General features: G+C 34.1%; 4 protein-coding genes across 8 annotated transcripts; 3 read left to right on the forward strand and 1 right to left on the reverse strand.

Moving 5' to 3' along the window:
* The first annotated feature begins 18,672 nt into the window (after positions 1–18,672).
* LOC132282620 (replication protein A 70 kDa DNA-binding subunit A-like) lies at positions 18,673–24,246 on the forward strand. The gene is made up of 2 exons (XM_059784358.1): positions 18,673–19,202; positions 21,531–24,246. The coding sequence occupies exons 1-2, from the start codon at positions 18,922–18,924 to the stop codon at positions 23,935–23,937; spliced, it is 2,688 nt and encodes an 895-aa protein (XP_059640341.1). The 5' UTR covers positions 18,673–18,921; the 3' UTR covers positions 23,938–24,246.
* A 4,400-nt stretch (positions 24,247–28,646) lies between these two features.
* On the forward strand, positions 28,647–35,051 carry LOC132282716 (probable methyltransferase PMT20). Of its 3 annotated transcripts, none has more exons than XM_059784469.1 (8): positions 28,651–28,920; positions 30,386–30,683; positions 30,788–30,936; positions 31,068–31,263; positions 31,935–32,145; positions 32,830–33,505; positions 33,642–33,719; positions 34,395–35,051. In XM_059784469.1, the coding sequence occupies exons 2-8, from the start codon at positions 30,408–30,410 to the stop codon at positions 34,615–34,617; spliced, it is 1,809 nt and encodes a 602-aa protein (XP_059640452.1). In that variant the 5' UTR covers positions 28,651–28,920; positions 30,386–30,407; the 3' UTR covers positions 34,618–35,051. The 3 variants fall into 3 exon arrangements, with proteins under 3 accessions (XP_059640454.1, XP_059640452.1, XP_059640453.1); XM_059784470.1 differs by lacking the exon at positions 28,651–28,920 and adding an exon at positions 29,055–29,362; XM_059784471.1 differs by lacking the exons at positions 33,642–33,719; positions 34,395–35,051 and having other exon boundaries at positions 28,647–28,920; positions 32,830–33,509.
* A 17,195-nt stretch (positions 35,052–52,246) lies between these two features.
* LOC132284196 (cyclin-dependent kinase F-4-like) lies at positions 52,247–61,808 on the forward strand. Of its 3 annotated transcripts, XM_059786279.1 has the most exons (20): positions 52,263–52,372; positions 52,925–53,010; positions 54,582–54,843; positions 55,073–55,522; positions 55,646–55,680; positions 55,768–55,846; positions 55,943–56,011; positions 56,091–56,180; positions 56,265–56,403; positions 56,693–56,795; positions 56,908–56,960; positions 57,055–57,121; positions 57,802–57,910; positions 58,443–58,508; positions 58,730–58,798; positions 58,908–58,971; positions 59,055–59,171; positions 60,595–60,626; positions 60,738–60,816; positions 61,339–61,808. In XM_059786279.1, the coding sequence occupies exons 4-20, from the start codon at positions 55,520–55,522 to the stop codon at positions 61,548–61,550; spliced, it is 1,386 nt and encodes a 461-aa protein (XP_059642262.1). In that variant the 5' UTR covers positions 52,263–52,372; positions 52,925–53,010; positions 54,582–54,843; positions 55,073–55,519; the 3' UTR covers positions 61,551–61,808. The 3 variants fall into 3 exon arrangements, with proteins under 3 accessions (XP_059642261.1, XP_059642262.1, XP_059642263.1); XM_059786278.1 differs by lacking the exon at positions 52,925–53,010 and having other exon boundaries at positions 52,247–52,372; XM_059786280.1 differs by lacking the exons at positions 52,263–52,372; positions 52,925–53,010 and adding an exon at positions 54,448–54,469.
* Positions 61,809–62,247: 439 nt separating this feature from the next.
* Positions 62,248–70,623, reverse strand: LOC132284198 (protein BREVIS RADIX-like). Its single transcript, XM_059786281.1, has 6 exons — positions 70,129–70,623; positions 68,162–68,329; positions 65,149–65,555; positions 64,383–64,512; positions 63,104–63,480; positions 62,248–62,883 (listed from the first exon to the last, which is right to left on the reverse strand). Exons 2-6 carry the CDS (start codon positions 68,285–68,287, stop codon positions 62,805–62,807), a joined length of 1,119 nt encoding a protein of 372 aa, XP_059642264.1. The 5' UTR covers positions 68,288–68,329; positions 70,129–70,623; the 3' UTR covers positions 62,248–62,804.
* Between the last annotated feature and the right edge of the window lie 1,466 nt (positions 70,624–72,089).

Here is a 72,089-nt window from a genome sequence, read left to right on the forward strand (position 1 = left end):
CATTCATATGATGTACTGCATATGGTCATGATCAAACTGCTTCTCTTCTGGCATATATATAAATTTTGAATTGTGTATGTTGGCTTTCCTTTTTGGTTTTCTGAATCTGTTTTATCATAACTAGGGGAAGAAAAAAAAAATCAAAGTTCTCACACCGAGGGAAGCTGGATATGATATTAAACTTTCCAACAAAACGCTACTCTTTCGTCCCTCTACTGAACATAAAAAGGTGAATGCTTTTCCTTCTCAATTTTCCTTTTCCTTTGAAAGCATATTTTGTGAACATGGATGGCAGATGTCATACTTTTTGGCACTCCTCTGGTACTTGGATCAAAATTTTGTACTATTTATCACTCTCTACGTTACTTCCTGGCACTCCTCTGATTCCTATAATGGAGGAAACACGGCGGCTCGGGCGGCTTCTAAGGCTTCCTGCAACGCGCATGGAGGAGGGAGAGAAGATGAGTAAAAGGTGAAGTAACTTTTGTGGGTTTTTACTATTACAAGTTTGGGGGTATTTTCGGTATAACACATTTAAATACACATCACTTCTTTGGCACATGTGAGAGTAGAGGTATTTTCGTCACAAAAGTCAATTTGTCAAAGCATTTGTTAACCACACGCTGGGTTAACGAGGCCAATTGCCAGTGTTTGGGTAAAATGATGATAACGTTGTTGTATTGTTGGGGGTTTTTAAAACTGGTTGGGGTTTTATGATATTTTTTAATAGTTTTGGAGATTTTTGAGAAATTTGTCCATAACTTTATTAGATCATAGATGGGTTCAATTCAATTCACCATTGCTGATGTAATACATGTCATCCTATTGCATCCACATAGAAAGAAGATATCACAAATTCAATGTAACCCCAACAATATTGCTTTGAATTCTCTTTTTCGAACAATATACAATGCTTATGTTATAAATTGTGTAAAAGGTAAATATTTTTTTGCGGTACTTTATCTCGTCTTCCAATATAAATATAAAAGGTCAAGTCTACCTTAAATTTAGAGGTAAAATTCGTACTTTTCTAATTCAAATCTTCACGAGTTACTTTTCTCAGTGTCGATTTGGAGCAATCCGAGCAAATACTGCAAATTTCAAGCAAACTTTAGACTACTATATAAGTGAATCTTGTTAAGCTTTTGAAATGAGTCTATAGTAGAACATGATTCTCTCCAATAGTAGATGGCGGTGGTATACATATATTTACTTGTACAAAACAATTTCTTGTTAAACAAGTCTGACAAATAGGATGATTTTTATTTTTTGTGGAAAAGTCAAGCTATTTTTTATAATAATAATAATATCGTCGGTAATGAAGAAGGGCCATAGGCCCCAGTTGAAAGAAGAAAACAGAACTAGATGGTCCAAGCAGGACTAGAGATAGAAAAACAATGCCATCTAAGTAGGCCCAAACAAACAGAGCAATGACTGACTCAGTCCATTACAAAGGATTGGCAATTAAGAGCCCAACTCCGAAATTTGAATTACAATCCGTTGGCAATAGGGGTCCTCCATCGTGTGTCTAGTGTCAAGGTGGCGATTTTTATCACGGATTTGGGCCTTAGAGTATGTATCCAAATAGGTGCATGGGCTAATGGTTGGAACGAACCATCTCACTCAATGCATATTTGGGTTGGATCGAAAAGGCACTATTGGGTGTATAAATATCCAAGAATCCCATTTGAAAATATATGCTCCAGAATTGCTCCAGAATTACTCGTATCACATTAAAAGTGTGCATAAAAGTGTAGGATGCTAAAAAGTTCGAATAGTTCTACAAGAGTGATATATCCATTACATATATGTGTTTCATACTTCCGAATTCAAAATTTTAAAATATATCTTTTTATTTTTAACACGATATTTTTCAAATACTTCGAACACGTACTTGATACTTTTCAAATACTTTAGAATACATTTTAAATAAGTTTTAAATATTAAAATGTAACTTTATCTACCATATTATCATAGGATAATTGTTAAGAAAATTTTGAGATTTATTTAAAAAGAAGTATCGAGATATATCTATCGTGATTTAGTACAAAATTTAGAACACATTAATGATTGCATTTAAATTCATAATTATATAAAAAATTGACCAAAAATTAATTTATATATATATAAATAATAATTTTTTATTTTTTTATATTACTGTATCCTACTGTACCCGTATTCTATTGTTTTGGAATTTATCATATTATTGTACCATTATCCGTATTAGTACTTCTTAAGTAGGATGTCTTCTCTCCTTCTCTCTTCAACCACTTGAACCCAAATACGGAGTAGGTTTTAGTCATGATCTTCGAGCCACATAACGGGTTGAGCCATATAAACATGGGAAGAAATCTTCTCCATGGCACCTCTCACTGAAGGCTGTCCATGGAGGATCCAATGGCTATGATGAAATCATGTCACCCAGAGTTGTCTTGTCATTGTCCAGTAAGCGCCAACTTAGCATATGAATTAAAAAAGTTATTAAACTCAATTTTGTTTTACCATGTACAAATACCGTATACGAAAGTTATATACAGAAGTATTTTATTCAGTTATACGTGAGACCCAATTCAGTAAAAACCCAATTAACTTTTACTTCTTCTCTTTTGTTGGTCTTTTTCCTCCTTCTATTCTCTTCTTCTTCCTTCATCCTCCACTGATTTTTCACCAACACTAAATACCTTCATCCTCATGTGGGTAATGGAATTGACTAGGTAAAATAATAGAATTGATTTCAATTGATTTTATGTTTCCTCTTATTCCCATAAATATATATATATATATATATATACACACACGCTTTAAAGTGGAATTGATTTGTCTGATAAAGGATGGTGACCATAAAAAGCCCATGGTTTCTTCTTCGCATAGTTGGAGAGAGAGACAATTGAGATAACCAGATTTAGGGAAGAAAGATAGGGGAGAGAGAACTGGGTTTGGATTGTTAAGGCATTGTTTGCCTCGGCATTATTTCCTTATTTTTTTTCATTTAACATTCTTTTTTTAATTGGCGTGGCCCAATTTTGACCGCTAGATCAATCAACGGTAATAATATATACTCACTATGAGAGATGATTCTAATTTGGTAATTAATGGATAATGATCTTGAATTTAAAGATGGGTGATCAAAATGTGGGAGGAAATATGAGATAAAAACTTATTTCTTGAAAAATAGGTCTAAATAGCATGTTATTATTTTTTCACTTTTTGCTACTTATTTAAAAATTGTCATTACCAAAGGAAATTTTGTGTGTATTCATTATATATCTTAATCTTTTGACAAATTAAAATTTTGTGTAATTACATTCCAAAAAAAAAAAAAAACAAATTTTATGCAATCATTCTATCTACAAAACAACAAATTTACATATCCATTATGCATCTCAAAACATATCAAATATGTTTTGAGATGCATAATGGATAGGTAAATTTCGAATTTTAGATTACAATAAATAATAATCACAAGTTCTTACAACATATATCATGTATGAATTGAATATTGTATCAGAATATTTTCATAACACATATCAAAAATAAATTTAGAATTTTAGATTACAATAAATAAGAATCACAAGTTGTTACAACATGTATCATATATGAATTGAATATTTTATCATAATATTTTCATAACACATATCAAAAATATACTTCACAAAGTATCGTCTTCTCTTTGGTTGTTGATTAATAAAATTTGAATTTGAAAAAAAAAAAAAAAAAAATTAAAAACTGTTTTGCCAACAATGAAGTAAAATAGCAATTTTAAATCAAGATATGTATAGGTAAATATTCATTATGTTTTAGACATTAATTTATATAATAAGTGGTACGTATTACAAGTAATTTGTGATGTTGGATGTAATTTACATTTGAAACATATTGAGCTTAAGTTGTGTAACATATTTTCACTTTTGACAATGGGACAATCTTCCACTCATAAAAGAAAGTTGATGGATTTATTTTATCCCATTCCTTTTTATATTATCGTTGTATTATAAAGTTCATAAATAATATATGCTACAATTAAGTTGAAATGTATCATATAATTGATTTTTGAAACATTATACTTTAAAGCAGTGATATTTTCAAGATACTTTGTTTAATATTACATAATTTAATGTTTGTTCAAGATATGTTTGTTTAGCATGTTATTATTTTTTCACTTTTTTCTACTTATTTAAAAGTTGTTATTACCAAAGGAAATTTTGTGGTGTGACACTCCTTCCCTTTTACGGAATAAAGGATTCTCGTGTTAAAAATTTGGGGTGCGACACTCATTCTCTTATAGATATATACACACACGCATATACTTTGTACTCATCATAATCAAACCCAGAGATCCCAGATAAAAACCCAAAGGTCCCCTCTCCAATTCCACTTTACCCTTCTTTGCTTTGTGCAGAAAAATGGGTCTTCATCTTGTGAAAAGAGAGAGACTAAGAGAGAGAGGAAACCCAAATTGAACTCTCCGACCGTCGGTAACACCAACCGGATCGTTCACCACTTCTTGCTTCTTTAGAATGAGTGAGATATTAGAGAGAGAAATAGAATGAAAAAGAGTAGAGAGACAGGGAGGAAAATAATCTAGCTGGACATGTCTGTCAAACTAATCGGCCAGATACTTCAGTTGAAGTATCATTTTCCTATTATAATAGGATAATTGTTCAGAAAATTTTGAAATTTATTTTAGAAAGAAGTATCAAGATATATCTATGGTGATTTAGTACAAAATTTAGAACATATTAATGATTGCATTTAGATTCATAATTTTATAAAAAAAATTGACCAAAAATTAATCCTTATATATATATAAATATAATTTTTTATTTTTTTTATAGTACCGTATCTTATCATACCCGTATTCTATTTTTTTTTAGATTTGTCATATTGTTGTACCATTATCCGTCTTCTTAAGAAGGATGTCTCCTCTCCCTCTCTCTTCAACCACTTGAACCCAAATAGGTTTTAGTCATGATCAAGTGATTCGAGCCACATCCGAGCCATTGTCCAAATCAAATGGTTCTCACAATACATTATTTTAATATTATTAGTGATTTTGTGTTTCAAATCATAGAGGTAGATTTATTTCATTATTTTTATTTGATTGCTTAAATTTGTATGTTTAATTAAATTTTTTGAGTAGAATGTTTAACTAATTAATAATCTAAAGAATTATTAATTTTGTTAAGTATTGCATAATCATATTTATATAATATTAGTTTATTTTAATTATTATATAAAGTATATATTTACCAACAAAAGTGACTACCAACAACAGAAAACCAGATTTGATTTTGACTAATGATGTTGTAGCTAAGCAGAGTCCAACACGTCATTTCTCAAAGGGCCTTGCTTAAAGGTGCCGAGTTTCAGTGTTGTGTCCTGGCATTAACCCTTTGTCGGTTCAAGTAAATATATTTCTCCTCTCTCAAATGTAATAACAAATTGATTTTTTTTTTTTTTTTATCATAATAACAAATTGATTAATCTACAACTATTTTTTCTTTTTAGTAAGTGAACCTAAATTATGCTTTTTGGTTGGCAAAATTAAAATTTCAAATTATGTACTCTAATTTTTTGTTTGATCTGTTGAAATCATTTTTGTTTTATAGATTTTATGACGTAGTAACATGATATATATGCGGAAAACTTATTAAATACAAAGTCAACAAATTATTTCGAGACTAAATTTGATGTGCTAGCTTTCAAGGTAAGTTATTGACGTCAACACATTATTTCGAAACATTTAACATACATTATCTCAAATATTCAATAGAATTGTTGAATTTTTAAAATAATGTGTTGAACACGCAACCAATATCGTAGTATTGCACATGTCATTTGGAAGAAAGGGGTGGTTAACGGAGAGGAGAGGAAAAATGATTAAAAATTGAGAAAAATGGACAAATAATAAAATAAAGGGCAAATTTCATGAAACCCCCAATACTATCAGTTTTTGATGAAATACCCTCAACATACTTTAGAAAACCCTCAACATTATGAAATTTAATCACATTGCACCAACTCTGTAATTAAATGACGAAACTAACCTTTTGATATACCAAATCAATTAAAAAACAAAAATTGGTATTTTGCCAATTATAAGAATAATCTTGGTAACATTTAAGTCAGCAAAACACAAAACGACCGTGTTTTGCATGTATATATTATATGTGTGTGTATATATGTATATATTATAATCCTTTTTAGAGAGAGAAACCGAGATCCCAATCTTCATAACACCGAGAAGAAACTAGATAGAGAAACAGAGATCTCAATCTCACTATCAACTAATGATATATCTTCTTTAATCTTATTTTTGGACAAATTTAATTCAATTGAAATTCCTCAAAAGTGATTTTCTCTCTCATAGTTCGCAATATGGCAAACGCAGATGGCCTGATTCCCGGCAAACTCCAAGGCAAAGCCCTGAAATCGAAGCCATTACCTTCAATTCCTCCGAGTCAAATCCTCCACCAAGACGAGGATCCGCCATTTCCGCCACCGCCGCCGTTTCCCGCCTCATGACCCACCAACGTCTGTCCGACAATCAACGTCAACATTTTCCCCTTGTTCCTAGCAAAAGGCCTCCATCCCCGTAATGAGCTCTAAAACAATGACCCCAAAACTATACACATTGTTCTTCTTCGATGCGATTCAAGTCCTTATATAGAGCAGATCGACGTATCCGAGTGAACCCAACATCAGTTGTTTCGTCTTCGCCGACGACGACAACGGTGGCAAAATAGTGGAAGAGAACCCCATCTTCACAAACCCAAAATCGCAGAGCTTGCAATTCAGCATTTTGTCAAGCAGTATGTTGGAAGCTTTAATATCACCATGGACGATCTGAAGGTCGCACTGTTCATAAAGGTATTCAATCGCTTGCGCGAGCTGGAACGCTATCGCTATCCGAGTCTTCCACAAAAGCACCGACCCATTTCCGCCATGGAGTTTCTCTTGCAAGCTTCCGTTTGAAACATACTCCAACATAAGAACACCTTCTGAAACAATAGCACAAACACCATGCGAGCACAATCAAAAACGTGATTCGATTAAAGAGAGAAAAGAAAAAATTTCATAGTGTGGGGGTTTTCTAAAGTAGGTTGGTAATAACCCGAGCCCAGTCTGAAATTTTGTGAGCTTGGGCAATGTGTTTTTAATTTCGGTTTGGGTCTGGGCTACATATTTTGAGCGGGCCGACCACGAGGCCAAAAATATTATATATAGATAAACTATAATTATAAAGTGTGGTAGCCAAGTTGGTAGTGTGCTTAGGTTTTATGGTAAAGGTTTCATGTTCAAGTCATGGTGCAACATAAATAGATTTATTTTTTATGGCGGGCTCGGACTGAACTAATCTTGTATGGGCTGGGCTTTGGCAACTCAACTCGGTCTTAAGGCGAGCTCGGGCAGGGCTTAGGCTGAAGATTTTCTATATGGGCCTAACCCGAGATGATTGTCAAGCCCGCCCAACTCGCCCGAGTTGCAGCTCTATAGATGTAAGTTTGAGTACATTTTTTTTAAAAAAAGCTAGTTTAATTATTTTTTTAGAAATATATTTGACGTTTGCTACCATTTTTTTTTTATTTAATCATTTTTTTTATGTACAATTATTTATTTTTAATGTTTTAACTTAATTTTTAAAAAGGAAACAAAGTAGCGATGCTAATAAGACAATAGTATGATAAAATTTTATTTAACTGTATAAAAGTCATTATAACAATAAGCTGAATTGAAGAATAGAAGGTTGTCTTCACGCTTTTCTAAAATTTCAATACGCTTGTGTGTGACTAAATAATAGAACATTTTTCTAAATTTTCAATTTGCTTGCGTGTGTTACTACCGCCGCTGCCATCTCAAAACCTAAATTGAATTTTTGTAATTTCATTATTTTCACTTCCAACTTCCATTCTTGAATTTCGGAAACTTGATGTTACAATCGTGGCTCCTATAGATATGTTGCACGATTAAGATGCATGGATAAAATTTTGTTTCTGAAACTCATATTTACAAAATATTTAGAATATTATCTAAAATTTTTTCTAACCTACCAAATTTTAAAAATTCTTCAATGCTTTAGAATTCTCCATACTTCCTTGTTATATGGTGGCAAATTGCATAAAAACCAACCATTTTCAATTTTGGAACAACACCCCAACTAGTGGACTATCCCAATTGTTGCAACAATAGGCCAGTCAGCCATTAGAATTGTCTCATAATGATAAAAATATTCTTTAATAAAAATTTAGGTTTTCTTTAAAATGATTTTTATTTTAAATTTTGTTCTTTTTAAATTTTAAAAAATAAAATTACGCAAGACTAAAGTGATTTTATAATGATGAAAATGTCCCTTAATATAAATTTTATAAAAAATTATATTTTCTTTAAAATTTAATTCAAAATTTTTTTCTTTTTAAATTTTAAAAATAAAATTTAAGAAAAATTTTAAAATTATGCACGATTAAAGTAATATTACATTGTGGTTTCATTTTAGGTTTCTATTTTAAACATTGCGTAATTTGTCAAATTTTCTTAAATTTATATTTCTTTGTAAAGCTTATCATTTTAATACCACTCAGATGTTGGTCAACGAATTTTTGGACAACGACACCCCTTGAGGTTTCAAATATTTTCATTGACACGCCTCTGAATTGAAATGTCATAAATGCCTCTGAACTTGTAATTCAAATTTAGTCTAAAAAAATCAACCATATGAAATGACCAAATTATGAATCTAAATGCAATCATTAATATGTTCTGAAAAAAAAAATCATTTTGGTTAATTGGGTTTGTTTTAGAGAGGGGTGAAGAAGATAATTAAAGGGTAGTTTGTTAATTTTTAAAAAATAATTTGTAGTTTTAAATTTAACATTAAATAGTAAGGTTAAATTTGTCATTTCATAGTCCGATTAACTAGTCGGAGATGGATATTAGGGTGATTTGACTACTTTTTAAAGTGTAGAGGGTTTTCTGAAACAAATTGGGGGTTTATGATCAAAATTTAAAAATTGTGAAGGTTTTATGGAATTAGCCCTGTATAAAATGATATATTGTTGTTTGGAAAATGATTCTTACACGTTGCAATGAATTGCTAGATTTACTAATTTAATTGGTCAATTATGTAATAAATAAAAAAGTGTAATCCTCCACTTAGTTGTATTTGGTATGAATATTTAATTAAAAATTATTCAATTAAACAATTCAGCTAGTTTTCAATTTTAGTATCACTACTCTTATTGTTTTACAATTTTTAAATGAGAATCTCTGTCTTAATTGATCAAAATTTTACGACTTGCATGGGAATTTAACTACAATTAATGACGACATAAAAAACGTCCTAGCAGGAGTTTTACATTGCATTGATTTTTTATCCACGAGTTGTTAATATTTGTTTATTTTATTTCAAATCATAAAACATTTGAAGAAACTTTGACAACAATTGACAGCTTAAGCAACTTCTAACAGATTGAAAATTTCAAGAACTTTATTAGATTATAGATGTTGGGTTCATTCAATTCATCATTGCTGATGCAACACGTATCATCCTATTGCATCCACATAGAAAGAAGATGTCACAAATTCAATGTAACTTTGAATTCTCCCATCCGAACGATACTGCTTTGACTTCTCCCTTTCGGACAATATACAATGCTTATGTTCTATATTGTTTAAAATATAAATATTTTTTTGTGGTACTTTATCTCGTCTTCCAATATAAAAGTCAAGTTTACCTCAAATTTATAGATAAAATTTGTACTCTTCTAATTCAAATCTTCATAAGTTAAACAATATAAATATTTTTTTGTGGTACTTTATCTCGTCTTTCAATATAAAAGTCAAGTTTACCTCAAATTTATAGATAAAATTTGTACTCTTCTAATTCAAATCTTCATAAGTTACTTTCCTCTTGTCGATTTGGAACAATTGTACCAAATACTACAAATTTCAAGTAAACTTTAGACCATTATATAAGTGAATTTTGTTAAGTTTTTGAAACGAGTCCATAGTGGAACGTGATTCTCTCCAATAGTAGATGGTGTCATCGTACTTGTACAAAATAGTTTCTTTTTAAATAAAAAATTATATCCCGAAGTGAAGTGCTTAATAAGATAAATGAGTGTATGAAATACTAATCTCAAGGATTCTTGAAGAAACAAGGGGCATTTATTTATATAGAAATGTATCAATGATTCAAATCTACACAAGACAAATGGGATAATTTTTATTTTTAAAATTTTTTTTTCCCGAAAAGTCAAGGCATTTTTTATAATAATAATATCGTCGGTAATGAAGAATGGCGATAGGCCCCTGTTGATAGAAGAAAACAGCACTAGATGGCCCAAGCTGGCCCAGACAGACAAAAACAATGCCATCTAAGTAGGCCCAAACAAACAGAGCATGGACTGACTCAGTCCATTACAAAGGATTGGCAATGCCCAACTCCGAAATTTGAATTACAATCCGTTGGCAATGGTCGGTCATCGTCTCCAGTGAACACTTGCTAGCTTAAGTCATCGTGTGTCTAGTGGTCAAGGGGCCATTTTTGTCACAGATTTGGGCCTTAGAGTGTGTACCCAAATAGGTGCATGGGCTAATGGTTGGGGCGAACCGTCTCACTCAATGCGTATTTGGGTTGGATCGAAAAGGCACTATTGGGTCTATAAATATCCAGGAATCCCATTTCGAAATATATGCCTCCAGAATTCCTTGTATCATATAAAAGTGTAGGATGCTAAAAAGTACAAATTTTTTACGAGGGTGATATATCCATCACCCATATGTGTTTAATACTTCCGAATTCAAAATTTTAAAATATATCTTTTATTTTTAACATGATATTTCTCCAATAATTCGAACACCTATTCGATACTCTTCAAATACTTTAGCGTATATTTTAAACATTAAAATGTAATTTTTTTTCTACCATATTATCATAGGATAATTGTTAAGAAAACTTTGAAATTTATTTTTAAAAGAAGTATTGAGATAAATCTACAGTGATTTAGTTCAAAATTTAGAACATGTTAATGATTGCATTTAGATTCATAATTTTATAATAAAAAAAAAATTAACCAAAATTTAATTTTTATATATATAAAATATTATTTTTTATTATTTGTTTATATTATCGTATCCTATCATGTCCGTATTTTATTTTTTTGAAGTTTGCCATATTGTTGTATCATTATTCGTATATGTACTTCTTAGGTAACATGTGTTCTCTCCCTCTCCCTTCGACCACTTGAATCCAGTGATTCGAGCCACGAGCCATGGTCCAAATCAAATGGTTCTCACAATTCATTATTTTAATAGTATTAGTGATTTTGTGAGTCAAAACATAGAGGGGTTTCTTGGATTTATTTCATTATTATTTTTTGATTGCTTAAATTTGCATATTTAATTCAATATTTTGGGTAGAATGTTTAATTAATTAATATGCTATATTATGTATCTCATAATCATATTAATATAATATTTGTTTTATTTTAATTATTAAATAAAGTATATATTTACCAACATATCATTTCTCAAAGAGCCTTGCTTGCGTCCTGGCAATAACCCTTTGTCGGTCCAAATAAATATATTTTCCCTTTCTCAAATGAAATAATAAATTGATTAATCTACACTTTTTCTTCTTTTTTTTCCTTTTTGGTAAGTGAACCTAAATTATGTTTGTTGTTGGCAAAATTAAAATTTCAAATTATGTACTTCTAGATTTTTGTTTGATCTGTTCAAATCATTTTTGTTTTATACATTTTATGATGTAGTAACATGTTATAAATGTGGAAAACGTATTAAATATGAAGTCAACAAATTATTTCGACATTAAATTTGATCTATTAATTTTTGAGGTAAGTTATTGACATCAACATATTATTTAAAAACATTTAACATACATTATCTCAAAAATTCAATAGGAATGTTGAATTTTCAAAATAATGTAATGAACGCGCAACCAATATTGTAGTGTTGTACATGTCATAAGGGAAGAAAGGGTGCATTAATGGAGAGGAGAGAAAAAAAGGATTAGAAATTAAGAAAAATGGACAAATGATAAATGAATGCAAATTTGATTACATTTTTTTTTTTTAGAAAACAAATTTGATTACATTTTTTTTAGAAAGTAAGTTTGATTACCATTTTTTATTTAATTAATCATCTTCTTTATGTAGAGTTATTTATTTTTAATGTTTTAAATCAATTGTTAAAAAAAAAACAAAGTAGTGGTGCTGATAAGATAATAATATGATAAAATTTTATTTAACTCTATAAAAATCATTATAACGACAAGCTGATTTGAATAATAGTATGTTTTCTTTAAGCTTTTCTAAAAAAAATAATACAACATTTTTCTAAATCTTCAATTGTGTCACTGTCACTACCACTGCTGTTATAAGATAAACTAAATTAAATTTTAGTAATTTCGTTTTACATAGTTTTGTTACCTTCATCAATGAGCGTGTTTATTATTTTCACTTCCAACTCCCATTCTATAAATTTTGGAACTTGATGTTACAATCGTGATTCTGTTAATTACGATGCATTGTAATTAACAGTTAAAATTTTGTTTCTAGAACTCATATTTACAAAATATTTAGAAGATCGTCTACAATTTTCTCTAACCTACCAATTTTTAGAAATTCTTCAATGTTTTAGAATTCTCCATACTTATTATATGGTGGCAAATTGCATAAAAATCCACTATTTTCAATTTTGGAAGAATATCGAACTATCTAATTGTTGCAACAATAGGCCAGTCAGTCATTAGAATTGTGTCATAATGACGAAAATACTCCTTGATAAAAATTTAAATTTTTATTTTAAATTTTGTTCTTTTTTAATTTTTAAAAATAAAATTAAGCAAGACTAGAGTGATATTATAATGATAAAAATGTCCCTTAATATAAATTTAAGAAATTTTATATTTTCTCTAAAATGTAATTTTTTTTTTTTTTTTTTTTTTTTGCTTTTTGATTTTAAAAAATAAAAAGTTAAGAAAATTTTAAAAATTATGCACGATTAAAGTAATGTTACATTGTGGTTTCATTTTAGGTTTCCAATTTAAATATTTCGTAATTTGTAAAATTTTCTTAAATTTATATTTGTTTGTAAACCTTATCATTTGTTCGACTAAAGGGAATGATTTTTAAAATTCATCTCTCCATTCCATTTATACCCCCACCATTAAAAGCGTACACATAGACGTTGCAAACACAACTGCGTTGCAAACCCTCAAACAAAGCGAAGCTACGTAGAACAGCACAAACACCAAGAGACTGTTAGCCCATATCCCCTGCATTACAGGAACATAATATTCTTTTATTCATCAACCCGGCATTATTTGGGCCTGACATATGGTAAATGATAAGCCCATATGCAATGACGGTTCTCTGGAGAAGCTTAGTGGCAGGAAACAAGTTTGAGCTTAAAGAATGGCCTACCAAACCATCAGGCCATTTGACTTCCCCACCGCATCATCTTTAAAATGAACAATATAATCCTGCCTGCATTTCCAACAGGCCTGTGGCCGGTAGAAGGCTCTTATTTCTTAAAAGGAGGTTAGGGATTCGAATTTCAGTGGAGGCAGTGTGTGTGAGTTTTTCAACTAAGAAAATAAATATAAAAAAAAATACTGCCTGCATTCCATAATACTTTTCTGCTTTCGAAATTGTGAGTCACAATAATACTTGTCACACTCTGTGTAACTCACAATTTTGTGAATAACAGTTCTCAAAGCCGGTAAAACGAAGGAGTACACAAATGGTGGACCTTTTGGAATATATCTCCCCTTACGTTCCACGCAGCTGCAGAGTAATCATTGACCTATGGTCCACAAACTGACACTATACAGCACCACACAAGAGCCAATGACGGCTGAGGGGCGCAAGACGAGCAAACAGAGGGGAACGAGAAACTGCCAACAAGCCATCAACGTAGGGAACGCCGACTGCAACATAAAATCATTGTCGATCACGGAAAGCAGCAAAATTTCCACGCACGGGATTTTGACTAGTGTGATAAAGAATTATAGCAACATCTAGCCAAGACTTATAGTCAATGGCGATCAGAATAAACGCAGCATTGACCGGAGCAAAAAGAAGAATCATCAACCATGCCGGCAGAATATTTAAATTGGACGGGTTTGAAAAAGAACAAATGACAATAATGCAAAAAAAATATTTAATAATTGGAAAAGAATATATTAGAATTTGCTTAAAATATACATAAAATTATTGAATATAAAATAAAGTATAAAGATAAAATTATAATTTATTAATATAAACGGGACAGGATGATATTTTTCCATTCTGGCCTCATAACCATTTGAATTTTCAATCGTAACTCTCATCCTCACTCCAAAATTATTTAATAATTCCCATACCTGTTTTAAATGGGACAAAGTGGGGCAAGTACGAGACGGGTATTTTGTCAACCCTAGACATGTGACTTTGGGAACAAAAATTGAACAATCTATGATTTGGTTGGTGCAATTAGGGCTGATCACGGATCGGATCGATTCGATTTTGGGTAAAGCTCAATTCAATCCGGTTCTCACGGATTGGTGGATTTAAAATTGAGCTAATCCGTGGAGACCTTCAATCCAAATCAAACCGATCCGTAAAATAGCAGATCGGATCGGTTTGGTTTTCACGTATTGGTCTTTTCAAATGGCTCAATATGATTACACTTTATAACCCATTAAAATCTCAATTAGTAATTAAAAATCTCAGCGGCTGTAATGAAATGAGTAATGAATTTGGGGACGTAGTGTTAACTTAAAGAATAATGAATAATAATAAAAAAGAAATACAGTAAGTATATTGTGTGTGTGTGTATGTATATATATATATAATATTAATATATAATTAAGGTAACGGATCGGATCGATTTTTCGAGGGCTCAATTCGTTAACCGAATTGCGAGTAGCGGATTACTAATTTTTTAAATCATTATCGAATCATGAGATATGAAAATCGAATCGAACCACACGAATTGAATTGGTTCGGACTGAATTGACAAATTGTTGAATTATTTGCTCACCCCTAAGTGCAACATACGTGTGAAATATTATATTTTCGAGACAATGGCACATTCAAGCAACGAGCTTGATTTGGACAATTTAAATATAATAACAATTACAACTTAGTGCAATTCTCACCTGTCATCGGCTCAAAGTTTCTTCACCTTATATAAATATATATACACACATCAATAAATCATGTTTGTTCTATTTGAAATTTTGAATCAAGTTTGAAAGTTTTCCAAATTAATTTTGTTATAGGATACATACATAAGTTGTGGTTAGAAGAGAAACTTAAATGAATTCATTTTGATTTTTAATACTGCATTAATCTAAATCAAATTAATGACTTTTTATATTAAATTTGTCTACTGTCTACTAACCAACTTTAATATTTACTTTTTTTTATCGACTCTTTTTTTTTTTTTTCCCCTCTCCTATGGTGCTACATTACTTATTCTTAAATTAATTAATTACGGAATGAGATATGTGAACCGAGGTCTTGAAGAATTTATTTTTGAAAACTTATTATATGCGCAAAAATAAAAAAAAAATAAAAAAGAAGAAGAAGAAGAAGAAGAAGAAGAAGAAGAAGAAGTTAGATTCGGTCAGATCCTGTAGAAGGGTTGCATATTCAGGTAGTGATGCTTGCAGCGCAGAAGAACAATTTGGTCAGATCCATCCCAGCGGTTGTAGAAGGGTTCCATTGTTTAACTCACTCAGTACGTCCGTAATAATATCACCCACGATGGCATGTAAGTCCCTATATATATATATAATTTCAAATTCACGATGATTTTAAAAGCATAATTTAACGAAAAAAGTAATGAGTTTCATTATCCTTGATAATTATATATATGTATGTATAATTTCAAATTCACGATGATTTTAAAAGCATAATTTAACGAAAAAAGTAGTGAGTTTTATTATCCTTGATAATTATATATATGTATGTATAATTTCAAATTCACGATGATTTTAAAAGCATAATTTAACGAAAAAAGTAGTGAGTTTCATTATCCTTGATAATTATATATATGTACGTATAATTTCAAATTCACGATGATTTTAAAACTATAATTTAATGAAAAAAGTAGTGAGTTTCATTATCCTTCATAATTATTATTCTTTTCTAATAAAAATATCATCGTTCGAAAGTCGATGAGGTCTAGCGACCGGTCAACACTTAGTTACTTTTATTGTTAGGTCAAGGTAGGTTAGGTTTATTTTTCCCTATCAGTATCAAACTGTCTTCGTCGGTCACTTATAACATCCTTAAAAGAAGTCCACGAAATCTATTTTAATGTCTGTTGATGACTTTCTGCCATGAAAATGTGTTGGCTTTGGTGAGTTTCTCAGACCTTATAGCTGAGTTTCGACTTGCTCTGCTTTTCTTGTTCTTCTAACAATTCTTCCACTACATTGTTGGTGATGTCACAAATAGATATGTACCAGCAAAAACTCCACAAACTGAAAAATGTATATGCATTTTTTAGCTAAAAAAATTAAACACATTTAATACCTGTATTTTTTGAGTTGCGTTGTTTTTGGAAATCTAATAAATAAAAAGAGTACCAACTCTATTTCATTCCTCCAAAAATATTTTTAGAGGATTAAAGGGCAGATCAAAAAAAAAAAAATGTAGTAGTAGTAACCCACCCCAAAATATATTAGCCCCAGATTATATTTCTACGATCCACTATTTGTCATTAAACCAAACAAGACCTTATTATAGTAGGGTGCATGGAATAGAGTGTAGTAACCCTTCTGCAAATCTCATATTATTATAAGCTTGGAGTAAAGGGATAAGTGAATGGATAGGGTGATTAAGAAAGGAAAATATGGTTAAAATTTGAGAAAGATGGACAAAGGATAAAGTCGCTACAATTAGAAATATATTTACAAGAGTCGAAAGAATTTCATCATGTGACGTGTCCCTTTTTTTTTTTTTAATCATTTTTTCTTAATATACAATTACTTTTTTTTGAAGGTTTGAACTCAATTTTACCACTCTAAAATCCTCTCCCTCTTCCATGAGTATAGAACACCAAAGTTTGTATCAGCAACACGAGATAATCTCGGTTGCAGGACCAGCTAAATTTTAAATTAATTTTTCCGCCAATTCAACCCCAATTTCATTCATCCAAAGATACTCAACAAAGTCACTTTGATAATTAAGACTTTAGTGAGGATTTATAATATACTTATTGATGTAGACTAATAATAAAAAAATATCAAAGAATGAAACATTTTATAGTTAAATTTCATTAAAAATGGTTTATGATTTTATGAAATTCCATATATATATTACCCTGTAATAAGAAGAGGGGTAAAGTACACCAACACCGCTGAAGTTTATTAAAAGTACAAACAGATAAAATTTAACCTATTTTAGGACAAAGACATCACCTCAAGTTTAATAAAGTTACCAAGGACAATGAGTGGACATTTTTACCCCCAATGGCAATGAGCGGACATTTTTACCCTTTAACTTTAATATTAACCTATTTAAATGTTAAAATGACCCTTTTTACCTATGCTCACCAACCCACCCTTCTCCCACCTTCTTGGTCTTCCCTGTATAAGCCTGCGCCGTCTCTCCTTATTGGTTGAGCAGGCAAACATTTCTTATCTCCTGTACCCGCCAAGCAAGCATCCCAATTGGATAAACTACCTACCTATATTAACAAGCTATTTCATCCCTTTCAAAGTTATGGCTGCTGATGTGTACGCTTGCCCCCTGCACCTTATAATCAAGCTGAATGAAGGATGTTGGAAGTTGGAACAGTTTTTTTCACCGTCGCCAACGACCACCACTTTCGCATAGTGTGCATTTTTCTTTCCGGCAACGATTTCAAGTGCAAGCATAACGAACCCATAAACATCAGATTTCTGACCGGCAACCTCTTTAACGATTCCATGAAGAGACAGTTCCCATCATCCTTCACCGTCCTCATCACTGCCGGACTCCTTGCATCGCCGTTCCTGAGCCTCTTCCAGCCGCGCGTGTGGGCCCAGTCGCCGTCGGGATCCGCCACTTCCCAAACCGTATAATATGTAAAAACACCCAAATAAATTAAACCACCCAAAATTTATATCTTTAATGGTTGTTGAATAAACAAATTATGGACAATTTTTTCTTGAACTCTAGGTTCAGAATACAATAATTTGTTGGTCAAAGCCGTGATTAATTATTACTTAAAATATATATTTTTAATTGTATGTTTGGATATATGTGGAGTGCTGTATTTTATTTATCTGGGTAGAGTTGATGCATTTTGAATTTTTGGAGAACCAGCGCCTGCGACGACATGGGTATTAGGTTTGGAGGCAGGGATGAAGGTCAAGGTGAAGAAGAATAGGGGGTGAGAGAGAGAGAAGAGAGCAATTGCGTGTTTTATTATATCTGATATTTTATAATAAATTTAATTTTAATATTAAGAGGTAATTTCGTCTTGTTTAGATAGAATTTCTTACGAGGGTTGTTTTTATTTTAAAATAGGCTAACTTTCGTTTGTGTGTTCTTCTAACAAATTTTATTGTACTTTATCTAAAAAGAGTTAATCAAGCGACACGTACATGCTCCACGTATCGCCACGTGGCAGTAAATGCTTCCTTTGGAAGTTTGAGCCGAGGAAACCTCTCCAAAGAGACAGAGGACATGGAGGGCATTTCAAAAAGCCTCGAAAATTCTTAAAACCCCAATAGAGCTTTCACGATTTCCCTCTCAAAATTCCTGGCGCCTCTAATTCCTAGGGTTTCAAAACCCACCGTCTCCCTCTCTCTCTCTCTCTCTCTCCCTTTATCTCTCTAGATCCAATCTCTGCGGTTTCAACCATCTACTCTCTTCACATTCATTTCCGTCAAAACCCTAGATTTTTCTCGGGAAAATTTTGGCGATGGCAATCAATCTGACGGACGGTGCGATAGCGATACTGTCGAGTGGGGAAGCTCAAGGGACCGATGTGAAGCCAGTGCTTCAAGTCGCGGACATTAGGTTAGTGAACACACAGCACCAATCGAACAACGAAAGGTATCGAATTTTGCTGTCGGATGGGTTGCATCTTCAGCAGGGGATGCTCGCGACGCAGAAGAACGATTTGGTCAGATCCCAGAAGTTGCAGAAGGGTTCTGTTGTTCAACTCACTCAGTTCGTCTGCAATATCATCCAGAAACGCATGTAAGTCACAACACCCATATGTGTATCTGTATATTTAGTCTATAATATTTAGTGAGTTACATATGTCTGCAGCAAACCATGAAATCGTGGAGTGAAGGAAATGAGGCAGAAAGATGGGTTTTAATATGTGTGTATGCAAGTCCCAATCACGTATACATTTATGTTGTGTGTGTGTTTCTTCTATACACACACACCAACAGGCCAGTGGCCTAGTGGTACTAAGCCCCTACTTCTCAAAGAAAGGTCAGGGTTCGAGCCTCAACGGAGGCATGTGTGTATGAGTACCAACTAGGAATATATATATATATATATATATATATATATATATATATATATATATATAATGGTCAATTTATAATTGCTTTCATTAGGTGACTTGCATATATCTGCTGCAAAGCATGAAATGACGGAGTGAAGGAAAATGAGGAAATAAAATGGGGTTTCATTATGTGTTGTGTGTGTAGGTCTCAATCACTTATACATGTCTGTTGTGTGTGTGTGTGTTTCTACATATATAGTGGCTAATGAATAATTGCTTTCATTAAGTGATTTGCAACTATCTGTTGCGAAGCTTGAAATCATGATGTGCAAATAATTATAGTGCTGTTTTGATGCTACAATGTTTTACCAAAATCATGTCTTTTTGGTAATTGTGAAACCTATATCAGTTGAAGTGGGATAATACAAATATATTGATTCAGAACAAAGGGAGTGTGGCTAACAACTGAGAACAAGTGGTTGATGACCATTTTTAAGGAGAATTGTTATTTGATTCTAGTAATAAAGAGGTGCAGCTTTTACTTGTCAAAAAAAAATATATATATGAAAAAAATATAATAATAAAAAAATAAAATAATGAGAGGTGCAGCTTTTAGGAATGATTTTCCAGGAGGAGCAGAATTGTCCTTAATTGAACTGTGGGTATTTAGACTACTAATGAAAATTATGAACGACTATGGAGAACAAAAGTCTTTCACCACTGCCATGTAATATTATCTATACGGATATTCTTCAAAGGGGGTTTTGGTGAGTAAATTTGTTGGATTATTGCTGGTATGGTGAAATCTACTAAGAGAAATAATTATTTCCAATACATATTTATTGTTCATTAGTTGGCGTTTCTACATCTTGCTATGCTAGAGTTTCCTTGTTGATAGGGGTTTAGCATTGTCTAATCCTCTCTAGGTTATGGGATAAAATGTGTTATATGGTTATTTTACTGAGGCTCCTCTTGGCGTCCTTATATTGAAAAATCAACAATCAATGTCATACTTCCTAATAATGTAGACATCTTTTTTCTTTTTATTTATTCATATAATTTGTGGAACAAATATGAAACCTTTAACGTTGAAATTGTTACTTTCTGTAAAATAAACTCAATTTAATTCTGAATAAATTTGAATTTCAGTTGGTGGAAATCAATCAAAGATGTATTCAAAACCAGAGGTTAGACAAAATGAACACAGACAGTCATATGATAATTAATTCAACTTGTGCTTTGAATGAAACTACCTCTTTTTTAAGAGGTTCTTGCGTTCTACAAGAAATTTATTTTCTTATGTTTCTTTTCCCCTCGTTTTCAATCTCTCTCCCTGTGAGCAAGAATAACTGAGACTTACTAATTTCAAATTTTACTTAAGGGTTTTGCAATTATAAATTTTAGATATATTTGGGAAGTATTGTAAACTTATCCAGAAGCATTCAAGGAATATTGGTATTTGATACAAAATTATTAATAGATTCCCTTATAGAAGTATCCGTTCTTCGTAGGTTATCTACTGTATGATTGTATTCGTTCAATTGTTATCTTAGGCTGACATTATTAATTTCTTAAGTTGTTGAATGTTCTTGTCCATGTGAGTGCTTCAAAGTTACTTGTGGCACATTGAACGTTGTAATGGTCGTTAAGAAAATATATTGGAAAATGATTTATTTATGCCGAACCTAAACACTTGCGCATAGGCCATTGTTCACATGCTTTGATGCTCGCTGGAATCCTTTTTGGGGCTACTTGTCCAATTTCTTGGGTCGGCTCGAGCTGGGTTGAACAGGCTTTAATTAGCCAGATACTGCTGCTACTCTGCTCAGCCCCATTCAATTGCTGCCTTATAATTAATCTTACAAAAAAATTGTTTATTTATTGGCATACGATCCTTACTATAATAACTACAAAAGTTTCTGATCCACTTGACAAATGTGTGTATAAAGTTCATCTGTTATTTTATGTTCCATTCTTATCTTTTGCCTTCAGTATGTTATTATTATTATTTTTTTATATTTCTTTTTTTGCTAAGGTATTATGTTATTGTTGATGACTTTGATAAGCAGGATTATTATTATCATCGACTTGGATGTGATACTTGAAAAGTGTGATCCTATTGGCGAACCAAAACAGTATGATCGCCCTGATAGTAATAGTAGTCCTGCTCCAGTGGCAAGATCTGCTCCAGTACAGTCTTACCTGGATCAGCCAGGGACAGTTGCTGGTAATCCTCCATCTTATACTGGTGGTTCTCTTGCTGGTGGCTCAATTACTAAACCAAATGTAGCTGGGGGAACTCTTCCACTCAACCCTAAAATAGAGCATGGTGCAGGGTCACACTCCTATGATAATTCTTTTGCCAACAATTCTGAATCAGGACGATATAATGCGATTAATAATAGTGCTGGGATTTCGCGGCCTCCTCTAAATAATAGTTATGTGCGTCCTCAGGTAGGATATCAACAGCCACCTCCAATGTACACAAACAGAGGACCTGTAGCTAAGAATGAAGCTCCTGCGAGGATTATTCCTATTGCTGCTTTGAATCCATATCAGGGTAGGTGGACAATCAAGGCCAGAGTGACAGCAAAGGGGGATCTTAGGCACTACAATAATCCTCGGGGGGATGGTAAAGTATTCTCTTTCGATCTTCTTGATTCTGATGGAGGAGAAATTCGCGTGACCTGCTTCAATGCTGTTGCTGATCAATTCTACAACCAAATTGAGCATGGTAAAGTGTATTTGATTTCCAAAGGAAGCTTGAAACCTGCTCAAAAGGCTTTCAATCACCTTCGTAATGATCACGAAATTTTCCTGGAGAGTACATCAACAGTGCAACCTTGCTTTGAGGATGACAAGTCAATTCCACAGCAACAATTTCATTTCCGTCCTATAAGTGATGTTGAAGGAATGGAGAACAACAATGTTGTGGATGTGATTGGAGTGGTGTCTTTTGTCGGTCCCACTAGTTCAATAATGAGAAAAAATGGTACTGAAACTCAAAGAAGAGTCCTCCAGTTAAAAGACATGTCTGGCCGAAGTGTTGAATTAACTTTGTGGGGAAATTTCTGCAATGCAGAAGGACTTACATTGCAAAATATGTGTGATTCTGGGGTATTTCCTGTTCTGGCCGTGAAATCTGGTAGAGTCAGTGATTTTAATGGGAAGGCAGTGGGGACCATATTTACGAGTCAGCTCTTCATAGAACCAGACTTTCCAGAGGCTCACAGGTTGAAAGAATGGTTTGAAAAGGAAGGTAAAAATACCCCAGCTGTCTCTATATCCAGGGAGACAACAAATATGGGCAGGACAGATGTCCGAAAGACTATCTCTCAGATAAAAGATGAAAAGCTGGGAACTTCTGAGAAGCCAGATTGGATAACTGTTAGTGCTACTCTTTCGTTCATAAAAGTTGACAATTTCTGTTATACAGCATGTCCCATCATGATTGGGGATCGGCAATGCAACAAGAAGGTTACGAACAATGGGGATGGGAAATGGCGGTGTGATAGGTGTGATCAATTGGTTGATGAGTGTGACTACAGGTATATTCTTCAGTTTCAGATACAGGACCATACCGGCTTAACATGGGTTTCTGCATTTCAGGAAAGTGGTGAGGAGGTCATGGGCATATCTGCGAAGGATATGTATTATATGAAATACGAAGAGCAAGATGACGAGAGATTTGGAGAAATTGTGCGTAAGGTTCTGTTTAATAAATATATATTTAAGCTGAAGGTGAAGGAGGAAACATTTAGTGATGAACAACGTGTAAAGTCGACGGTGGTCAAGGCAGAGAAGGTTAATTTCTCATCAGAGTCCAGGTTCCTTCTGGATTTGATGGATAAGCTGAAAGTGGATAGCAGCAGCTCTCTAGGTCCAAAGGCAGATAACATCATCCCGAGCACTGGATTAAATAGTACTGGATATGTTAATGCTGGAATTAGACAATCTGCATCACCTGTAGTGAATTATATGGGTAGCAATGCTAATAAAGAAACTGGATTACCAGCAAATCAGGTGGGTCAGTATGGGAACCAATATGGTAGTTCTAGGCCTACTGCATCTGGCTCCACTGGCATGTATCTGAGCTGTAACAGCTGCGGTGCTACTGGGCATAGCTCTACAAACTGCCCTAGTGTTATGAGTGGCCAGGGACAGTCTTACAGAGGTGGCTTTGTTAATAATGCATCTGCTGGTGCAGGTGCCTCTGGTGAGTGCTATAAATGCCATCAAATTGGGCATTGGGCAAGAGATTGTCCTGGTTTGAGCAGTGCTCCCCCAGCTTACGGAAGTGGCAATGGGGCAGGAGCCGTTGGCAACTCTAATGAGTGCTATAACTGCCATCAGTTTGGGCATTGGGCAAAAGATTGTCCTGGTGTGAGCAATGCTCCCCCAGCTTATGGAAGTGGTAGCAGCGTTACACCTGGAAGGTATGGCGGTGTTCCAAAGCAACGGGTAGGTGGCTTTTGAGTTTAGTAGCTGGAAACGAACTACAACTCTGTACAAATAGATGATGCATGTTATATGAAGATGTGTTCCAGCCAATGTATTTTGAATCGAGGAGTCTTTGTTGCTGTGTTTCCTCTGGACAGCAGCCGGTTGGAACCATGATTTGGCATTCCAAGTAATAATAGTTTTGAGTTAAAATTTTATTTCATGATGTAAGCATGTTTTAGGCTTGATGGCCTGGTTTGTGAACAAATCTTGTGAAGTATGTTACTTCCCTTTCTTGTTCCTGTAAATTATTTCCCATAAGTTCTATATGGTTTCTTGACATCATTTTGAATTGCACAGTTTATTGTAGTGAAATTCAGGCTGACTTTGTACATTGATTTCATAGACGAAATGCATGATGAAATCAACCTTAGATTAACAAGAAATCATAGTTTTTGTTAATAATTAAGTCTCTACAATTTTAGGGCCTAACTAGCTAGCGAAACATTTTTGCACCAACTATAGCGGGGACTAAAATCGTCTCCTTTACCTTACAAAAATGTTGTGCCGTTGAGTCCCATATGTAATGTACATCACTAAGGGGAGGGGAGTGGGGAGATGACTACCGTGGTGGGGATTTTGATCCGACTATAGCAAAGAGTAGGCAGATTTTAGTGAGTTCATGATTTGATAGCCAACCTCTCTGGACAAGAAGTCTCAAAGGATGACTGGAACTGTGTCACATAACAAAACAACTGCGTGTGCTTGAACCCCAAAAATGGTCGGATGGGACATTCAAATTAATGAAATTACCTCCATCTTACATTGGCATTTAGTTTTTGCAATTCAACATCAATAGGCAATGGCACTGGATTTAAGGACCTCAAATTATATATATATATATATATATAGAACCCAGTTCCCATTTTCACGAATGTGGAAGTAGGAAAATAAATTGCTTATAATTTTTTTTCATGATCAAACTGTCATTTTAAGCACAAAGTGATAAGTTATTTTCATCAATGAACGAACATAGCATGCCAGGACAGTTTGGTCACTAGAAGTGTGTTATTAAGTATATGTAATTGGTTTTATTTATTTATTTTTTTGGGTGAAAGGAATAGTGAGATTTTTCATGTTTTTGTAATTTGGGTTCCACCAGTTTTTACTCTTTCAATAGAACTCCGACCCACTTGCGAGACTTGTAAGTTATTATGGTCACAAAAGATTAAAATAAAATTAAATTTTAATTACCACCAAATTAAAAAATGGTTTCAACAAAATGAAAATTGGAAACCCTCTACTCTTGTTTCTATTGACGGTGACTGAACCGTGTAGCAGTCCAAAGCAACAACATCAGTAGAGTTGAAACATGTAGTTGTGGCCCAAAACACCATTCCTTTCCATTAGTTTACCACCTTTATTTAATCAACCAAATACGCTAATGCCATGCACAACGTTACAATTGCTAGATGCAATCATACATACATTTAATAGCGACAGGTCCTAAACCACCTCTATACATATTACATACATATGTATGTACATATATATCACACAATATTCATGTATCTAAATAAGCCGCTGATTGCGGCAATCAGCATAGGTCACCTTATCATCTTAATTTGTTGGACTTCTCAAAGACCCACCATTTTGGTCTCTCTCACTGCACCATTTTGGAGACCTACCCAAACAAGTGAACTCATTTCACCTTTGAATTCCTCTCTCACTTCACTATGCGCATGTGTGTGAGTGAGTATTGTTGACTTTTGTTGTTGAATTTGTATATTTAAAAACAGTGGTGTGTGTGTGTGTGTGAGAGAGAGAGAGAGAGAGTCGGTGAGTTTCCTTGACTTCTATTGTTAAATTAATGTTTTTAAAAAAGATTGAAAAAATTTATAAATTAACCGTCTCCGTCCAACAGGAAAATTAATATTCAAAAAATATTTATTTATTTTATTATTAGTACTATTTTTTGACTTGTCCGAATTAGATGTTAAAAGGAAGAGGAAAAACAAAAATTTCAAGCAATACATATTTTACTAATGAATTAACACCGCACTAACAAAATAAAATAAAGTAATAATGATAAAAAATGACGAAGGCGTTTTCATCCATCCAAATGAGTGCAGCAAGCGTGCCCTCATTATAAAATTACTTTTATCAATTGTGTTTATTTAATTGGCATAAAATAATTTCTGATCCAAAATTAATCAATTGTGCCTAGTAGAATGAGCCTTCCTCACAAAGTTGTCTCAATTTTACTTACTCAATACTGTAGTACAATTTAGTACTAGTAATTTTCTAAGTATACTTTAGGAAACCTTTTCCCAAATTAATGCCTATGAATTCCCCTTTTCCCAAATAAATGCCTATACTATAATAATTATTATATATAAAGTATACGAGTGTCCCAAGCAAATAATAATTAAAGCAAGCCCATATTAAACTAACACAGTGTCGGTGATATGGATTTTGATATTTTTTCATATGCATTACTTTATTCAATTATAGAAAGTATAAATAGGAGAGAGACAACGTGCATGCTTGTTTTTAATTTGCTGCTGATGTATAAGCAATCTTTGTCAGTCACTTCATAGTTGTATTGTATAGACTATAATAGATATCACGTGACATGCCACACCAACACCATGATTTCAATAATGTTATGGGGTTCATTAATGTTGTTTTCAATCAACCTGTCCATCAACTAAATCACATCCACAAGCCAAGACTTGTGTGATACATATATACACACCCTCGTCCACACGCAGTGCTTGTATTTGTATTTTATAGTGCTTGCATGTCTTGTAAATTTATTTATTTTTTTAAAAAATACTCACTTTATTTCAAAATAAATATTACTTTTAAATAAATGTGACTCACAATTTGATCACAATAATATAATAAAAGAGATATATAATGTCATGCGATGAAATTCACATATTTATTTAGTTCATCTTTTTTTCACATCTTTTGAATTAGAATGATGCGTCATTTTTCTTTATAAATTTTTTCTACAACACCTAACTATTTTTCAATGAATCCATTTAAGATAATTAATTTTATATTAAGATATTATTATATTTGGATCCTCACCAATGACGTTGTACATCATCTCACTGTTGATATAAACTAATAAAAAATGAACATATTTTCTTTTATTACCATTTTTTATTAAAGAAGATAGAAGATCGATATGTTCGCTTTTTATTAATCTACATTAACGAGGATATAAATCCACTTAAGTATTGTCCCCCAATAATTGAAGAAGATTGCCAAAAAGGCCCCAACAACATTTTATTTTACTTTCTAAGTGATATAATGAGTTTACAAGTGCCGACAAGGCCTCGCTTAAATACTTATTTATGTTGCTTCTTCCTCATCATTTATCTCCGTCATTGTATAAATGAGCGCAATGAATAACCGACTAGTTTGGAGAATGGAAATAAATACTAAAGCAACAATTCAAAAAATAAAAGAAAAATAAAAATAATTCGCTTATTTATTTTTACGGGATAAAAAAATGAGCTCAATGATAACAGACTAGTTTGGAGAATGGAAATAAATACTAAAGCAACAATTCAAAAAATAAAAGAAAAATATATATATATATATATATATATATATAATTTTTTTTTTCACTTACAACATTTAAATATAAAATGTCTTCATAACTCAAGTAGTAGGGTTGTTTCTCTTTGTCTTTAAAAGCCCTGGTTTCGAGCCTTTGCATTATCAATATTTGAAGAAAAACAAAAATGTTACCACAAATTATAAATTGAGAACCATTTTTTTTTTTTTTCTTTATGTTTGGTTTAAAAGTTTAAAAGAATAAATAGGTAGGAGATATTTTATAAGTAATGAAATTTTATTATCCTTCTGCAATTGGAAGGTTGGAAGGGAAAACTGAAAGAGTTTGGGTTTACTTGTTTTTCTCTTCTTCTTTTTTATTTTCTTTTTTTATTTTTTATATGATAAAATTTGTTTTTCCTTTCCTATGTTAAACAATATATGTGGAAGTGGAAGATTAGCACCAACTTTTATTTTACTTTTCAATTAGTTATCTAAAGGCTTTCCTTTTTATCTATTCCAAACAATACCATCCTTTTTTTCCTAACAAACATTTCCTTTCTCCTTATCAAAAAAGACTAAAATAACTCCAAGAAAAAAAATCACCAACTCATCCAAGAAAAATTCATGATAAATAAATCAAAACATATCATAAATTTATGGAATTGATCATTGAATGAAAAAAAAAAAAAAAAGTTTCGGAAAAATGTTAAAAACGACCTCATAGTGGACTGGGTGAATATGTAAGAATATATTTATTGTTAGTATTTACCTAAATAATATGGAGTATTAAATAAATAATTAAATAAACTTAAACTCTTATTTATCATCTAGTTTTTTATTTATCATCCATAAATAATTAAAAAAAATCAAGCCTAGGAACATGCGAGAGCTATTGGGTTGCACTCAATGCTAGAAATCATTTCGACCTCGCTTCTTTAGCTAAATGATATGAAATTTACTTTCACATTACAGAGAGAGAAAGAAGAAAAGTAAATAAAATAAAATAAAAAGTTGATATATATATATAAAGGGAACCTTAAAGTTGTGCAATAAAGTAAAGGACAGGACTTTATTTAAGATTCCTGCTCTGTATGTGTAATTGTGTATCTGTATGTGTGTGTATTATATAGTATATGTATATGTGTGTATATACGTGTGATGTCTCCAGATATCTGAGTCATTGGGCCCTCATTATCTCCACGTCCATGATATCTCTCTCATTTTTCCGTGTGGGAGATCTCCAGCCCATACCCATCCATCATCTACCTCATCATCGTCTTGATTATTGTGAAACGTTGTGTTGCAACATTTGTACGTAGAAAGAGGACATTGCGAGTGTTTTGCTTACAAATCACCTGATACATACATCATACATCTGAAGCTGAGGAGGAGGAATATATATATTCGTATACATTATATAGATATATAGAGAGAGAAAGAAAGGTACAGCTTCTCTCTCATCCTCGTCATGTTGCTTTGCTACTGTTTTTCTTCTATTAGATCTCATTCAAATCCTTGCATTCTCTTGTTAATTTTGCATCCACATCAATCTTTTTCTGTCTCCATTTGTTTTCGTTTTTTTTTGTTTGTTTGTCAAATTTTGCTTAAATTCCAAATGGGTTTTGCTTAGTTTTGTAGAGCAGATCTATTTTTCCAAAAAGATTGTTTTTTTTTTGGGAGGGGTCATTTTATACCGTAATCTATTTTTCTTAGATGATCATATAGTAAACATTTTTGGGGTGTCAATTATTGTAATTCAGGAAAAAACAAAAAGAACTTCTTAATATTATACAATGTTCTTTAATTATCTCTATCCCTCTGTGTATATATGGGTGTTTTCTTTGGTAAATTGTCCATGTTTGAGCACAACTTGTAGGAAATTCAGGTAAATTTTTGTGTGGGTATGATTTGGTACCATATGCTTTTGCTTTTTTACTTGATAAAGTTTTGATTATTTGGAAGAAAAACAGCAATAATTGCAACTTTTCTTTGGTTTGAAGGAATGATTAAATAATCTACGCACTGAACATACAATATTTATGATGTTTTCCCTTTTTTGTGTTTCTTAGCCTTTGTATAATTTGTATGAGACTGATTGCTTTAATTTTCATCATCTTTTGACTTAGTGGGCAAGAGGGCCCAATGTCATGTGAAAACATGTAAAGTAACATCGAAAAAGCACAGAATGTCGGTAGTTGCTCTTAGATTTTTTCTAGTTTTGTAGTTTTCATAGTCATTTTAATGGTCTGTTTTTTGACTAGATCTTAATTAATCCCCTGCTTTTTCTTTGAATGTGAATGGTGCTTCGAGCTTTAATTAGCTTTTCCGGTCTCTTTTCTTTCAATGGATTTTTCTATAATTATAATCTGAACCTAGAAACTCAAGTATCATTGTCACTGATCTCGGTTTGCTGCGATTCAGTTGTTCCGATTTTCTGTGATATGAATTAATGAGTTTTGTTCAGTCAGTTGATTAATCATTTATGAGTGGGTATATTTCTGAAGGTGTTGCATAAATGCACAAGTATTGTTAATGGGTCAATTTCCTTGATGCTCTGTGTTGATGACTATTTAATCAATAATTTAATTATTAGTTTAGAATGCATAAACTTGTAAATTTGTTTAATCAGTTCAATTACTTTGTTTTATGATCAGTTAATTGATGAGAGGACATAGTCACATAGGTAAAGAACTGAAAATTAAGGATCTTCTAACACGTTCGGTTTTGTCTGGCTGCTAGAAGTCACCGAAATTTTCATTTTCACTTTTCGACATTCAAGTAGACTATTGGTGAAATTTCTTGTTTGGAGCTTGAAAATTTCTGCTAGTTTTGTAAGATTTTTCTCAAGTGGGTGCCTCCATGTATTCTTCCAAAGATTTATTCTACATCGTGTATTTCAAATGTGCAGATAGTTAATAAATCTTGGGACCATGAAGCAAAATGCTGGCAGACCAGCTTCTCAATCTGAGAAAAGTTCCAAGATACTCTCCATTACAATAATGTTTGTTGCGCTATGTGGGTGTTCGTTCTATCTTGGTGGAATCTTCTGCTCGGAGAAAGACAGATTTCTTGCGGGCGATGTCACCAAAGCGTTCCAAACCCTAAAACAGTCAGTTTCTGGTGTTGGCCCTCTCCAAATTAAACCCATAACCTTTCACGAGTGCAGCGATGACTATCAAGACTACACTCCATGCACAGATCCAAAGGTATTTCTCATTTTGGGTTTTATTGCACTGAGGTTCTTTTTGATCTGATATTTAGCTATATAATATCAAACTCTCCTCATCGGTGACTTCTATATTTGTTTTAGAGATGGAAGAAGTATGGTCCTTACCGGCTTACATTTATGGAACGCCATTGCCCTCCGGTGTTCGAAAGAAAAGACTGCTTGGTCCCCCCACCAGATGGGTACAAGGTGCCAATCAGATGGCCAAAGAGCAGGAATGAATGTTGGTACAGGTAATATGGCATGTTTCCAGTTCTTAGAAGGGTTCTTATTTAAATGTTTTGCTGGCTTTCAAATTTTGAATTGTTTGGATTAGACTCACTTCCATAATTTTTGAGTTTTTACCATTTGGTTGTGGTTTTAGGAATGTGCCTTATGATTGGATCAACAAGCAGAAGTCTAATCAGAACTGGCTTAGGAAAGAAGGGGAGAAGTTTCTTTTCCCTGGTGGGGGTACTATGTTCCCACGAGGCGTCGGTGCCTATGTCGATGTGATGGAAGATCTGATCCCAGAAATGAAAGATGGGACAGTTCGAACTGCCATTGATACTGGATGTGGGGTGAGTTTTATTTTATTATCTTGTTTGTTTATTGGATTATGCATATGAAATATATTGAGACTCCTGATGGTTGTGATGTTCTAATGCTGATAATTCACAGAATACTGCTTATGATTCAGTCAGACGGAAGTTAAATTATAAAAATGTTTACTTGAAATGATGGTTTTTCTTCAAGACACATTTTTTTGTATTTTTTTTATAAAACGAAGTTATACATTTGTCACTACAAATTATTATTATTATTTTTTTCTCTTCAAGAGGCACAAATTTATCTGGAAGAATATTGAACATACTGCAGTTTGACTTGTATGTGTTAATGCAAGAAAAATCTCTCTTCCGTATCTATTTGCTTGCAAGGATAAATGTTGTTACAGAGTGTTTAAACTAAGATGATATTGCAGATGTATTCTTCTTTATGTGTTACATAACTTACATTGCATAGGTAACAATTACTTGAGTGGGTAATGAGACTAGAGGTGAGCTCTGCTTTCTAATTTGTAAAGCTCAATCAGAAACACCTAAGTTAAATATATTCTGCAGAATTAGTGCTTTAGTTGGTGCAGTTCATTTTGCTTACGGGTGTTCTTGATGAAAGAATTATACTATGGGCAAAATGATGATGTACTTAGAGAACTTATGTTATTTACTTTTTGCAATTATTTTATGTGTAGGTTGCTAGCTGGGGAGGTGATCTGCTAGATCGTGGGGTGCTAACAGTCTCTCTTGCCCCTAGAGATAATCACGAGGCTCAAGTCCAATTTGCTCTCGAACGTGGGATTCCTGCAATTCTAGGCATCATTTCAACACAGCGACTTCCTTTCCCCTCTAACTCTTTTGATATGGCTCATTGCTCAAGATGCCTTATTCCATGGACTGAATTTGGTAAGTAATCATTCTCAACCCATGGTTGCAATCTAATTTGGACCAAATTGCACAATCCAGTAGACACTGGGAGCATTTACCAAATTATGTGTTTCTTATTCTCTTAATTCTGGGATTGTTTCAAAAATATTATCCAACTCAGTTCAAGTGCCTTACCTAACTATTTCAACATCTATCCTCCTTCGCAAACTTTATTTTTCTATTAGAGCACTAAATTTAGATTTCAGGTATCTCTCATTTATGCATCATCTAAATTTTTATTTCTCTTTTTCATTTAAACCCCTACATCATAAGTGGAGTTTTTGGTTGACACTGCCTTGGGTAAAACTAACTCTGGAACCTTCAAGCGAAAAGAGCATTATGATCATTTTAGATTAGATTTCCTTTCCTTTTGTTTCTTTGGGCTTCGCTCCCCTTTTGAGCGTTTTTAATAAAATCTTACTTATCAAAAAAAAAAAAGATTAGATTTCCTCAATAGTTTCTATTTTTGTATGTGTTTGTGAGATCATACTTCATTACCTTTTCCACCCACATATAGGATCATCCATTCACAAACTTTGTAAAACTTAAGCACTGAATAAATGTTTTATCATGTGTGCTTGAGGAATTTATAAGAGTCCTACCTCCATTGCAAATTTATTACCACCAGGCATTTTTTACCATTGGAAATATAATTATTTTCAGGTGGAGTCTATCTTCTAGAAATACACCGTATACTCCGTCCTGGAGGCTTCTGGGTTCTTTCTGGTCCTCCAGTGAACTACCAACGTCGTTGGAGAGGATGGAACACAACTGTGGAAGAGCAGAAACGCGATTACGAAAAGTTGCAAGATTTGCTAACTTCTATGTGCTTCAATTTATATAACCAAAGAGGTGATATTGCCGTGTGGCAGAAAACTTCAAATAACAGCTGCTATAACAAGCTTGCTAGGTCAGATGCCTACCCACCCAAGTGCGATGATGGCACTGAACCAGATTCAGCATGGTACACTCCTATTCGGCCTTGTGTTGTTGCTCCAAGCCCGAAGTTTAAAAAACTAGGGTTGAAATCTCTCCCTAAATGGCCCGAGCGTTTGAGTGTTGCACCTCAACGCATTTATAATGGTCATGGTGGCAGCACTGGTGCTTTCAAGCATGATGAGACTAAGTGGAAGGTGCGCGTGAAGCATTACAAGAAGTTACTCCCTGTGATTGGGACAGATCAGATAAGAAATGTGATGGACATGAATACACTTTATGGAGGTTTTGCTGCGGCTTTGATCAATGCTCCCTTGTGGGTTATGAATGTGGTCTCTTCTTATGCTGCCAACACCCTTCCAGTGGTTTATGACAGGGGCCTTATTGGAACCTACCATGACTGGTAATTTCAATGCATCTATATACAGATTTTAGTTTCAAGTGTGCATGGATGGTATAGATTTTGGCCTTCCATGCAACTTATTCTTTGTATGGCCGAAGGTGGCATAGTATGTTAATTCGTCTTTGATGTTTTGTAGGTGTGAGGCTTTCTCAACGTATCCGAGAACATATGATCTCCTTCACCTTGATGACTTCTTTACTGCTGAAAGCCACAGGTAGGGCATTTTTGCTCAAGTTTCCTTCATTTCTTCTGTTTGTCTGCAAGGATATGCTTGATCATTTTCTTTATGGTGTGATTTGGCATCAGGCTCTGCAGCAGTTCTATAAAGAGAATGCCATTTTTCATTGTCATGGTTGTGGTTTCGATCTTTACATTCATCAACAACAGTTAATATTAATATACTGAAAATGTTAAAAAGTACCCTTTGTGCCCAGAAATATTCGAGTGCCCAAGCAGTCTATCCTAGTCTTTAAAATAAGAAAAATGGAACAGATTACCTACTTTGTCAACACCAGAAGACAAAAGAAAATAGCCTCGCTACTTAATGTTGGAATTTGAACTTTATCTATAAGAAAGCTTATGAAAATTTAGATTTGAACTTAGTCACTAATTAACCATACTTATCCATTCCAGATAAATTTTATTCTTTTTAAATCAATGAGCAAAGATAACTTAGGAAATAGTATAGCTTATGGCTAGTTCTTGCTGGAGAGTAGGATTAATGATGCAACCTGCTTGACTTGAAGTATTCCTTATTCTCTTAGTACTACAGCACCTAAAAAAATTCATACAAAAATTATGAAAATTTAGTTTCAGCAAATACAATCATTGCAATCGTTCTCATTGGTGACAGTTTTTGTGGTTCTGACATTAGTTATGGCTTGGGCAGATGTGACATGAAGTACGTGCTATTGGAAATGGATCGAATCCTGCGGCCTAATGGTTATGCAATCATCCGGGAATCCAGCTATTTTCTAGATGCTGTCGCTACAATTGCCAAGGGGATGAGATGGCAATGCCGTAAAGAAGACACCGAGTATGGCGTTGAGAAGGAGAAGGTACTGATTTGCCAGAAGAAACTCTGGTATTCCTCTAAAAAGAATTCAAGATGAAAAGCTCGTAAGTACAAATTCTGGTGATAAATTTCTTGGAGCATGAGTTATATTTATGATACCAGACCTAGGAGAGAACTAGTTTGCACACAGCTCACAAAGAGATGGGTTTATTCCTAAAAAAAAAAGATCTTGAAATTCAAATTTATCAATTGAAGAGTTAGTTACCCAATAATCTTATTTTGTTAAAATTTAGTGCCTTCTGATATTATATATTCTTTGTAAGGCATCGTTAGGTACTTGGCGTAATTAGGTACTTGGCTCCCTTTTCCATTTTCATTTCTCTTTTCCCTTTTAATCCCTTATGCTAGTAAAATTGGATGTGAAGTATGTATTGTGTTGAAAAGTCACACCAATTACAACTTGTGATCTATATGTAACTAATGAAATATGCTTCTCTTTTAAGTTGATATTCTGCATTTTTTTTTCCCTCATTTTTACTAGCATAAATGTAAATTTTTAAGTTCGTGTTTGAAGAGGTGATCTTAATCAACTGAAAATAATATTATACCCTCACATTTGAAGCGTCATGAATCCTCTTGAGGGTGTTTTAACCCTCCATGAAAATTTAGTTAGTCTCTGTCCATTACGCCTGTTCATTGCAACTCTCAAATTTGCATTTCATCAAACCTACCCCAATTATCTGTTTTGTCTTCAAGAATAGTGTAGAACAAATAGAGACTGTTAAATCATGGAACTTAGAGGTGATTCAGAACTGGGCAGGTGGTTTTTGATGGTGAATGCTATATATACATGTTGGCTCCAGATATAATTATAAAATGATTGTTTTTACCAACACAAACTTACTAGAAATAAGTGGTTTTGCAGCATAGTTTAAGACTTGAAATGGAAATCGATCCTGATAAACAGTGTGTTGTAAAGTTGTCATTACAATAGAAATGGGATATGGATGAAGCTGAATCGCCAAAATCTAGAACTGGTGTTGAGGCGTATACCGTGTATGTTCATGTTCGTTGTTGAGACCTGAGAACCGTTAGTATGTTTTCATTTTAATGCACAATTCTTAGTTCGTAGTATTGTTCACGATATCGGTCGCGGTGTAATGGACTCAGACAAAGTCTGTGTAAACTGGCCAATTTTAGACTTGAAAAAGGGTTGCGTATTGGACGATACAGCGAACCATGCACCATGCACATAACTGCTATGGTAGACTAAGAACAAATAAAAGAGTTGAAATTCCTAGGATAGCTATAACACAATGCTTAACATTTCGCATCCCCAACTATCAAAAGAAGAAACATAAGTTCCTTGATGGGGAGTTCCAATTCCAGCAACTTTTATGCATTTGTTTGGCTACGTTTTTTCCGTGTCCAGTTTGTTACTTTTATTCTTGAAATGAAATAAATGTAGTTGTAACCAAATAGAAAATTTCAAATAAACATTATGAAAAAAAAAAAAAAAAAAAAAAAAAAAAAGGTGAAAATTGGTTATAATATATATTAAAGTAAAACAACATTTTATAAGTTATAGCGGTCAACATTATCAATCAACTTATTTTTCAACCCATTTTTTTTTTATGTTCCATCCCTACTAGTTAGTTCAATCTTTACATGCAACATCTTTCCCGTACTCTATTCTCGTCGACGTTAGTTCAATTCATACATGCACAATTCATACATGCACTTCTTTCCGCGAACATAATACCATTTAGTTTCCTTTATACATCAAATAAAAACTATCAAAATTGCATTTGTTTTAGAATTAGTCTGTGCACTTTCAAAATTATATATTTAGGAGTAAAGAGAGATGCACATATAAATAAGCCGGAACAACTCAATCTTCATGATTAATTTTGACATTCTGTATATATTTCCTTACTAACTTTCTTCACATGCCATACTTATTTTTTATTAAGAAAAATGGACATTGAAATGAATATATATATATATATATATACACACTTGTCCTTCAACATAATATTAGTAAAAATGCATGATTAGTACAATAGTACTTTTTTACCCAACAAAACAGAAGAATTTATAGGAGAAAATGGATATTACTATTTTGATTATAACATTTTTGTGGTATTCCAAATCCCATACAAACCAGACAAAATTGGTATAAATGCTATTAGCGCCATCAATTGCTTGCGTCCATTATGTTTGTTCATGGCAACTTTCAAATTTGCACTTCATCAAACCTGCTCACGCAGAGAACTCAATTTTAACATTTGTCAAATTTGTTATGTGATATATTGGAGGAAACTAATGCTATTATGGTAGGTTTGAACTCAATTTTAACATTTATCAAATTTGCTATGTGATATTTTGGAGGAACCTAATGCTATTATGGTAGGTTTGAAAAGCATAAGACGATAGAAATGAAAAACAAAAAAAACATCTCACATAATTAGATGGATGGTGAGATTTCTTGTTGTTATATAGCCCACCCCCAGACGAGGCAGTGCATGCACGAAAGGCCTTAGATCCATTATGCCAAAAGAGTCGAGGGCAGATAAAGCGGTTTAAAGCTGAAGGAATCCGAATGTTTTATTGCAGGTTGTTCGAGAAGAGGTTGAGTTTTATCTTGAATTAATTAAATAGTGCATTCTATTAACTGAGAAGTATAGGAGAAAAAAGAGTTCTTAATAGAAATTTGAAGAGACTTCATTTTTCTGTTTGTCAATTGGAATTTGTATTATTATATTAGTTTATTTATCAATTATTGTTCAGATCCAAAATACTCTCCAAATTTTTATTCTAAAATATCAAATTATTTTTCTTAAATTAAACAAAAGAAAGACATAATTTTTAACTTATTGTTGTTAAAGGTACGCACAAATAAAATGAGCAAAAACAATTCGAACTGCATGATTTATTTTGACATTGTGTATGCATTTTCTGAGTAACTTTTCTTGCATGCAATACTTCTTTGGGGCAAAAATGGAAATTGAAATGACATAGACATGTACACACATGGAATTAGAAACTTTAATGTGAGAGTTAGATGTTTGTCCTTCAACGTACTTATAGTAAAAATGCATAATTAGTAAACCAATACTTTCTTATTCAACAAAACAAAACAAATTATAGTGAAAAATGAAAATATTTTTATAACATTTTTCTCATATTCCAAATCTCACGCAAACCAGTCGGAATCTATATAATGCTACTAATATTTTACAAAAATGTCTCCCTAAATTTTTTCTTTCTTATAATTTTTCTAATCAATTGATACAAGTAGTGTCTATTTCCATTGGAGAGAGAGATATTTCCATGCTATACACGCCTGACCTCCAATTTTCTCATCAACCAAACGACAATAAAAAAGAGAATATAAAACTTTGAGGAGAAGATATTATGTATGCGGAATATATTATTGGTAGATTATGAAGGGTACTCCCAAAGAAGAGAGATTCTAAAATGAAAATAATAAGCATATTTTCTTGTCCTAGTGTTTGCGTCCCATTATCTCAATTTTCAAACCATCCACAATGGGTAAAAGCGCTGTATAAATATTTTCTCATGTTGTTATATATATTATTACTTTTTTATGGATGAAATGTGAGTACGGATAGAAAAGTTCAAATGGAGGTTTGATACGTTTCGAGAAACCTAATTTCACCCCTCAAAACTTATTCTTAATTGAAAATAATGCGGGGGGTTGAATTTATTGACCAAATACAATTGTTCATTCATTTTTGTGTTTTTTTAGTACTATACAAGAGTTCTTTAGTTTTTTTTGAAATATTTGTTTGAGGCCGAGATGAATTTGGATTGAGTTTGATTTTTGGTAGCCATTTTAATAATTAGGAACATATACTTATGTATTTTCAATGTTTGTAACTAATTTGTTGCCAAATAGGTCGAAGGATTTTAAGCTTATACATAGTTATTGTTTCAACAATCTTATTATTCACTAATTAATACTATTGATTAATAGAATTTATTATTTTTACTCTAAATTATGTGAATTTAAAGTTGTTTAATTTCTGTTTCTACTTTGTCGAACATCTAATTCAAAATTGTGTTCAAATAAGTTGGTGAGTGTGCTTTATGTGAAACTGGTTAGTTAATTAAGATCATTTATATAGACCGGATTAATATATTTTTTTTGCTTTAATTTTAAGATTGATTATTAATATTTTTGTTGGAGTAAATTATCAAAATAATAATAATGAAATTCTATAAAGGAAAAAATGCAAAAAAAACCCGAACTATCACAAATCGGCATTTTATCCCTCTGGACTGCAAAAATGAACAAGTCAGTACCACAACTATTCAAATCGTGCAAATTAACTAGTGAAATTCAATTCTGGCCGACTTCATTGTAGATTTACAAAACTACCCATCGTAATTAAGAAGAAAAAAAAACGAAAATAAATAATCAGCGTGAAATATTGTTGCCCAAGTTTAGACTCTAGAGGGAGATGAATAGAGTCTATGCAAACTATGGTTAATTTTCGATCTTAAAATATTAATTAAAGACAAACTCAATTTTTTTGACAGATAATAAATGATGCAATCTGAATTTTAAACTTCAATAGTCAGCATTAATGAAGAGGCATATTAAGACATACATAAAGCAATAAGTATAGAGATAGAGATAAAAGTTGCAAACATGTACTCAGTGATTTTTAGCGAGGTTCGGAAACTCCTATTCCTCGGCTCAAGACCCCTCTTGAGACTTCCCAATTCACTATGGCTTCTCCTTGCGGGTGGAGAGCAAACCTCTTACAAGAAGCTCTTCCTAGTTTCTAAGTGCTAAGAGAAACACCTTTTCCTAGTCTTCCTTGGGCCACACCAGCCCTTACAAGTTTTGAAGTATATTAATGGAATACAAGATGATCTCTCTCTCAGATCTGAAGTACAAGATTTAGCTCACTCTAGAGTATGTATGAATAACTTGAAGTTCAATACTCTTTTGATGAAATGAAGTGTGTGTATATGATAAAAGCTTTATGATTGCAAGACTTTCTTTCTCAATGTATGCAACAACATTTAAATGAAGTTCTGAAGTGTTTTTATAGACTTTCAGACATGTCTGATAATGTTATAGCTGTTGGACACACATCCCAAAAATAAAATGCCCGTTTGAATTTTGAAACACGCAGTTTCGGTCGACCGAAATGAAACACCCTTGTGTTTCGGTCGACCGAAATGGTTTGAGGTTGGACACATACTCTCAGTACTCTTGTTTCGGTAGACCGAAGTGAAGCCTCGTTTTGTTTCGGTCGACCGAAATGATTCAAGTTTGAATATCATACTCTCAGTACTTTTGTTTCGGTAGACCGAAGTGAAGCCTCGTTTTGTTTCGGTAGACCGAAGTAAAGCCTCATTTTGTTTCGGTCGACCGAAATGATTCAAGCTTGAATATCATACTCTCAGTACTTTTGTTTCGGTAGACCAAAGTAAAGCCTCGTTTTGTTTCGGTCGACCGAAATGATTTAAGCTTGAATATCATACTCTCAGTACTCTTGTTTCGGTAGATCGAAGTAAAGCCTCATTTTGTTTCGGTTGACCGAAATGATTCAAGCTTGAATATCATACTCTCAGTACTTTAGGTTCGGTAGACCGAAGTGATCTCTCAGTTATTTAGGTCGACCGAAATAACTATTAGTTGGATCTGTATATTCATTTCGGTAGACCGAAATGAAACAATGATTTATTTCGGTAGACCGAAATAACTTAAAGCTTTGATCCTAACTCTTGGTTCATTTTCAAATAAGGATATGCTTAAGTCTTTTGTTCCTTAGTCATGGTGAATGAAATGATATGCATAATGTTGGAGAGTTTGAGCTTCAAGATGTACATATACACTTTAACAAAGCTTCCTAAGAAACTCACCAACCTAGCTAACCCTATTTTGATGTCTTGTGATAACTTGACTTTGACTTTTGATTGCTTAGTCATTTGTTCATTCCTTGGTGTTGCTTCTTCAGTTTTGTCCTTGTAATGTAGTGCTTGTTTTGATGAATACTTTACTCTGTAATTTCACTCAAGAAGACATTAGTAATCATAGAACATCATTAATGAATTTTGATCATCAAAAACCTTTGATTCAAGGTCAACAATTTCTCCCTTTTTTATGATGACAATTCATTGATGTGTTTGTTAAGTGAGAAAAGGTATGTGAGTGATTCTCCCCCTATCAATGTGCATAGTCTTGATGAATAAGAGATTTACAAAACTTCCCTTTTCTTTGTGCAATCATTTAACCATCATTAGAAGTGAAAGTATAACATATTTAAGGCATACAAACAAATCATAAAAGAATTGAAGGCATATAAATTTTAATTGCCAAAAACATGTTTTTTCAGTGATTCACGAATTTAAGGTCAAGATACATCATTTCCCAATGACCACTACAACCAATGTTCCAATTACAACTACTATTAACATTACCATCCACAACCTACGTTAGCAACTCTATCAATTTTTCAACAGTCAATATTCTATATTCCAGCACAAAAGTCACAGCAACATCAGCCAACAACATCAATTCTCCCTCTTTGTCATACATCAAAAAGGATGAGGGGTTTGAGCATCAGAAATGAGGAAGTCCCGTAGCCCGGAGCTCAGCAAGATCGTGCTTGACAAAGTCAACTCCATTGGCTACTTCTTCAACCAGTTCGCGCAAAGCGAGAATGTAATCTCAATTTTCTTTTGAAAGAGCAAGATTTTCAAGTAGAAGCTCCTGTAGCGATCGTTCGTCGGAAGGAGGGATATGGATGGGTTCTGGTTCTTCATGTTCTTCCTCTTCAACCTCAATTTGCTCTTCTACATTTACACCTTCTTCAACACCTGCAACTTAGTGCTATGCCATATCAATTTCGTGGCCCTCATCTACTGGATTTCCATGCTTGGGATCATACCAAATGTTGTTGTCAGATTTTTTGAGTCCCATTCGACCTAACAACTCTCGGTCAAATCTGTAGAGATTGGTAAGCTCCTTTCGATCCTCGCTTTCTAGTCGCACTTTGAATGCTCAGAAGATTAGGGTAAGCGGCATAGCATAGAAGAGGTGAGTTTTTTCTCTCTTGGCGCAATCGATCATATGATGAAAGATGAGAAACGCGAGATCGAATTTCTTGCCATTTAGAACACACCAGATGAGAAATGCCTCCATGAATGAGACATCGGAGCGGCCACCAGATTTAGGAAGGATGCAGTGAATGATGACATGATAGATGAGACGGGCTTGTATCGTTAGTTGACTTGCAAAGATTTTGTCAATGTTATTGGTAGGAAATTGGCTCATTTGTTGAACGACTTGGTAAGGATTAAACCCTTCTCCATCATACCAGTCATAAGCCGTGAAATAGGTGATATCACCATGAGGGATTTTGAGAATGCGACGAATAGCTGACAGAGAAAGTGTCATCTGAGTTCCTACAACGAAGGAAAGAAAAGTGTTCTCTCCCACTATCTTCTCACGATGAGTATAAAATAACCTAACCAACTTAGGGTAGATAGGAACTTTTATACATAGGAAGTCACCCAACCCTATGGCTTCAAAGAGAGAAAAGGTGTGTGTGATGAGTTCTTCAGTGTCATTTTTGTCAAAAAAAATTCCCTTTTCAACTATCTTATGAAGAAACTTGGTTTCATAGACCTCTTTAAATTTTAGTTCACGGAATAAGCGCATAGCTGGGGCAGGATAAGGGTCGGAAGGAACAGGATTTAGGGGATTAGACCCTCCAGCCTCAATGTCATGTGTATGCTTAGTTCTCTTAGATGTATTCTTCCGGGTTGCCATTGGTTTCTCTTGACAGAATAGAGGTTATGTGAAGGGATGACAGAGATTTATACAACACACCCTAACTATCAGTGATGTAACAAGAAATGATAAAAGCTGAAAGGAAACTTTGACGAAGAGATGATAATAATAGATGTATAAACTCAGGGATGAATCATACGAAAAGATTAAAGATTTCAATGTGCAACTTACCTTGAGAGATAATGAGTGATTCGCATGAGAAGATGGAGGAAGAAAATCACAGGAGATTTGCACGAAGTGAGTCGCCTCAAAGAACGAGAGTGATAGGTTCGCGAATAGAGTTTTGAGGTTTGAAACCAAAGGTTCATTTCGCTGGTCTTTAATACTCAGAGATGGGCCATATATGATGGGGCTCGAAGGTTCGGTCGACCGAAACGGCTTCATCAGTCGATCGAAATGACTTTTATAAAGAATGTCTAGATCTCATTTCGGTCTACCGAAATGCTGATCCTGAGGCTTGATTTTTCTGATGCTTTTGCGGTTTAGCTACTGCTATGTATCTCACTCTCTATAGCCATTCCGATTTCTCACCGAAGAGTGCAAAACCTATCTTCTTGAAGTGGCTTTGTGAGAATATCTGCCAATTGATTCTCGGTGTTGATGAACATCAGATTAATATCACCTTTAGAAACATGATCACGTAGGAAATGATATCTGATCTCAATATGCTTAGTTTTGGAGTGCTGAATGGGATTCTTTGATATGCAAATGGCGTTGGTGTTATCACATTTGATAGGGATTTTGCCGAAAAATAAACCGAAGTCTTCCAGCTGTTGTTTGTATATAGAATTTGTGCACAACAGCTACCAACAACAACATATTCAGCTTCAGCGGTGGATAATGCAACTGAATTTTGTTTCTTGCATGACCAAGAAACAAGTGATTGACCTATAAAGTGACACGTGCCGCTTGTGTTTCTTCTTTCAACTTTACAACCAACAAAATCGGCATCCGTAAATCTTACGAGTTCAAAAGATGTGTGCCAAGGATACCATAAACCAAGGTTAATAGTACCATTCAAGTATTTAAAGATGCGTTTGACGGCATTCAAATGAGATTCCTTGGGACAGGATTGAAACCTAGCACATAAGCACACACTAAACGTTATGTCCAGCCTACTAGCCATTAAATAAAGAAGACTTCTGATCATTCCTCTATATTTCTTAATATCAACTTCCTTACCTTTTTCATCCTTATCAAGTTTTAAGGAAGAACACATGGGAGTTTTAGCATGTTTGGCATCTTCCAAGCCAAATTTCTTTAGCAAATCTTTGGTGTACTTTGATTGGGAAATGAAGATTCCATCAAGAGTTTGTTTGATTTGCAGCCCTAAGAAGAAGTTGAGTTCACCCATCATGCTCATTTCAAACTCATTTTGCATGAAGGAGGCAAACTCTTTACTTAGAGTGTCATTTGTTGATCCAAAAATGATGTCATCAACGTAAATTTGAATGATCAGCAAATTTCCATTTATGATTTTAGTAAAGAGTGTGTTATCAATCTTACCTCTACAAAACCCACTTGTAAGTAAGAATCCACTAAGTCTTTCATACCAAGCTCTAGGAGCGTGCTTCAAACCATATAAAGCTTTTGTTAATTTAAAAACATGGTTTCGAAAATTATAATTTTCAAAGCCCGGTAGTTGTTCAACATATACTTCTTCATCAATAAAACCATTTAAGAAAGCACTTTTTACATCCATTTGAAATAATTTGAAATTTTTGTAAGATGCAAATGCAAATAGCATTCTTATGGCCTCAAGTCTAGCAACGGGAGCAAAAGTCTCCTCATAGTCTATACCTTCTTCTTGGTTATATCCTTTTGCAACAAGTCTAGCCTTATTCCTAATGATAGTTCCTGACTCGTCCTTTTTGTTTCTAAAAACCCATTTTGTCCCAATAATTGTTTTATTTTGAGGTCTTGGGACAAGATTCCAAACCTTGTTCTTTTTGAATTGAATGAGTTCTTCTTGTATTGTCAAAAGCTAAGATTCATCATTTTCAACCTCATGTATATTTTTAGGTTCGAATTGAGAAACGAATGCCACGAAATTGCATACATTTCTTAATTGTGACCTTGTGCTGACACATTTGGATGGATCACCAATAACTTGGTCAATGGGATGATTATGAACTAACTTCCATTCATTTGGAGTAGTTTTGTTTTGAGAGGTATCATCACTTGAATTGGAACTTTGATAGATATCAATAGGAGACTCATTTATGTTGAGATCATTGATACTCTTCTCAAGCTCTATAGGGTACCTATTTGTATCAAGTTCATTGGTACCCTTTTCAAGTTTAACTTTTTCATCATTGACCATCACACTTTTTTGTGGGAGAGGTTGGGGATTCATCAAACACAACGTGTATGGATTCAACCACAACTAAGGTCCTCTTGTTATAGACTCTATATGCTTTACTTCTAGAGGAATATCCAAGAAAAATGCCTTCATCGGATTTAGTATCAAACTTTCCTAGATTATCCTTGTCATTGAGGACAAACATTTACACCAAAAAACTTTGAAATAGCCTATATTAGGTTTTCTTTTGTTCCATAACTCATAGGATGTTTTGTTGAGAATCTTTCTAATGACAACTCTATTTATAACATAGCAGGAAGTATTTACGGCTTCGGCCCATAGAGATCTAGGTGATTTGTGCTCATTAAGCATGGCTCTAGACATTTCTTAAAGAGATCTATTTTTCCTTTCAACAACACCGTTTTGTTTGAGAGTCCTAGGTGCTGAAAGATTGTGATTGTAGCCATTTTCGTCGCAAAACCTTTCAACGTCTTGGTTGTCAAACTCTCTACCCCTATCACTTCTAATGAATTTAATTTTATATTCCTTTTCATTTTCGACTCTTTTGCAAAATTTTGAAAGAATTGAATGAGCCTCATTTTTGCGTGCAAGAAAGAATACCCAAGTGAATCTAGAGTAGTCATCTACGATCACAAAGACATAGATTTTACCACTGAGGCTAGCAATTTTCTCCGGTCCAAAAAGATCCATGTGGAGTAATTCAAATGGTTTTGAAGTGGTTATGTCCTTTTTTCTTTTGAAGGAAGACTTGATTTGCTTACCAATTTGGCAAGCACTACACATTTTGTCTTTTGAAAAATTTGTCTTGGGGAGACTTTTGATTAGTTCATTTTTAGACAATCTTGAAATTAAATCCATGCTTGCATGACCTAACCTTCTATGCCACAAAAAACTATGTTCATTAGATGACATGAAACATTTAACATCTTATTCTTGAAGTTCACCTAAGAGCAACGTATATACATTACCACTTCTAGGAGCACAAAATATTTGGGATTCATTTATTTTAACAATGCATTTATCCGATTTAAAAGTCACATCAAATCAATTATCACAAAGTTGATTAACACTAAATAGATTATGCTTTAGACCCTCAACGAGTAAGATATGTTCAATTGATAAGGAAGGAGAAATACCTATGATCCCAATGCCAATTACCTTGCCTTTAGAGTTATCTCCAAATGTAACGCTTCCTCCATTGTATGCTTCTAGAGAGGAGAAATTTGCGCGGTCACCCGTCATATGCCTTGAACATCAGCTATCTAGAAACCATTTGTCCATGGAAGATGTGGAGACTTTGAAACCATCCTACAAAAAAGATTTCAAACATTTTCACTTGGTACCCAAATCTTGTTGGGTCCATGGGAGTTAGCTAAGAGCATATATGTTCCTTTAAAAACCCACTTCTTTATGAACTTTGGCTTTCTCTTTGAGCATTCTTGAATAAGATGACCTATTCTTTTACAATAATTATATCTAGAACTTTTGTTTTTGCTTTTAACAAAGTAGTTGGTCAAAAGCTCTCTCTTATTCAATAGACATGCTTTCTTGTCAAAAGGGTCATAACCTAACCCGTTTTTATTAAAGAAACTTCTTTGAACACCTAGCATAAGTTCTAGATTTTTGGTACCTTGAGTGAACTTTGCTAGATTATCAATTTGGTTTTCAATGATTAATTTTAAGGAAGCATTTTCAGAGATGAGCTCAGGAGATCCTGTTTCTTTAAGCAATGTGCATTCCTTTTTCAAGCACTCATTTTCATTAAGAAGATTTTGAAGTTTGTTTTCAATGATAAGTTTCTCTCTTCTTTGAGAAGCACATTTTTTGACCATTTTACCTAGTTCATCATACAATTCTTTAAAACCATCAAGTAATCCATTATATGCATCAACTAAGTCATCATAAGACATTTCACATTCAGAGGAAGAGTCATAATTTGAGTTTACCTCATCCCTATTGCCATGAGACAAAGAATTGCCTTTTCCTCATCACTTTCGAATCCATTTGAGTCATCATCTTCCCAAGTGGCTTGCATTGCTCTTCTTTTTTTTTTTTTCCTCTTTGTAGGCATGACAATCAATTTTAAAGTGTCCTAGTTTTCCATAGTGAAAACAGGTAGAGGTATCACGTTTGCCTTGCTCATTAGATGATTCTCCCTTTTTAAACCTTCCCTTGTTGAATTTCTTCCTATGAAGAAATCTTTTGAAGGAATGAGTGATGAGAGCTAGATCATTGTCTTCATTTTCGTTGTCAACAACTTCCTTTTCTCTTGAAGATACTTTGAGAGCAATTTCCTTCTTTCGATGATGATCTCCTTCTCTATCTTTTAGAGTGATTTCCCACGTGAGAAGAGAGCCGAGAAGTTCATCCAACTCAAGTGTGTTAAGATTGTGAGCTTCTTTGATTGCCGTAGCTTTTACATCCCATTTTTCCGGTAGGCTTCTTAGAATTTTCCTTGCAAGATCAGAGTTAGTCATAGTTCTGCCAAGATGTTTCAAGCCATTAATGATGTCAGTAAATCTCACAAACATTGCACTAATAGTCTCATCTTCATTCATACGAAACAATTCATATTGATGCATAAGAATGTCAATTTTAGATTCCTTGACCTGTGAGGTTCCTTCATAAGTAATTTGAAGTTTATCCCAGATTTTTTTAGCTGTGGTACAAGTAGAGACTCTATTATATTCACTAGGACTTATAGCACAATTCAGATTAACTTTGGCCTTGGCATTCAAGGAGATAAGTTTATAGTCCTCTGTATTCCATTCAGCTTCAGTTTTAGGGACCTTTTCAGCACCAAATCCTTTCATTGGAACAAATGGTCCATTAATAATAACCAACCAGATTTGATAGTCTACGAATTAGAGGAAATCTATCATTCTATTTTTTCAATAGCCATAATTTGTTCCATCGAACCAAGGGGGTCTAGTATTGGACTGACCTTCTTGAAGAAGGTGACCATTTAAGTTTGCCATGATCGATCTCTAAAACACTTAAGCTTTTCCAATAGAGACCTAGCTCTGATACCAATTGTTGCCCAAGTTTAGACTCTAGAGGAGGGGTGAATAGAGTCTATGCAAATTATGGTCAATTTTCTATCTTAAAATATTAATTAAAGACAAACTCAATTTCTTTGACAGATAATGAATGATACAATCTGAATTTTAAACGTCAATAGTTAGCATTAATGAAGAGGCATATTAAGACATACATAAAGCAATAAGTATAGAGATAGAGATAGAAGTTGCAAACATGTACTCAGTGATTTTTAGTGAGGTTCGGAAACTCCTACTCCTCGGCTCAAGACCCCTCTTGAGATTTCCCAATTCACTACGGCTTCTCCTTGCGGGTGGAGAGCAAACCTCTTACAAGAAGCTCTTCCTAGCTTCTAAGTGCTAAGAGAAACACCTTCTCTTAGTCTTACTTGGGCCACACCAGCCCTTACAAGTTTTGAAGTATATTAATGGAATACAAGATGATCTCTCTCTCAGATCTGAAGTACAAGATTTAGTTCACTCTAGAGTATGTATGAATAACTTGAAGCTCAATACTTTTTTGATAAAATGAAGTGTGTGTGTATGATAAAAGCTTTATGATTGCAAGACTTTCTTTCTCAATGTATGCAACAACATTTAAATGAAGTTCTGAAGTGTTTTTATAGACTTTCAGACATGTCTGATAATGTTATAGCTGTTGGACACACATCCCAAGAATAAAAATACCCGTTTGAATTTTGAAACACGCAGTTTCGGTCGACCGAAATGAAACACCCTTGTGTTTCGGTCGACTGAAATAGTTTGAGGTTAAACACATACTCTCAGTACTTTTGTTTCGGTAGACCGAAGTGAAGCCTTGTTTTGTTTCGATCGACACAAATGATTCAAGCTTGAATATCATACTCTCAGTACTCTTGTTTCAGAGACCGAAGTAAAGCCTCGTTTTGTTTCGGTCGACCGAAATGATTCAAGCTTGAATATCATACTCTCAGTACTCTTGTTTCGGTAGATCGAAGTAAAGCCTCATTTTGTTTCGGTCAACCGAAATGATTCAAACTTGAATATCATACTCTCAGTACTCTAGGTTCGATAAACCGAAGTGATCTCTCAGTTATTTCGATCGACCGAAATAACTATTAGTTGGATCTGTATATTAATGATTTATTTCGGTAGACCGAAATAACTTAAAGCTTTGACCGAAATAACTATTAGTTGGATCTGTATATTAATGATTTATTTCGGTAGACCGAAATAACTTGAAGCTTTGATCCTAACTCTTGGTTTATTTTCATATAAGGATATGTTTAAGTCCTTTGTTCCTTAGCCATGGTGAATGAAATGATATACATAATGTTGGAAAGTTTGAGCTTCAAGATGTTCATATACACTTTAACAAAGCTTCCTAAGAAACTCACCAACCTAGCTAACCCCATTTTGATGTTTTGTGATGACTTGACTTTGACTTTTGATTGCTTAGTCCTTTGCTCATTCCTTGGTGTTGCTTCTTCAATTTTGTCCTTGTATTGTAGTGCTTGTTTTGATGAATGCTTTGCTCTGTAATTTCACTCAAGAAGACATTAGTAATCATAGAACATCATTAATGATTTATGATCATCAAAAACCTTTGATTCAAGGTCAACAACCCTCAATGCCCCCAACGTGATATACACTTATTTTCCCAAATGTTGCCTAAGGGTCAGTTTGGTAGAGTGGAAATGAGAGGAAAAGGAAGGGAAGGTGATGGAGGGGGATTAAAAATTTGTGTTTTGGCAAAAATTGTTAGGAGGAAAGGAAAGGGAAGGTGATGGAGTGGGATTAAAAATTTGTGTTTGGCAAAAATTGTTGGAAAGAAAGGGAAGGGAAGGGTTTGGAGGCTTAACTTGTGCCTTCAACAGTAAATTTCTTAACCTCCATAAAATGGGAGGCAATGAAGGGAAAGGGAATGAGAGGCTTGGTGTATGATTTCAGATGCCAATCTTGCCCTTGATTAGTTGATTTAGCAGTTGCAGAGAGAGAGTAGGGCAAGCTTGAGAGTTGAGGACGGCGAAGCTTGCTTGCGAATGGCGAACCTGAATTGGAACAGCGGGCGATGGAAAGTGATATAGGTTTTGATCGATATGGGTTTTGATTTTTTGAACAATCTGAAATTGGGTTTTGATTTTTTGAACAATCTGAAATGATGCCAATATGGGTTTTGAAGTTTTATTCTTGTAGACAAATATATAAACTGAAATATATGGGTTCTGAACTTCTGATTCTTGTAGTAGTTTGTAGTTGCAGAGAGAGAGAGAGAGAGAAAGAGAGAAGTTCAGCGTTGAGAACGAGAATAGAGAGATAGAGTTGAGAACGAGAATAGAGGCTGAAATGATTTTCCCTAAAAAAATTTGCCCAAAAAAATTGGAGGCTGAAATGATTTGCCCTAAAAAAAAATTTCTTACGAGACAAATATATATATATATATATATATATATATATATATATATATATATCAATAAATTTATATTTTAAAATATAAAAGGGCATAATGGTAAATTTATTAAAATAATTCTCCTTCCTATCATTCCCTTTCTTTCCCCAAACATAATTATTATCCTTCTATTTTTTTTTTTCCTTCATTAATCAACTAAACACAATACCAAATTAAAATTATCTTTCCCTTCCCTTTCCCTCATAACTAATGTTATCCTTCTCCTTCAAACCCACCCTACCAAACATAGCTTAAGTGTTGTAACCTTCTTTATTCGTTGACAAATCTGATTGGCTTTAGAGGATGGTCTCCATCGTATCGGAGGCTGCAAAACAAAGCTTGTTGATTGTTTGATTTGTTTCCGATAGTGTCATCATGGTTGTGGATGATGGCCATCCGAGAAGTATGTTGATTGCTGAGAATCCGGCGAAGAACAATGATGGCGACGGCAAGACTGAATGGACGGCAATGACTGAATCGGCGATGTGCAATTTTAGGCAAGGATTCCTGGTTCGGCCGGCTGGTGTAGCGATGGGTTGTAGAGAGGATTGGTTCGGCAAGCTAGTGCAGCGATGATGGTGATGGGTTGTGGAAAGGTCGGTTGTGACCTTGCGGCACAACACTGGCAGGCAAGAATTGGTTGGCTGGCTTTACCCATTTTGACCAAGCGGTCGACAACCGATTCACTTACGAAACCTATACTTGTTCTACCTAGCCTTGTGTTCAAAATCCTCAACACCAACACTAACACCATCACCATCACTTATTCTTGTTTACAGTAATTCGAACAAATCCAATCTCAAATCTGAGAACAAAGTGCCATTAATCCAATCTCAATTCTTTTCTTCTTCCTTCAGTTTTTGCAAAGAGGCTTGGTACTACCGCTGCCTTGGCCTCGATCCCTAGGCCCCCATTTTTTCTCTCTCTCTCAATTTCCGATCCCTCTTTGTTTCTTCTAATTCAACCCTTTTGTTGTTGATTTTTTTTTTTTTTTTTTTTTTTTTTTTTTTTTTTTTTTTTTTTTTTGGGTATTATGGAAGAGTCCAAAAAAGAATTAGAAAATCAAAATGAAGGGAAGTGTTTCTGAGAAAATGTTGTCACAAAAGCTAAAGAAGAAGAGTAATGAGAACCACAATGTGAAGAAGAATCGATTCTTGATTACTGTGACTGTTCTGGGAAGCACAGGACCAATAAGGTTCGTGGTGAATGAGGGAGACCTGCCCCGTCTCTTTTTTTGTAAGGGCAATTTTGGAATTAATAGAATAAGACGAGTCACGTGCTGACCTATGGCCAGAAAATGGGCGGAATTGAATGAGGGAGACCTGCCCCTTCTCTTTTTTTGTAAGAGCAATTTTGGAATTAAAAGAATAGGACAAGTCATGTGCTGACCTTGTGGCCAAAAACCAAAAAGTGGCCATAATTGAGTTAATTTGCACGATTTGGATAATTGTGGTATTGACTTGTTCATTTTTGTAGTCTAAGAAATAAAATGCTGATTTGTGATAATTCAGTGGGGATTTTTTATTTTTTTTTTATTTTTTTTATTTCGGTGACATTTTTGCCTTCTATGGATGTGTTAGGAGTTGTTGACCCAAAGATCAGAATGTACAGTTCAGATAAAGAATAGAATAATTATCTTTTTGATGAGTTAATAAAAAAAAAATTCTAAACAAATAAATATGCAGTTTTATAAAGCTTTTAATTTGATTTAAAATACAATTGAAAAATAACAAAATAGTGTAAAAAAAAATTATTATTATAAACAAATAATATAAAAATGCTACCATACTTGTTATATTAAATTTGTATACCTATGTGTATTTTTATTGTTTTTTTATGTGAAATTCTCAATTAAAAAAATTTGAATACTTATTGGTGAATTTAAGAATTGTTCCGCAACTTATGATAATTCCCATTTTTTTTCATTATTTATTTATTTGTTAGGTTCCGTATTATTATTATTATTATTATTATTATTATACCTATGGGTTCATCATTAATTAACCTATGTGTATATAAAATAATACCGTTGATAAAGCTTTAAAAAAAAAAAAAAGTATATATACTATTTTACATTTACATGTATTGGTGGTATATAAATTAGGTTAGTTGGCCACAAAGGGGGTGATATTTGGTGGGTGGGGGCTTGGAAGAGAGAAAACGTGGAGCTCTGGAATCGACCTTCGCCCGTCCGTGGCCACTCTGGTTATGCCGTCAGCCACACAGGTACGTACCCAATCTCTGTCTCTCTCTATATAGATGTAGCTGGTTTTGTATATCCATCCATGTATAGGAATCAGATCTTTAGAGGTTCGTGCCGGTTATCTCAGATGATGAAATCTAGGGATAGGGTTCATCGTTTAAATCTTTGTTTTGATTTGAATTAGGCTTTTGATTGTGGTTTTGTTCTTTTGTTCTGTTAATTTTACGCTATGTATGTTGATGTTTGGGATTACGTGATATTTATTGGTTTTGTTGGTGGTTTGATTGTCTTTTGGGTTTCTTATAGTTTGTTTAAGGATATTATCTTAAATTTAAGGGTTTGATTTGGTTTTGTTTAGATTGCCTGTGATACAAGTATTTGTTGGTTTCTGGGGATGTAAGAGTTTGTTGTAATCCCTTATCGTGCCAGGTGCCAGGTTTTCTTATACATGATATAAGAAATTTGAATATTTTAATAGATTTCGGTACCTTTTAAAATATGTATGTTATTATATGGTTTTATTTTACAATATTTATGTTATTATATGGTTTTAATCTATTGGGGTTTCATTGCAGATACTTAATGACGAGAATCCCACAATTTGATATTAAGTAATGAAATTTTGAGCTTATGGTGCTTCTGGGAGCTTTCCTTTTTTGGGGTGATGAATAAAACTGATACTCATTCATATAGTGGCTGATATCTTGATTTTAGGTTCCTTGAAGTTCTATGTTGATATGGGCTTCATAGCAAGTATTAGGAACCGAAGCTTTCCAAATCTATTAGGGGAACTTCTATATTTTTTTGTTACTCATTAGGTTCATCTTAATATATTGTTGCTAGTTCTATGTCATATAGGTACTGGGACCCTTCATCTAGTGATCCCATTCTAAGGAAGGGTTGTTTGATCTGATAAATTAATATGAACATTTGGCATAAAACAATTAAACATATAAATACTGGGACTCTGAATGATGACAAAGAAAGAGAAAATATTATTAAAAGATATTCACATGGAAGGACCAAATTCCAGATTCCAATATTTTTGACATTAACGTTGGTGTATTCATCCTGATACTCAACTATAGGGAAAAGTGCTTCTGCCCTTTATCCAAATATTACAAGAATGGCAATCCATCTATTGGTCTGCTGTAAACATGATCTTTAATCTCCAAATTACAAGGACATATGGTAATAGGAGATAAATTTGTACTATTCTAGAGGATAGCTATGTGACTTTACTAGCAAAAATGATGTCAAAAAGTTGAAATTCCAATATTTTAAATTCAAGGAGATTCAAATCTTGAAATTTTTTTTTCTTACTTGCCAGTGCTATGGGGTGCCTGAGTTAAGGATTCACATCATTTTTTGCTTCTTGTGTAGTGTAATGATACCACTATAGGTTATGGTAGTTTTTATAAGACCTATCATTGAAAAAATTATTTACTTGGAAATGTAATTGCAAATCTACAAATTTTTTGACCGGAAGTAATTATGAGAACAACTCAATGAACAACAGATGCACTTGGTTTTGTCAATGTGGTTAATGATTATGTTTTACAAGTTCTTCTTTCAAAGATAATGTTTCTTATCACCATTAAACCGAGTATTACACCAACCCTCAAAATGGCTGTTGCAAGGTTAAAGCCTTTGAGGCCCCCAGTGTTATTTATAATGATTCGGATTCTGTGACCTGATGTTCCAAAATGCCGCGTCCTTGATGTAGGATGTTCGTGTAGGAGTATAACAGTATTCTTGGTTTGTCTGGGTATCAATTGTTTTGCTGTGCTAGTTTCATTTGTTATTGTTGAACATGAGCATTGTGATGTAAGTTACATGAATAAAAACAACTGTGCCAAAGTAGTTGTTGGACCTTATATGCTTCAGCTGTCCTGTTTGCAGCCATTAGGCTTTTTAGATTGGATCTCATCTTGTTGGCAGTGAAGAACAAGCATCGAAAAAGCAAAATTCAATTAAATTTTTTCTTGCCTCACATCGAAGAATTAACAGGATAGCCAGTTTGAAATTGCACCGTCATAGTTCAATTTGGTCGCTTGTGGCCGAATTACTTTAATATTGGAATTTGCACGTCAGCATGTGTATGTAACATGTTGTGCCAGGTGGTGACATATTATGGGACTTTCATTTCAAATTGCATAATATATACCTTTGGTTATAATTTATGCCTTGGAGGTCATTCTGATGCAAGTTTGCCTTCATTTATTCTGTCAGGTTGAATCGGACTTTCATTTCAAACGTTTAATTTCCTTTATTAAGACATGGAGAATGTATACCTTTGGTCAGCTACCTACCAGTATCGGGCTTTTTCATTCCAAGAAGTGCTTGACTGGCGATTTCTCACCGTTGGAGATTTTCTTCTTGTTTCCTTTGTCAACTGCACTTAGTGGAAAGCTGCTTTTAAATGATCCGTGCTGGAAGCCTAATGAACATTTATTTTGATATAGGTGCTTGGATCTTTATTGCACATTTACAAGTAAGCTACAAATTTCTTTCTTTTTTAGCCTGATTTATACTTTGAACCTTCTCTGACAATCTTGTGGCGGGTAGTGCATTGTGAATAAAACATAATCTAGATCCTTAGGAACCATCTTCTTGGGGGCTTTACTTGTGCAATTTCTTTCTTGCCTACTTATTTTTTCTCTTCTAATTTCTTTTGATGAAATTAACTTCATCTTTGTGATATCTTTTTCTGCTGACTACAGGGCTGAAGTCAGCAAGGGACGAAATTTGCTCCTGTAGTTATATTAGATAAACCTGGTGCATGCAATATGTGCAAAGTTGGCAGTTATTAGCTATATCCTTGTCCTTTCTTCTGATGGGTACAAGTTAAGATTCAAAAGATATCAACGGAAGATTCCACAAGAGATTTTATGCATGTATAATTGAGGTAGCGGTTGTCAGGTTTCTTGGTAGCGTTGGGTGACTACATACTGAGCGTAGGATCCTATCTGGTGGCGTAAACAATTTTCAGTCTTGGTCAGTTCTTAAATTGCTGTGAAGATGTTCTGTAGTACTCGGATTTTCTTTCTTTGCACACCTTGCTGCTTTCTTGGAACCGTTGGTCTAGTATATTTCATGCGTGAGACTGTGAAGCTCGTCCATCAGAAACATTTTTGTTGCATGCTCACGCATGTTGCAACAAACAGTTAATGGTGATTTTGCTAGATCACCCAGGCAGTTAGTTTATATTCTTTAGTTCTCTTTCATAGTTGTCTACCAAACTTAAACATTGTAGATTTCTCTTATTTGCTCATTCTTTTCTTGAATAAATAAAGCGTCACAAGCCGTTGGAAACACAAGAAATGGAGAGGTTCGTTGGTCTTATCTGGGTCCTTTTTTTATACTAACTTCTAATATAATGTTAGTTGAATCACTGTGACAATCGTGGGTTGTACAGGTACAATATAATTAAAGAAGTTGGTGATGGAACATTTGGGAGTGTCTGGCGAGCTATTAATAAGCAGACTGGTGAAGTTGTAAGTGCATCTATGGTTTGTTTGGCCTTGAATTGCTAAGTGTTAATGATAAATTCTTTCAATCTTTCATTTCAAATTAATCATTTATTTTAATAGGTTGCAATTAAAAAGATGAAGAGAAAATATTATTCCTGGGAGGAATGCATAAATTTGAGAGAAGTGACGGTAACATTTGTTATTGCTTCCTTTCTTTGCTTCTTGCTTCTTTTTTGTGTTTCTATAAATTTGTCTGTTTTCCTTGTAGTCGCTGCGGAAAATGAACCATCCACATATTGTGAAGCTGAAGGAAGTCATTAGGGAAAATGACATCTTGTACTTTGTGTTTGAAAACATGGTGAATGGCACTCTTACACCCAGTCATGTCTCTGTTACCACTTGATTGCTTATTATTATATATAGTGTCATTTTTCTGCTTCAGGAATGCAATCTATACCAACTTATGAAAGACAGGGAAAAGCTTTTCTCAGAAGCTGAAATTAGAAATTGGTGCTTCCAAGTGTTTCAAGGTCTTGCTTACATGCATCAGCGTGGATATTTTCACCGTGATCTCAAGCCAGGTGATTGTTGCTTGAGTAATCAATAACTTTTTTGGACAACTGAATAGTTGAAATGATACTTAAGGCTCTGTTAGAGTGGTGGTTTTGTGGAAAATGTTGCATCTATTTGATGTTATTTTCAATATAATTTCATTTCTCTGACACATGATTTTGGTAGTGTCACTGTGTTGACAAACACATCAACTAGATTCAGTATTATAATGTTTCAGACATGACAGTCAAACTTTACCAATATGACCTCTTATGGCCGTTATGTACATATAACTTTTTAGCTTGCTCATGCATGCAGAGAATTTGCTGGTTTCAAAAGACTTAATTAAACTTGCTGATTTTGGTCTTGCTCGTGAGATCAATTCTCAACCACCATATACAGAATATGTTTCAACACGCTGGTGGGTGGCTGTTTTGTCCCTTCTCTATTTATTTATTCTGACATCTGTTCTCTTAAATCTTACTTCCGCTTGTACTTTTTTGGTTATTGTTGCTAAAATGAGGGCTTGGCAGGTACCGGGCCCCTGAAGTTCTGCTTCAGGCACCAAAATATAATTCTGCAGTTGGTGAGTAGATGATGGAGGGGACACTGTTTTGAAATGTTTTTAGTGATCATTTCTTAGGATTATATATTATAATTTGTTTTCTTCATACCATCAGATATGTGGGCAATGGGTGCAATTATGGCCGAAGTGTTTACATTGCGTCCTCTTTTCCCGGGTTCGAAGTATGTATCTTTTATTTTATTTTATTTTTTTATTATTATTATTTTAATATTGGATCTCTCTCCACCCATTGCTTTTACATTATAAGAGGTTTACATGGAAGTGACAATGTCAATAGATTTGGTTATGGATATTAAATCATATCTTTTAATATGGTTGGGTTTTTAGAATGGTGTGTGGGCGTTTTTCAGATGGTTGGTTTCTAGAATGTGACTTTTTTTGTTTTTTGGGTCTACTACCACCTGGTGGTGATACAAACAAAAACTTGGTGTTAGATTATGTTCTAGATAATTAATTTGACAATATATGATGATTTTATTCTAATTTCACATGTTATTTTTGACATGATTTTGTGACGTGCTTTGTATGTGGTTTTGAATCTTGATTGAGTGAATTTTACTTTTGTAGAATTTTATTTTCCCTTTTAAGTTTTCTGTTTCAACAGTACGGGTGCAGCATCTGTAAAATGTTAAGGCACCAGTTGAGGTGTTAGATGATGCTATGAGAAACTGATCTGATGATTTTTTAGCAAAATTTTATACTTGTACATTTATATAGTCTTTATTTTGACATGATATTATGATGCACTTCAGTACACTTGATTTGAATCAACTTCACTCTTTCAATTATTTCCTGCTTTGAGTATATTTTATAAGCTTTGTGTTTAACATCATGGGTGCAGTGAAGCAGATGAGATCTACAAAATATGCAGCGTTATAGGTACCCCAACTGAGGGTAAATGGGCTGAAGGGCTTAAACTTGCAAGTGCTATCAACTACCGGTTTCCGCAGGTAAGTCGGACTTGGTTTTCGTGTGTCCATGTGATGTGTTGTTTAGGCATTTGCTTGCTTATGAGGCAGTAGTTTCCGAACACATGCTTATGTTCTATCTCTCAGTTATTGATAGTTTTATAGAAACAGTTGCTTATAGTCAGTCATCGAACCAGGGGAAAAAAAAATGAATCAGCATTTATTACAATACAAGCATGTTGGGGATATAGCGCATATCTTTGACATGGTGTAGATATAGATTTCTATTGCTGTTTTCAAGTGTTGTGCTTTTCAATACGATAAAAATATTAGAAAGTTCACACGCTTCATTGCATAAATCCAGTTTCCTTCATCACTTTCCAATATGAAATAGTGGAATACTTTAGGTGGTTGTACTTGTGCATTTACTTACCATGTTAATAAAAATCAGTATAACCTTGTCATATGACAATTAACATTCAGCATGTGTGCATATTGAATCTGTAGACAATTATTATTTATTTTTATATGTAGTGAACCACTTATAATGCTGCTTTTAAATTTGAAATGGCAGCTCACTGGTGCTCATCTTTCAGTCTTGATACCATCTGCTAGTGCTGACGCAATTAGCCTTATTGCAGTGAGTACTTTTTTTTATTTTTTTATTTTTTTTTAAATTATAGTCAAGCTATTCTTTCTTTTGTCATTTTCCTGCTGCCTTTTTCTAGACATGGATTTGACTTTTCGAAGTTGAGAACTGCTGATGTTCTAAAATTTTTTAATTTGGGAGATTTTGATGATTATTTTGTCTACTAATCAACTTATTATCTTCTTTTTGGTCATTTTTCATCAAACATCTAGTCTCTTTGTTTGTGGGATCCTTGCAAGAGGCCAACAGCATCGGAGGCTCTCCAGCACCCATTCTTCCAGGTGGCAAATTGGAATATGCATTGTTGTTTTTCTTTTAGTTTAATTCAATGCATTGATGTTGTAGTTGTTATAACATTAACTTATTAAGTTGTATTATTTGGTGTGTCAGAGTTGCTTTTATGTTCCACCATCTCTTCGCTACAAAACTGCTATGACCGGCTCACCTACATCTGGTTTGTCTTTCGTCACATGATGTTGTATTTTTGGGACTTTGAATTGATAAATGCAGGAGCTTAATTTGTTTCGGTTGTTGCAGTTGGAACAAGGGGTGGTTTAGAGCAAAATTCTGCTAGGAGGTATTCTGGGACATTATCTACTCTGAAGCCCACAAGCAACTTCACTTCTGCCAAATCACATGCATCTTTAAGTGCAGGTGATGTTTTAGTCAAATGATTTTGACAGTTTTAATTCTTTTCACTACTTCTCAAGGATTTATACTCAATTCTATGATATGATTTTTGTGGTAGCTTAAGTGATGATGGACTACCGTTTGAATTTAAAACAAGGGATATGCATTTGTTGCAATCCCGAGTGATGAAGGCCTTCATCCCTATACTTTTCACCACTCAAGTATTTATACTCAAATCAATTAAGATCACATTTACCATTAACTACGGTAGACCATTTTCATTCTACAAGAAGCATCACTTCCAATCTCTCTTTAGTTTTAGAATTACTTCAATCCTCTTGATTTTGGTGTTTTTTTTTTTCGTCTCAAATTTAGTATTTGTCCCTATTTTGTTTTCATCTATCAAAAAAATTTTGTTTCAGTTTTCCTATACTTGAGGTAAAAATATGGGGCCTAGTGTATCAGTAACAGTTCCATTATGCATGCCCTACATGTTAATTTATTTATTGGTAACTCCTTTTGTGTAATTACCATATTAATATCACAAGGACCTACCATATCTATTTTTTCCCCTAATGCTGTTGTTTCAAGTTTTCGTTGCCTGTCAGCCACTTTCTCTCGAAGTTTCATAGCACGACTCTTTTATTTATTATTGTGTTCATTTGCGTAATTCTGATTAGTTTCCTTCATTTTTTTATAAAGGTATTAAAATAATTTGTTTTGTCAACATTTATGCATTTTGTTAGTGGAAGGTTATGATTTTCAATAAACTACTTTTGTAGCCAAACATGTCATTATTCCATGAATAGCTCCATAACCTAAATAGAACACCGTCCCGTCCAATGCCCTTCCTTTTGTCTTCCTCATTCCAGCATCTGAAGTACTTTTCTTTCTTTCTTTATTTATTTATTTATTTTTATTTTTTATTTTTTTTTCTATGCCTCTGGTTCAAACTCTTCCCCTTTCAAGTGTCCTGAGAACTATGCAAGTAACTGAGAATGTCTTTTTCTTTTACTAAGCAAGGCACACAAACACACCCGCAATTGCCCCCCTTGTGGTGACTTGAATCCTCAACCTTTCACTTGGAAAGCAGAGGATATACTGCTAGAGCTAAACTTTCCTCCTGTTCAGAATGTCTCCTTGCAATCTGGATATTATAATCTGACAACTGAAAAGGGAAATGTTGCTGTTACCACAGGGCGTGCTCTCCTTACCCCACTATGAGGGCAGGGAGAATGATTATCTTAATAAATATCAGAAATTCTTTTGTGTGTATCTTATTAAATATCAGAAATTTTTTTATGTGGTCCCCCTCCCCCAGCCTCGTAGCAGTTCAGAAGAGGAAATCAGTTGTATCACACTATTTGTTGCCACTTTTTCTGTTTCTTTCTATTTATTTATTTATTATATACTTTAGATTCTCATCTTATGTTAACAATTGTTACAGGTGTGCAACGGAAGCTGGATATGAATAATCAGGTGACTACCTGTTTTACTTCACCATGTCTTTTGCATCCTTGTTATATCTACCGACTGATGGTGGATAATCTCTTTTGGTTGTTTCTTTTTCTTCTTGGGTGATGTTTTTAGGATGCAAGCAAGAACAATAAGACCACGAAGAGCTATTACAACTTACCGAAATACCAACCTCCAGCAAGGAACAGTCCAAGTAAGTTCCGTTCACTTGTGGTTCTGTTCTACTGTAACTAGTTATTAAATAAAATTGATATACGTGAATTTAGACACATTCTTTTGGATATGCTTGTGTTTTTGTTCACTTTATTGCATAGGCAGGTTGTGTTTTCTTTTGTCCATGTAATGTTTTGAGCTTGTGAAAGATACGAGACATTCTGTTGCCCAAATGTGATACTAAAAGTGGTCGACAACTCGTTATGGATATACAAGAAATATGTTTTGGTTAGTTCACGTGGATGCTTGTTTCATCATATTGTCTACATTTTTCAGTTAAAACCTCTTACGTCAAGTAAATGACATTCATGAATAGAAATAAGCTTAAACTACAAGACAGATTTTCATAGTAAGGTCTTGCTCAAATATAGATTGCATGCCATGAAAATGTATCAAGCTAGGGTAATATCACGTGTGATTGTACTTGTCAGGATATCTGGTTTTGTTCGAACATAGTTTTAATAATGTTAGAACTAACATGGTTTACTACATGTATTGGCAGCCTCCGTTTACACTGGCAAGGCAGCACGTGAAGTTTCTGATACAGCTGAGAAGTTGGCGAACATGACAATTGGATCTGGTAGATCGCCTGCAAGGCAGCCATTGCCCCCACCTATGAGAGCTGGAGGATGGCATGGCCAATCTGACATGTTTCTTGGACGACCTCAGGAGGTTCAGCCTGGACGAACCTATAGTAGGAAAGTTTTGGGATGAGGGCAAGCCCTGTTGAGACCTAGTAGGTGATGGTGGTTTAATATTTAGTTATACGTTCACTACAAACGCTGAAGAGTTGTGTGCCTGGCCTAGTCCAAGTTTGTCTGCTTTGCAAAAACTTAGTCATGTTTGTGTAATTATTAAGAAACTCCTTTGTTAAGTTTGCCTGGTTATCAAAAAAATCTTTTGTTTAATAAACTCGACTTACATAATTGTTTCATCATTTTATGGTAATGAAGATCCTTTGTTTCAAAGGTATGATTTGGATTTGCATCGGCTTTATTCCAGGTGTTTTGTTGAGTACAATTAATATGTTGAGTACATTATTTATTACAGATGTTATGACTACGATAATATATATATATATTTTTTTGCACATTTGAAGGTATCTAACAATAGGTTGAGAATGCAACTTACATACAATTTGATATAATAAGTTGTATGGTTGTTGCATAGATGTTGTATTATCGACATAGTATGCAGGGTGCGGAGGAATGATTGATCAGAATCATGGTGGCCTTTCATAAGAAACGATTTCTTATTCAGCAAAAGTATCCAATTTTGTTTCTTATCTCATTCCATAAAGTACTATTTGAAATGTAAAATTTAAATTCCTTCAGGCTGTAAAGCGTAATGTCTAAAAAAAAAATACAAGATTATATATAAATGTATATACTGAATGATGTCAGAAACAACATTCTAAATGAAAAGCCATTCGTTATAATTTAGTTAAACGGTATACGATTCAAGCTGCATTTATGTTCCCTAAGATTAGAGCTACTACTATAAAATTCATATCAAAGTATAATTAGTCACTAACTACGACAGCATTCACTAAATTTTATTTTACATTAACAAAAGAAGAACCCAGATTCCTCGTGTGTAGGGGCTGTTGTGCACTCATTCTGTATTGGTAGTGCAACACACAACGTAACTACATCATAATGCAACACCATGAAACGAAGATGCAATGTAATTGTTGCATATGCGATGTAATATTGCGCTAGCGCTGCAAAGGCACAGGAGAGAATCTGGTTTCCTAGAGAATTAGGGTAGGGATACTTCTCGGGAAGGCCTCTTTATAACATTATTGTGGTTAAACTATGTGTCATTAAGATGATGTTGCCGGTGGGAATCATGTTATCTTTATGGTGGATAGATGGGAAATGGAATGATTCTATTTCCATGGAAATGCCACTCTTCAGGTTTTCATTCAGTTTTACGCCAACAGCTGAGTTTGTGAAAATCTATAAATTAAAGGTATTGTGTTTGTATCCTCTCCCTGTTCTCCTCCCACCAAAGCTTTGCGTGCACCTCTCCAAACCTTTCACGGCTGTGCAAAACACAAATAACAAATGAACATCATTAGCATCATCTTATTATGTGTGTGTGTGTGAGAGAGAGAGAGAGAGAGATACGAGGGAAAAATGGAGGTGTCAAAACTGCTTTGCAGTTTGCATGCATTCTTCAGAAATGATATGCAGATCCTGAACCATGACTGCTAAACAGGGCAAACTGAAACAAAAAAAATGGGATTACTTGAATTTCATTACCTGAATCTGACACGCCTGAGCTCCCTAGAGCCATCAGCTAATTGTCTGATGGTAATGTACACACCGGGCTCGTCTTGTTCAACCCATTCGGATTCCATGTCGCTGGCATTGCTAATGGAAACCGAAGCCTCGTCTCTGGAGGAGGTGGTTGTCCGAGAAGCATCCACGGATGCTGTCTCAGCCCTTGGGCCACCAGCGCCATGAGCAATTGATCCGGCATTGTATTGTTGGCTGCCACCTTGATCTGAAGAGTCAGATGGGAAATACCCTTTACTGCCAGAAGGTTTATAATAGTTTCTAGGAGTCCATTCTTTGTTTAATGATGGAGTCATAGGGCTTTCCCTCGCGGATCCAAGCCTCGAGTATGTAGTATCTCTCTGCAAATTAAGAGTACAATTCTCTATAAGTTAAGAGGATTCTTATCAGTGTATTTTCAGCTGGAGACAGAGAGAATTAGTTCGATATATTGTGATATTTTTTTACACTTCGATGATATGAAGGACACGTAAAGGTAGAAAAACTGAAATAGGAAAAGTTCACAAAATAATTCTTGCTAGTTAGGTCAATTTGATGGTTGATCAATAGAAAGGAAGAGAATGAAGGGAAAAAAGCATAATGGCTGATGCGAAGTGTTGACAATGAAATAAACTTGAAACATATGACTTTGAGTTAGGGATTTTGATTTCTTTTCATGCATGTCTTGACTAAAAAATAAAGGATCTTCGAAGGGGATTCATTAGAATATATCCACTGCTTAGTCTTGCCGATACACGGTGTTGAGAGGGTTGGACTGAGTATGGACTAGGAAAGTTGGAGAAATATTACTCCTGATGTTGGACACCTAAGAAAATAGTACATCAAAAGAATCTGCCAAAAAGGGGATTCAACCTGAAATACGTATTCTTCTCTTTGCAAGGACAAGAAAAATTGTTCATGTTCTTTCGAGTTAAGCATAGATTTTAGAGTTTATTTCCAATTAGTTGGAAAAGAGCTCACTAGTAAAGAGTATAAGAGCAAGTCAAGAAAGAGCAAAGTTTCAGGTGGCCCCCAAATGGTGCAAAGCTTATCCTGGAAGAGGGAGAATGAAAATCTATGATGAAGATTAGGAACGATCGGGACCAAAGAGCGTCTGCTTGATAAGAGGGAATTTGACATGTCAAGCATAACAATCTGTTTATGTATGTGTTGTATATGCATATTAGCAACCCGGGAATCAGTGAAATAAGTTAAATCCAGATACAGAACGGAATGAAATGTGTAGTAAAAAGAGGTGGTTTACCTCGTCCTCTGACCTTGCAGGTGTGTTAAGAGCTTGTCGGTTAAATCTCTGAACATTGTAGAGCTCCATGATTCGATCATAATTCTCGCCCCACCATCGTTGAGCTTGCCATTTATTATACGTCTCCCGGCTCCAAAATTAAATGTGCAGTTAATGTTAGTTTGCCTACTAACAAATGCAAATTTAATTTAAACAACAAAAAGCTGAAGATGTTTGACACCTCCAAAGTCCACTTTTTTTTTTTTTTTTTTTTTTTTTTTTTTCAAAATCTGTACTAGCAAGCTAATTGATGAGATATACCTTCAAGAAGGACCACCACTCATGACAGGTCTCTCACACATTAAATCAGTGTTTGGAGATAGGACTAGTTAATGCAGTGGTTGGGTCTTATATAACTCATCTAGAACAAATATCAGCCCTTGATTACTATCTTCATGCTGGATTCTTTATATATTGGATCCTATGCGTAAAGATTAGTGTGCCAGGTTAGACCAGGAGGGGTCTAGAGAAAAGTAAGTACCACATAAAGATTTTGAATAACACAGTTGTCTATTTAAATTTTATGAAGACTAAAGTTAGTCCATGGGTATGCTAGCGCGTCAACCAAAAAATGAACCACCCTCAAAATTTTTTAGTCTTAACCGTTATCAATTTACAAAACCCTAAAACCCCACAAGAGCAGGAAAATCAGTTCGTATGCATCTATGTTTTAATGCTGGAATGGGAAAAACACTTCTTACAACATATGGTAAGGATATTAATGTACCTGAAGCGAATTCGTTTTAGATCATTTCCACCATTAGGAAGAGACACAAAAGTAATTTGAACACCAGGCTCCACCTGTGCCATCCATTCCTTGGGCTCATTCTCGTCCTCTATCACTACATCACCAGATTGGGCTGAGATAGATTCTAGTCCTGTGGGAGTCCGTACACCACCCCATTGCCCATTAAACCTTGCAGCAGATCCAGCAATCGGGTGGTGGGCAGTGGTAGAAAAATCCCAGGCAGGTGTGGAACTCGAGCTTCCAGGTTGCATGTAAGGGTATGGTTGGCCTTCCAAAATGGCATCAAAATCGGGGTAAGGCCGCTCTCCTTTCTTGTAGCTGCCGGACCCCGTGCAGGGCTTGCATTGCCTATAAGCACCCGAGAATTTCAGTGCCATATCCTTGATCTGCAAATTGTTGAAATCAGAGTTGGTTATACTATAAGAATTACAACTTGTAGATTTTATCTAATTTGCAGCTAACTTGAAGCTGTACGATGATTTTGAATATCACCAACAGAGGGTTGTAAAACAAACACTAATATAACAAATTCTTCGAAACATAATTTAAAATTTGAAGGCATTCTGCAAATTTTCAAGAGTATTTCAGATCAATTTCAGAATTGAATTTGGCAGTCTGTCTAGAATATGAATGTAGTAGTGATTAGCGAGAAGGATAAAGATTGGACTTTAAATATATATATATATATGAAGCATCATCCACAATCAAATTTCAGTAGTGATTAATGGCGGGAGAAGGATAAAGATTGGAATTTAAATATATATATATATATATATATGAAGAATCATCCACAATCAACTTTCAATCTAGGTTTCTTTCTTTAAGACTGAAAAAAACCATATGAATGACAATGATTATATTGGGAAGTGGCAAATATACAACTTAACCTTTTACATCCCGGTCCAACTCTATATACATATATTGATAATCAGTAGAAATACAAATCTTCGATGCTATTTAGTATTTGTTCTTCTACTTTTAAATGAATGGTATAAATGGAAGAGATGAAAAATTGTCGCAGAATCCATGGGATAAACATCCTTAGTGCTATAAAAGGTGAAAGAAAAGGGCCAACTTAAAAAGGGTGTAATTATTGAAGTGTCGCAATGGTGAGTGCATCGTGTCTATTTGACAATCTAAAACCCCAAAGAATAAAAATAAATCTGAATTTTCTATCTTAAATATGAACTTCACAGCGATAAAAACATGTTTAAAAGAAAGAAAAAAAACACAAATACTCCTAGAGATATGGCATATTCCTTGATCCTTGAACCTTGCTTCTTGTAGTACTAACTGTTTGAACTTTGAAAGTAGTGATAATGAACAGCCCAGCCCAGACATTTTCATCAATTTAGATGGCTGTAAATAATTTGACATGAGTTTTAACTTTGAATTGAAGGTAAAAGTATTGATATAGAGATTATAAAGGAGATTTTAAATATAGGAACTAAGCAAATTGGAGTTGAAAGTGTTGAGGTGTTTCACTGCTTAATCCTGACCTAATAGACTCAGCGTGTGGACTCATGTCAAGTACACTAGTGAGAAAGAAAATGGCAATGGCAGTAGATAACCTCTTTTTGTACATGCATTTTGTCCAAAATTAATTTGAAAACCAAATCAAAAGAAAGAAAAGGAAAAATAGTGAGAAACTAACCAACGGGCCTAGCGGTATCAACCTCTTATCTTCCAAAGGAAGGTCAAGGGTTTAAGTCTCAGAAGAAACAAGTGTGTGAACACCAATTAGAAAAAAATAATAATAATAAAATAAAATAGTGAGGAACTAGCAAAGGCTTTCCTCGTAATGGTAGAGTAGAGAAAGGAATAGTATAGCATGGACTATGGTGTCAATCATGAACAGCTATAAATATTATTTTCTGAAGGACATTGCTATTGCACTCTTACTGCAGTCTTGATGGTCCTAACACCACCACTCCGAAATCACCATTATTTTTCTGCAATACATTAAACCTTGGTTTGGTTGTTCTAATTTAATTTCACTGCCCATTGACATGCTACTATTTGTTGGGCTTAATTGTAACCCAAAGAGACGTGAATTACTTTGAAACACCAGATAGGTCAACGAGAATTTAATGGTGGGTCACCACCAAAAACCACATGGATGTGTCCTTTCTCATATGTGTGTTGTCCTTTTACTCCATCCCCACTAGGGCATTGTGTGGAATATACTGCAAGTTGTTTTTCCTCCATTATGATGAAATCAGCATACCAAATTGCTACTATGGCAGCGGCATCTAATTGCCTTTCTTGCCTCAACCCCTCAGGAGGGACCCCAGTAGGACAACTGCAGTTAAACTCAGTGTCTCACACACTCATAGTCAACTCGTGCTTCACTTATTGGGTTTACTGAAGCAGATCTTGCATATAGCTTCAATGGGTGCTAAAAAAAAATGCATAACTTCAATGGTGCATTAACACATACAATCTCGATGTCACGCGCTAAATAAAACAATGGTGCATTAACACATCATTCAATTTCAGTTGTTGGAACAGAGTTATATTATCCGACTCCCATAAATAGTGTCTCTCTCTTCTTACAAACAAATTTTGATTTTTTTATTATTAAAATAACATTAATTTTTAACTTTGATTTTCATCATTATGGTGAAACTTTACCACAAAAATTGATGAAAATTTAATGAGGAGTACTATTATAGTAGTAATTTTAACAAGTAAAGTGGTGGAATTTTAAAATAAATGTAATGAAATTAAAGCGCGAAACAACGTCCTAGTGGCAGAAGAAATGAGGACCTAGTAGGCTACTACTGCTGAGGTTACCTAGGACTACGATTTAAGGCATTAAACGCAGCCGTCTTTAGAGGTAGGATAGCGTGTAGTAGGCTGTTCAACAATGGCTTTTAGAGAGCTGTGAATCTTTTGTTTGTTTTCACAAGCGGAAAAAGTTAAAAAGTGTGAAAAAAAAAAGCATGCACGATAGCATAGGGTAGAATAGAGGAGGGTGTAGGATAAGAACCTGCGCCGTCAGGCTTTTGACGGCTTCTTTTGTATTTGGTGTCCCACGCGCCCCTACTTCCTCTCCTCCGCCTCCTCCTGCCTCCTCCTGCATCCTTTGCTTCGAACATGTAATACACGTCAACATTTTCCACTTTTTCTTTTTCTTTTTTTTCTTTTTTTTTTTCACCTGCACAAAAAACAAACATGTACACATAAAAATTTGTATTTTGACTCAAATTTTCTAACGGTCATCTCCTCATTTTCAAAGAGGATATATATATATATATATATATTTTGTTCCGTCAAGTTAAACTTATTTCTCAATATTCCGAAAAAAACAAATTTTATTTCTCAAGTCCTGCAATGAAAGAGATAAGCTTATTATTTAGGGAAAAAAAAAAAGAGAGAAACTTATTCACACTTTATTTAAGAGAGAACTATTCTTTAACCACGCTGAGGAATTTAGTTTAAAAATTATTTTCTTCACAAAATTCTTTTCTTTAAAACAAATTTTTTTATCACCTTATCGAGTTGAGCAGAGTAGAATTAAACAAATTCCATATGGAGCACCGATCATTGGTGAGCCCATAAGGAGTTTGTTTCTATTAGGCTCAAGCAGAATTTCCTTGAAAAGCCTTTTTTTTTTTTTTTTTTTTTTTGCGAAAATGATATTATTGAATTACCATAATACCCTTGCAAATATAAAGTTTTGAACAGAGAATTTTCACCGACGGATAGAATGGACAAAAGAACATTCCTCCAAAGATTTCCCACGATCAAAGAATTACCTCTGTTTGCTAGCGGGAAAAGGAGAAGAGAAAAGAAGAGGCACCGAGGCAAACATAAATTTTATAGAACAATATCCAAATCATTTTCCAGGAAACCAAACGGATGTTGAAAGAAACAAAAAGAAACTGAAAAACACCCAAAAATAAACCAGAGAGAGAGAGAGAGAGAGAGTGAGAGAGGGAAAACTTGGGATCAGAGGAACCGAAATGGTTTATTTAAATAATTGAAAGAAAGTTTCAAAGTGGTCTCAAAATACGTATATTTATATAGTATGCAGTTTGTGTAAGTGCTTTAATTTCGAGAGACCCAATAAAGAAGAAAAACAACAGACTTGTATTTAGTTGTAAGCCAAGTTTCTGACAAATCACCATTAGAGAGAGAAAGAGTGATAATGGTGTCCTTTTTCTTTTGTGATCTTCATTGTTTCGAGAAGCCTAAAAGTAAGTCATGAATGTGTGCATATATAGAGAGAGAAAGAGGAGGGAGAGAGAAACAGAGTAGTATTATAATCTCTTTAATCGCAATGACTAATCGCTTTAGAAAGAAAACATGGAGTGTCGAGTGTTGAAAGCGTTTGGTGAATCGACACAGAGACAAAAGAACGAAGAAATTGACATTGACGACTGGTCCTTCTCTGCAAAGCCATTTCATATTATGTTACGAAAACGACTCACCTAAGCCCAACACTGACCCCTTTTTTCTCCTCTCTCTCTCTCTCTCTACACTTTCTCTCTCTAAACCACTCTAAGACAAATCTTGGCACGCCTAACCCCTAACGCCTTGCTCCACATCACTTTGTTCCTCTGCAAAAACCTACACTCTCCAAAACTAACTCAATCTACAAATTAATACACAACAAAATGTGTAAGACTATGAAATCTCTCTATTTCACTCTACATTTCTGTAGGGAAGATTTGATAAAAACACAAAATTTGAAGAAAAATGTGTGCATATATATATGTGACTATATACATGTATATATAAGCATTCAAAATCAATATGAAGTACATACAACCATAACAACAAAAGAACCAGGGATCTACATTGTGCAGATGTGTATATATGTTTCTAGATATCTGTTCGAATTAAATTCAATGAAACAGAAAACAACCATAACAACAACAGAAACAGAGCTCAACGTTGTGCAGATGTGTGTATATACATGTATCTATATAGATTTAGATATAGATGTCATACCTTCACTATTGAACTCTGTGTTCTCTCACAGAATGTCACCGAAACAAATACGAATCGCTTCAAAACCAGGAAACTTCATTAATGCCGATCCCGACGCCAACTATTTTCCCTATTTCATTCCTTTTGAGCTTCAAAAACAGTACAAGAAAACCCTAGATCGATCCTTCCAGAACACATCGAACAATCACTGAATCTCCGAACTGTCACACAGAAAATGATCGGCGACAAGAAAATCCCGTTGATTTTTCTCCGGCGAACCAACTGAATCTCACAGTTTTGCTGAATTTATTGAACGAATCGCCGCCGGTGAAAAATTCCGGCGAGATTCCGGCTGGATTTTGAATTTGATTGAGAGAGGTTTAGAACCGGAAGGTTGGGATACTTTGCTCCAGGTACGTATATATCTTACTATATATATACACACACACATACATATTATATGTGTGTGCGTGTGTTTGTCTACAAATGACTGACTGGCAATACAGACATGAGGAGAACATATAATGCTTTATATATATATATATATATATAGAAAGAGAGAGAAGGGGATGTAACGACGTTATGTTCTGCCGGTAGATAACGGAAAACGTGTGGGTAAATAATGACCGATGATCATGTTGTATGACTTTGTGCCTTGTGTGCGTATTCACAAACGGACTTTGGAGAGGAAATGTTATACACGTCGTTAAGTGTATATATCACAATTATTCTCATATATAAGAGTTGGTCTTGGACAAAAGGAGGACATTGGGACCCACATGTCTATATGTTGCAATACATTAATAAGCGTACACGTGTCCTAACTTCATTGGAGTGATTGTATAGAAAATTACAAGTAACGGTTTTGATTCAATCAAATTTTTGTAGCATGATTTAGGGAGGACCCGTAGTAGATGCTCATCACAACTATCTACTCTCAAATGTCACACCATCAATTGAAGCTTTATTATTAAGAAAATGAGTTGCTCTCCGATTTGAGAGACAAAATAAGAGACCAAATAAAATGTGGGGTGCACAACATTTAATTAATTAAATTGGCTCTTGGTATTAAGGTTATCTAACTTTAAATTTTTTATGGTTGAATGAATAATTAATTGATCACATAATATCAATTAAATCTTTTTATGTGTTTTAAAACAGTGTTATTTTGATGTTTAGATATGGAACAAAATTATGTTGCATGTGTTGAGTTTCATGTTTGTGCACTGTGCATCAAAATGGCACTATTTAAGTGCACAAGACGCACAAACACGGATCTCTGAACAAGAGGGAATCTAAGTTCAATTAGTGGCATCATAGTGTTCAACAAAATGAGAGAGGAATTTAAAAGAAAGGGAAATTTCAGGCGACTGTGTTATTTACCACATTTGGTGAGGATGCATAATGCATCCAAGTTGCTTAGTGATGGGTAGAGATTGAGCTAACATTAAATTGTGTTACTAGCTAGTTGAGTGGTTGTAATTAGATTAGCTTTAATTAGGGTTAGAAAGCGATAGGTCTTTCATATGTAAAGCATTTTGCATGGGCCAATTTTGTGCGGGTATGTTCACCTCGTGGGGGTGATAGGTTGGCATGCATTGATGAGTTCACATCATGGTGGAGATTTTGGCATGGGTGTTTACATCAAGGTGGAGATGGTTGGCATGGGTGATAGCAAAATCTCCAAGCACTGACTTACGACCTTTGTTTTTTTTTTTTTTTGGTTCAAAGTATATTAATTATTAACGCTACATTTGGGAGTATTAAAATAAGCAAAATAAATTTAAAATTTTTAAAAAAAATTAGCTAAAATATTGTTATGTTACATAAGAATATTTTTGGCACAGATCAAAATATGATTTTGGGTCACCAAATCTAATTAAAGTGAGAAAGAAAATATAGGTGATCAATGGGATAACAATTAGTGTTGGCGGGTCGTATTCGTGTCATGTCGTGTTAGAACATGAGTATTCCGTTATATA

This window comes from Cornus florida, unplaced genomic scaffold (assembly GCF_030987335.1).
Source record: "Cornus florida cultivar Cherokee Brave unplaced genomic scaffold, ASM3098733v1 CherokeeBrave_3.0.0_Hap2_Chr11, whole genome shotgun sequence".
Taxonomy (NCBI): domain Eukaryota; kingdom Viridiplantae; phylum Streptophyta; class Magnoliopsida; order Cornales; family Cornaceae; genus Cornus; species Cornus florida.

Coding starts and splice junctions, on each gene's coding strand:
- LOC132282716 (XM_059784469.1), top strand. CDS start 30,408: ATGAAGCAAAATGCTGGCAGACCAGCTTCTCAATCTGAGAAAAGTTCC. Junction 31,264..31,934: donor CCATTGATACTGGATGTGGG/GTGAGTTTTATT, acceptor TTTTATGTGTAG/GTTGCTAGCTGGGGAGGTGA. Junction 33,506..33,641: donor ATTGGAACCTACCATGACTG/GTAATTTCAATG, acceptor GATGTTTTGTAG/GTGTGAGGCTTTCTCAACGT.
- LOC132284198 (XM_059786281.1), bottom strand. CDS start 68,287: ATGTTGACGTGTATTACATGTTCGAAGCAAAGGATGCAGGAGGAGGCA. Junction 65,556..68,161: donor TCAAAAGCCTGACGGCGCAG/GTTCTTATCCTA, acceptor AACAATTTGCAG/ATCAAGGATATGGCACTGAA. Junction 62,884..63,103: donor CTCAGGCGTGTCAGATTCAG/GTAATGAAATTC, acceptor TGTTTTGCACAG/CCGTGAAAGGTTTGGAGAGG.
- LOC132282620 (XM_059784358.1), top strand. CDS start 18,922: ATGGCAATCAATCTGACGGACGGTGCGATAGCGATACTGTCGAGTGGG. Junction 19,203..21,530: donor AATATCATCCAGAAACGCAT/GTAAGTCACAAC, acceptor TTTGATAAGCAG/GATTATTATTATCATCGACT.
- LOC132284196 (XM_059786278.1), top strand. Junction 55,681..55,767: donor GAAACACAAGAAATGGAGAG/GTTCGTTGGTCT, acceptor TGGGTTGTACAG/GTACAATATAATTAAAGAAG. Junction 56,796..56,907: donor GAATATGTTTCAACACGCTG/GTGGGTGGCTGT, acceptor AGGGCTTGGCAG/GTACCGGGCCCCTGAAGTTC.